A 72,089-nucleotide genomic window follows, 5' to 3' on the forward strand; every position below is an offset into this window, starting at 1 on the left:
GGTGCTTGTTTGAAAGTTCTGGTGACGAGGCATTCCGCCAAATGACTGTGGCGGTCAGCTTGGGGAACCATCCGACAGGATCAGCATCTCCTTTTCCCGTAGGCCCTTGAGAACATTACGTGCAGACCACTGCCTGATGGATCGGTGGTCAAAGGTGTTTTTCCGCAGGAATTGCTCCACGAAGGATAGGTGGTACAGCACAGTCCAACTGGATGGAGCGTTCTGCGGCAATGTGACCAGGCCCATCCTTCGCAACACCGGGGACAGATCGAACCTCAACGCGTAGTGACACTTGGAGTTTGCGTACTGGAGGTCTACATACAGTTTGATGCAGCCGCACACGAAGGTGGTCATCAGGATGAGGGCCAGTTGGGTGCATTTTTCCCGTCTTATCCAGAGGTTTGAACATCGTGTTCCTTTGGACCCGGTCCATTTTGGATCCCCAGAATAAGCGGAAAATGGCTCAAGTGACCACCACAGCGCAGGAGTGGGGTATGGGCCAGACCTGTGCCACGTACAGCAACAATGTGAGTGCCTCGCACCTGATGACCAGGTTCTTACCCACAATGGAGAGGGATCGCTGCCCCCACATGCTCAACTTGTGTTGTACCTTGGCTACTCGCTCCTCCCATGTTTTGGTGCACGCCCCGGCCCTTCCGAACCATATCCCCAGCAACTTCAGGTAGTCTGACCTGACGGTGAAGGAGACAAAGGATCGGTCAGCCTAGTTGCCAGAGAACATGGCCTTGCTCTTGCCGTGGTCAACTTTGGTTCCCGAGACCAGTTCGAACTGGTCGCAGATGCTCATCAGTCTGCGCACGGACAGCGGATCCAAGCAGAAGACGGCGACGTCATCCATGTACAGGGAGGTTTTAACCTGAGTGCCTCCAATGCCTGGGATTGTCACCCCTCTTATGCTCGCATCCTTCCTAATAAACTCAGCAAAGGGTTCAATACAGCAAACAAACAAGACCGGGGAGAGAGGACAGCCCTGTATGACTCCAGATTGGATCGGGAAACTTTCCGATTCCCACCCATTGATTGAGACTGCGCTACTGATGTTTGTGTAGAGCAGTTTGATCCAATTGCAGATTCCCTCCCCAAACCCCATTTTGGAAAGCACGTCCATCATGTAGGTGTGCAATATCCTGTCAAAAGCCTTCTCCTGGTCCAGGCTGATGAGGCAGGTGTCCACCCTCCTGTCCTGTACATAGGCGATCGTATCCCTGAGTAGCGCGAGACTATCAGAGATCTTCCTGCTGGGTACAGTACAGGTCTGATCAGGGTGGGTCACCAACTCTAGAGCAGACTTGACTCGATTGGCTATGACATTTGACAGAATCTTGTAGTCAACATTAAGCAGTGAGATGTGCCGCCAATTTCTGATTTCTGTCCTCTCCCCCTTTTTCTATTCTTTCATGCTTGTAAATTAACTGTATTGAACACTTTTGAGAAATTGAGGAGGACAAGGAGGGTTAATGTACCGCAGTCACAGTCTTCAATGTCATTCCTGTTTGTCATCATATTTTTGTTGACTCAGCTGAACATCTTCTTGGGTTCGGTTCACTCCTTTGCGCAGACGTCACATCCATCCCACAAAGTGCACCTTAACTTCAATGGAAAAGAAAATGAAGCATGATGAAAAACAGGCTGTCCATTTGCAGTCAGTCCATTTTGCACAATTGGTGAAGATCAATTTCACCCCCTCTGTCCTCAAATGGAGTTCACCAGAAATACCAAAGTGTTTCTATGTCTGTTATAGACACCGATGTAAGAACAATATTTCTAAGTAGATGAAGATAGGAAAACGTATTTACTTTCTCCACAGAAAGGTGTGAACTTGCAAATTACTGGTGATGTATTGACATTCCAGCTTCATCCAACAGATGTCTCCTCATATGTTGCTGGCATTCCTGCAGCTCCACCTTCATTCAACAGCGGGTATCGGTCCTTGTGATTGCATCCCAGTATAGGAATATGATGTGTGAGCTTTACAAGGAGACAATAATAGAATAAGAAAAACATAATTTAAATTCATTATATAGAACGACATAGAATATGCAACCCAGAAACCGGATAATAAGGATAATCCAGGAAATGCAAGGATAATCCAAGAAATTATAGGCCGGTGAGCCTTACGTCAGTGGTAGGGAAATTATTAGAGAGGTTTCTTCGGGACAGAATTTACTCCCATTTGGAAACAAACGAAAGTATTAGCGAGAGGCAGCATGGTTTTGTGAAGGGGAGGTCGTGCCTCACTAATTTGATCGCGTTTTTTGAGGAAGTGACAAAGATGATTGATGAAGGAAGGGCAGTGGATATTGTCTATATGGACTTCAGTAAAGCCTTTGACAAGGTCCCTCATGGCAGACTGGTACAAAAGGTGAAGTCACACAGGATCAGAGGTGAGCTGACAAGATGGATACAGATCTGGCTCAGTCATAGAAGACAGAGGGTAGCAGTGGAAGGGTGCTTTTCTGAATGGAGGGATGTGACTAGTGGTGTTCCGCAGGGATCAGTGCTGGGACCTTTGCTGTTTGTAGTATATATAAATGATTTGGAGGAAAATGTAGCTGGTCTGATTTGTAAGTTTGCGGACGACACAAAGGTTGGTGGAGTTGCGGATAGTGATGAGGATTGTCAGAGGAGACAGGAGGATATAGATCGGTTGGAGACTTGGGCGGAGAAATGGCAGATGGAGTTTAATCTGGACAAATGTGAGGTAATGCATTTTGGAAGGTCTAATGCAGGTGGGAAGTTTACAGTAAATGGCAGAACCCTTAGGAGTATTGACAGGCAGAGAGATCTGCACGTACAGGTCCACAGGTCGCTGAAAGTGGCAACGCAGGTGGACAAGGTAGTCAAGAAGGCATACGGCATGCTTGCCTTCATCGGTCGGGGCATAGAGTATAAAAATTAGCAAGTCATGCTGCAGCTGTACAGAACTTTAGTTAGGCCACACTGAGAATATTGCGTGCAATTCTGGTCGCCACACTACCAGAAGGACGTGGAGGCTTTGGAGAGGGTACAGAAGAGGTTTACCAGGATGTTGCCTGGTCTGGAGGGCATTAGCTATGAGGAGAGGTTGGATAGACTCAGATTGTTTTCACTGGAACAACAGAGGTGGAGGGGCGACAAGATGGAGGTTTACAAAGTTGTGAGCAGCATGGACAGAGTGGATAGTCAGAAGCTTTTTCCCAGGGTGGAAGAATCAGTTACTAGGGGACATAGGTTTAAGGTGCGAGGGGAAAAGTTTAGGGGGGATGTGTGAGGCAAGTTCTTTACACAGAGGGTGGTGAGTGCCTGGAACTTGCTGCCGGGGGAGGTGGTGGAAGCAGATACGATAGCGATGTTTAAGAGGCATCTTGACAAATACATGAATAGGATGGAAATAGAGGGATACGGTCCCCGGAAGTGCAGAAGGTTTTAGTTTAGGCAGGCATCAAGATCGGAGCAGGCTTGGAGGGCCGAATGGCCTGTTCCTGTGCTGTACTGTTCTTTGTTCTTTGTTCTATATTTTATTCATAAAATTTGTAAAAATATATTCAATCATTCAAATTTGACAGCACAAAATGCAATACAGATCATTTTCTTTCAATACAAGACATGAGGTGCCTCACAACACTTGCCATTACTGGTTATATTTACAATGTGTATTTACATTACATGTTACCATTGTTCACCTCCTTCTTGAATGTGTCTTTGCAAAGCAGGTCTGGAAAGAGCTGCAGTGTTTTTACAAACATACTAATTAGGAACAGAAGTGGGACATTCAGCCCCTCGAGCCTGCTCCACCATTCAATAAGATCATTGGTGATCTGATTGTGTCTCAAATTCCACACTCTCATCTACATCTGATAACCTGTGATTCCCTTGCCTAACAAGTATCTACCTCCGCCTTAAAAATATTCAATGACCTACCTCCACCACCTTCTGGGGCACAGAGATCCAAAGTCGCACAACCCTCAGAAAAAATTTCTCTTCATCTATGTCCTAAAAGGGCAACCGCTAATTTTAAAACAGTGTCCCCTAGTTCTGGACTCACCCACAAGGGGAAATATCCTTTCCACATCCACCTTGTCAAGACCGTTCAGGATCTTATATACGTCAATCAAATCTCCCCTCACTGTTCTAAACTCCAGTGAATACAAGCCCAGTCTGTCCAACTTTTCCCCATAAGACAACTCGCTCATACCAGGTATCAATCTATTAAACCTCCTCTGAACGGCCTCCAATGCATTTACATCCTTCCTTAAATAAGAAGACCAAAACTGCACACAGTTTCTGCCAAGGGGAGAAAGAGAGAAAAAGAGGGAGAACAGACAAAGCAAGAGGGAGGAAGAAAAAAAGAGAAAGAGAGAGGACATTTGTGAAGTCAACTTTCACAAACTTATGACATCCCAAAGCACTTGACAGACAATGAAATATTTCTGAAATGGAATTACTGTTGTGATGTCGGAAAACATCAGCCAATTTGCACACAGCAAAGCCCCACAAACAACAATGTGATAATAAAATCTGCTTCAGTGATGCTGGTTGAAGAATTAATATTGGCCAAGAAACTTGGAGAACTACCCTTCAAAATAGTAATATGGGATCTTTTACCCCCACCTGAGAGGGCAAATGGGGTCTTTAACATTTCATCCAAAAGAGGATACCTCTGATAGTGTAAGCTCGAGTTCACTGCTTGGTGTAATGTCTTAAAATGTATAAGCTTAATTAGAAGTGATTATGATAGGCAATAATGCTTTAAAATATTGTTAAAGTAACTATAATATGTGTAAGCTCAGTTAAACATGGTACGAGGCTGAGATGCAAAGCATGATGAAGAATTTAAGCCAACTTGATGTTAAAAGTTAAAAAAAATGAGGAATGTAAAGGTATGTTTGAAACTAACAGATAATGAAAGACAGAGCAAATAATTAATTTACAATGAAAACAGAAAGTTTAAGTTTGCGATCTGTTGTCATTGTTTTAACCCAAGTAACAATTGTTTGGATGAAGCTCCTAGCTAAGGAATAACTATGTTGCAAGAAGATGGAGAAAAAGGGTATAAAAGAACATTTAGTGAACATGAGAAGCAGCATGAAAAATCCAGAGGAAGAAAGAAGAGAATCTTCAGTCAACAGAACACAGCAAGAGAAAGAGAGACCCTACCGCAGTCACTCAGAGGGCTACCGCTGAGGTTCTGAGGGTCAGACTGTGACTATTGTTAAGTATTACTTCTTTATACTGGCTGTAAACTATTTAATAAATCTGCTATACTTATAACCAACATATACCTGTACCTAAAGGCCTGCTACCAATGACATGTGTCGGGTTCGGGTTGGGTCGGGCCAATCTTCCGGGTCCATCTTTCGGGCTCGGTTCGGGTCGAGTGGAGTCGGGCTCAGGTCGGGTCAGGTTCGTGTCCGCTGTGGATTGGTCGGGTTCGGGTTGGGTTCTTTTTCCTGACCTAAGCAGACCTTTACCTGTACCCATAGTGGCTTGTTGTCATGGACAAGTCATCCTTGTTGTATTAAACTGAATCCTTAAAGCAGCAGGAAAGCCACAGTTGAGTTCTGCACTCAACTATCAGCCTGGATTATGTGCTCAAGTCTCTGGAGTGGAACTTGAACCCACAGTGTTCTGATTCAGGGCAAGCGTGCTACCCACTGATCCTGAACTTCTGTGAGACTGAAAAATTCTCAGAAACCAGTTTGAGCAAACTGGAGAAAAGTCACCTGGCAGTCAAACTGTGGAATTATAGAGTGATGGGTTCAAATACACCAAACTCATTGGAGAAGATTTAGATGTAGCAGGGTCTGCCATTAGACTTGCCCCTCCACCTTTAGCTCAAATAAATTTGCCCATAAAGTTGCTGGAAATGTGAGCTGCTAACACTGCAGTAAGAGAAACAGGGCACCTAGAACCCAAGTGAACAGAGCAACCAATAGGATATCTCCTGAACCAAAGAGAAAAAAATATCACTACCCTGTGTCAACTAAAACAAAATAAACATTTGAATCACGTACAAGAAATGAAAAGTGGAGGACCAAATTGTATTATTTTCCTGACGCTGACAAACAGATCATCGGGGTTGTTCTATGGAGTTGACATCCACACTGAATGCCTTGCTGGTAACCACATCCACGCTGTATGCTCGGAAGATATCTGTCATGTTGGCAGTTGTCGAGGTTCATCCCGAGCAGCTCTGTAACACAGGAGTCTGTGCTCTGCTGGCTGTGCCCGGGGATGCACACAGAGATAAACATCAACTGCTGCTGGAGGACCATCAACTCGGTGAAAGACGCTCTTTGGTCTGCCTGAAACTTGCTGGTATTCCAGTACAAAGAGTTGTCCTCAACAGAGTGTTGCAGACTGGCACATTCCAAGGTCCAGGACTAAGTGCTGAGGGACGCCTAAAGCTTGGGGGCAGCTGTCGGAAAGGCCACTGTGTAAGGTCCTCCCGCCATAGTATACCGAGGGGCTGGAACCCGTGTAAAACTACTTGGGCTGTATGCACTAAAATGTTTTTGCTGTGTAATGCAAATGTTCATTGCATGTAAAATGGAATGGCAAGAGTTGTGAGGAAACGCACATTCTTTTTCTAAGGAATCTGATTTCTTTTGCACTTTCTGGAATGGCAGATTGTTTTGCAACATAATTTATTGCTGATTTTTATGAATAAAGTCTATTTTGGGAAAAAATGGCATTTCTTCTAAAATGTTTTTATTCCCTTCTCAAAGATTATTTTCTTCAAAACTTTAGGAATTTTTCAACCTTAACCAAACTAACAAAACCACATGCATGCACAGCACAGTATCTGTCAGCCTGCACTGATTACCTCTCTCTTCTTTTAGTCATCTTTTCAAACTTCAATCAGTCCTGGTGCTGCAGGCTAGGTAAGTGGGGAAAGTGGGATGGGAAAAGAAAGAAACTAACATACAGACGTATTAACCTCTAGGCAGGGAAATGACTTATGTTAGAAAAGTAAAAACTATCCATACTGTAAAACGTCTATCACAAAACTTTGACCTTGAAATACAAAATAGCATGCTTACCTGAGTGTGTGTCACAGACTTTTCTGTCTATCTCACCCAGCTGTTAGCTTCTTTTGTCTTTTCAGTCGAATGTCCCGGTTTCTTGTGCTTACTGCAGTTTTGATGTTCCTCCTGGCAATGCACTAGGTTGTCCTTTTCTTGTGAATGCTCCGTGATAGATCAGCGCTCTGTATTTCTGTACTCAGTAGAGGCTGCGAAAGGAGAAACATTTGACCCCTGGGCCCTTGCCTTAGTAAAATCCAAGTGGAACATTAAATGCTGCCGTTTCTCCCACTCACAACTTCATTTCTTGTCTTTTCTTCAGGTTGGGTTTGAATAAGCATTGCAGCCTCCAGCCACAAACAGATCCCAGGTAAAGGAGTGGGGAGAGTCACCCAAGACCTTCACTCTGCCTCTGACTCCTACCCAGCTTCTTATTTGCTAATCATCATTAATTAACTAATTTCTTTTTCGTTTCTGGCAACACAGTATGTGACACTCTGAGGTGCCTCTTTCAATTGCACTTACAATTGCAGGTTATATTTATATTTATAAAGTATATTTCGTTTGAAACATACAGCCTGAGGGGTTTTACATGGCTTCTCGCCCCTCGGTGGCTGGTGGTGAGAAGGGCCCTCCCTGTCAGATCCTTCCTGTAAGCCTTGAGTCTCACCGCCTCAGCACACTGTCCTCGAGTTGGCTGCAGTGGGGAAAAGACCATTGCCTACCTCCTTCTGGAATGTGCCTTTGCAAAACAGGTCTGGAAAGAGATGCAGTGGTTTTAGTTGAGGTCAGAGAGAGAAATAAAGTTAACATTTCAGGTCAATGACCTTTCCTCTGAGTCATGAGTCATTGACCTGAACTAATTCTCTTTCTCACTCCACAGATGCTGCCTGACCCGCTGAGTGTTTCCAGAACTTTGTCGAGGTTCATCCCAAGCAGCTCTGCAACACAGGAGTCTGTGCTCTACGGGCTGTTCCCAGGGACGCACACCGAGACAAACATCAACTGCTGCTGGAGGGCTATCAATTCGGTGAAAGACGCCCTTTGGTCTGCTCGAAACTTGCTGGTCTTCCAGCGCAAAGAGTTGTCCACCACCGAATGTTGCAGACTGGCACATTCCAAGGTCCAGGACTACGTGCTGAGGGACGCACTAAAGCTTGGGGCAGCCACAGCAAAGGCTCAATGGGGAAAGACCACAGTGTAAGGTCCCCCCACCAAGCTGAACTGAGGGGCTGGATCCATGGGAAACCCTTGAACTGTATCGTTAATATTTTCATTTGCTGTAAATGTAAAACTGTAATTGGCATGACAATTGTGAAATGGAAGGGTTGTGAAGAAACTCATGATAGTATTGAAGGAAACTGATCTCCCTTGCAATGTTTGTATTTTTTGGTGCTGTTTTGAAACTGTTTGGCAATGTAATTTTTACAGATTTTTATGAATAAAGTATATTTTGGAAATTAAAAAAAACTGGGAGAGCCGAAATCAGGAGGATCTTCAATTCCAAAAGATCAACCATATTTTGCTTTGCAGCCATTAGATAGTGAGCTGGATCAGAAAGTCCTGGCTGTGCTTTTTTTTAAAATTCTTTCATGGGAAATGATTGTAAATTAACTGTATTGAATGCTGCTGAGAAATTGGGTTTAATTCACTCCTGTGCACAGACGTCACATCCATCCCACAAAGTGCATCTTAACGTCAAAGGAAAAGAAAATTAAGCCTGATGAAAAACAGGCTGCTGATTTACCATGAGCCCATTTTGCACAACTGAGTCGGGGAGAATGATTCCCGTTCCTCCAGCCTGGGTTTTCTGCTGCGCGGAGGCAACTTCATCTCCAAAGTTAAGGAGGTGGTGGGCGGTCGCCTCCTTGCAGCAAAGGTAATGTACAAAAATGCTTCGCTCAGGTTAATCCACGCGTACGCCCTGGTTCAATGCAGCGAGCGACTGACCATCTTCCAGCAGCTCCCACTGCTGCTGGTGACATCTAGGCTGGTTATTCTCGGCAGTGACTTCAACTGCATCATCGATGCAGCTGGATGATCCAGCAGTGCCGACAGTCAAATGGACGCCACATCCAGACTCCTGATGGAAACAGTAAAAGATGCTAAACTGCACAATGTCTTCAGCAACCCTGCAAACGGAGCCCAGTGTAGATACACCTGGTCAAGACTGGACGGGTCTGCCCATTCCAGGATTCACTTCCTGTTTGTGCCCCGAGCGTTCACGATCAGATCAACCAACATCAGGCCAATGTTCTTCTCTGACCACTGCCTGTCCCCTACAGAATGACCAGAGGGTTGCCAGGCGACATGGAAGCTGAACGTGAAACTGAGAACATTGAGGAATTCAAAATGGATTACAAAGGTTGGAGAACCGTAAAATTCCTGAGTCCCTGACACACTGGTAAGAAGTGATCAAGGTGAACATTAACACGCCAACCTGCTACGTTGAATGATATTTTTCTTTTAATCCATTGACTGCAGACCTGAATTTAAAGAAATTAATAAAGTAACAGATAAAAGTTGACTTTGCTTGCAGCTTAAGATGGCAACAGCAAGGCCAGTGAGGTTGGAGAGGAAGAGACTGGTCCATCCCAGCAAAAACCAAGGTCCAGGAATTTCAAGAAAACTGCCTGTTCCCTCAGCGAAACATCAAGACGACCACGCTTGAGTCATTGGGTGACTGTCATATGACAACCCACCACAACCAACACCAACCCCCCTCCGCTCCCCCGCCACCACATCTGTTTTTTACGCTGGCATTTCTCTGCAGCAGGCCGACAAGCATCTGGACTCCGACACGTGCAGTCCCAAGTAGGCGCACCTCCTTTCTCTCTCTCTCCATTCCAGCTTGCCAGTTTCGAACCCTGCCTGCTGACTGACCACCTCTGCATACTCCGGTTATAACCAGAAACCCTTTGGTGGAAATAATCTGCACCGCTGTCTCCATGAGACCCACCGAAACTGCCATCTGTCTCTTCAAGCTGAAAGTCTCAGGACCACTGAATTCAGCTAGAAGCCAGCTGAATCAAAGTCCACAGAATGTCCACCTCTTCTTTTCTATGGACTCGACCAATCTACCCTTTCCACTTGAATCTATTTGTGTGTGAACCGAGAGTGTGAGAGGGGGAAGAGAGTGAGAGAGAAAAAAGTATGTTGGAGCATAGTTTATTATTTCACTTAGTTCGGTTTAAATACAATAAAGTGAACCTCTTTCTTCGTTAAACTCAAGAAAACCTGTCGGATTATTTACATGTTATAATAAGAACCAAACACCTACAGAATTGGCCAGTACATCCACTTTAAAAAAAGAATTAAACCTGTTCGTCAAACGAGAGGGAAAAGAGGGAAGCCCTTCAACCCCTCCTCATCTGACCGTAACACCTCAAAGGTGTTCAGAGGGCGAAAGACAGAGGGAAATGTCCAGAACAGAATTTGCTCCTGCTGCAGTCGATGGGAGTCAAGGTTAAGGAGGATCTCCAATAGGTGAAGAGCCAGCAGGCCTCATTGTTTACTGTAGAGGCTTCCAAGATCATCTTCCAGTCCAGAGTCCGCTCCGTTGAGCAGGATGAGACGTGCTTGCGCTTTTTCTTCCGAAAGGTACACAGAGAGAGCTCTGTGATCAGCAGTCTGAAGGAAGAGGACGGCTCGGTAACATCATGGCAGCCTAACATACTGAGGATCAGTAAATCTTTTAATGCTGGGCTGTACAACGTGAAGCCCAAGACAGCACAGCCTCCCAGTCCTTCCTGTTCTCGATCACAGAGGTCATAGATGACAAAAAACGGCAGAGTCTGCACAAACTGCTAACTCTTGACGAACTGACAAAGACCATCAGGTCGAGATGCAGAAAAACTCCTGGAAGTCACAGCTTACTGGCCTGCTTGTATTCGACTCTGTGGGACTGGATCGGCCCAGACCTGCTGGAAGTGTATGAGAGTATGCTTCTGGCCAGCAGCATGTCAGAATCCATGAGGAAAGGCATCACCACCCTCATCTCCAAGCGAAGAGGGAGAGGGAGGAAATCAGAAATTGGCGGCTCATCTCACTCCTGAATGTGAACGACAAAATTCTGCCCATGGTCATCGCCAATCGGGTCAAATCTGCTCTGGAGTTGGTGATTCACCCCGAACAGACCTGCACTGTACCCGGCAGGAAGATCTCCGATAGCCTCGCACTACTCAAGGATTCGTCACCTATGTACAGGACAGGGAGGTGGACACCTGCCTCATCAGCTTGGACCAGAAGACGACTTTAGACAGAATATTACACACATACATGATGGACGTGCTCTCCAAAATGGGGTTTGGGAGGAAATCCACAATTGGATCCATCTGCTCCACATAAACATCAGGAACGCATTCTCAATCAATGGATGGGAATCAAAGTTTCCCAATCAAATCTTGAGTCAGACAGGGTGGTCCTCTCTCCCGTCTTATTTGTTTGCTGTATGGAACCTGATTCCATCAGGAAGAATGTTGGCATTAGTAGGTGACAATCCCAGGCAGCGGAGGCACTCCGGTCACAGGCCGATGAGCATCTGCAACCAGTTTGAACTGGCGCTGGGAGCCAAAGTAAATCACGGCAAGAATGAGGCAATGTTCTTTGGGAACTGGGCCGAAGAATCCTTTGTTCTGTTCACCGTCAGGTCAGGCTATCTGAAGGTGCTGGAGATATGGGGCTGAATTTTACCGGCCCCTCAACACCGCGGGTCACTGTGCGGGAACCGGTAAAATTCTGCCTGGAGAAGCCCACCTCGAACCCCAACGTCGAGAAGGGCCCACCACGTTACCGTCGACCGGGGGGACCTCAGTGCGGGCAACTCCCACCCCTCGGCGGCAGCACCCCAATTACCATATTCAAAACACTACTTACCTCTCCCGATTGCGCAGCCTGCTCCCTCTCGATGTACACTTCAGCATTTTACGGTGAATGGGCGGCAGTCATGTGCCGTCCCATTCACGAATAGAAAAGCCGACGGGACATCGGAGTCAGATGTTTTCGCCAGCGAAGGCAAGTTCAGATCTTCAGGGGTCTCACTGAAGAGGTGTTGGGAGCCATTATGATTCCACCCTCCGTAAAGGTTGGCAGCTCTGTGCCATTGATTGCCTGTTAATGAAGGAACAATAGCTCTCAAGGCACCCTGTATATGGAGAGAGTGCCAGAGATGGTAAGCGTGTGAAGCTTATATGCCTTGTGGGCCAATCGATGCAACTTGTGCAATCTTTATGTGGTCATGTGGTGCCATTCTTAGTGGGAGCTAAGATGGGCAATGCCATGCCACATAACTGCTACACGAAAGCACCTGATGTACCACTCAACATCATTCTCTGCCCTGTCAGGAACCTTGGAAGAATTGAAGGAACTGAGTTGAATTGCAACTTGACGATGGGGATGGTTCACCCGATATTAATTGATATGCTTCTTGAGAGGATCCATATGTACCGCAGTTGTAGCCCACACAGAGGCCCGTCTCGGTCACGAACAGCAGCACCCAAGGAGAGCTCGCCACTACAAATCACCGGACATCTACAGATCCCGCATGACATACCTGTAGATGTCAGAGTGCCAGTGTCAGAGATGACAGCGGATGTCAAGAGAGGCAGTGACATATCTCTGCGCCCTGCTGAATGACGACCTGCAGCCCAGGGGCTTCAGGGGACATCCTGTGCCTGTGGCACTCTCGGTGACAGAGGCTCTCAATTTTTACACCTCTGCATCATTTCTGGGGCTCGTCGGAGACCTTTTTGGGGTCACACAGTCAGCAGTTCACCATTGCATCAGGGAGGTCACCGATGCCCGGTACCAGATGGCTGGTGACTATATCCGTTTCATGACAGACCCTGAAAGCCAAGCCCAGAGGGCCACCGGTGTCGTCTCCAATGCTGAATTCCCACAGGTACAAGGGGTTACAGATTGCACCTATGTGGCCATCAAGGCTCCCGACGGGCGACCAGCTGAATATCTAAATCATAAAGGCTTCCACTCAATGTGCAGCTTGCATGTGATCACCAGAAACGATTCATGCAAATCTGTGCCCGCTTTCCAGGCAGCTGCCATGATGCCTTCATCCTGCGCCAGTCCCAGCTGCCATTGCTGTTCAATGAAATGGCTCAGATGGAGGGGTGGCTTCTTGGAGACAAGGGCTCCGCCTTGCATACATGGCCCCTGACACCAATAAAAAACTCCACCACTGCAGAAGAGAGATACAACGCCAGCCACAGAGCGACAAGAGCCATCACTGAGCAGGCGATCGGCATGCTGAAAATGTGATTCCGCTGCCTGGATAGATCGGGTGGTGCCCTGCAGTACAAGCTGGAAAGGGTAGCTTGCATTGTTGCTGTCTGCTGTGCTCTGCACAACTACACACTCAATAGGGGGAAGGGCTTGCAGGATGAGCAGAGACATGAGCAGGACTCATCCTCAGATGATGAGGATGCTAAGGACTTACAGCAGGAAAGGCACAAGGGAGGACAGAGAGCATCCAGGCACCGCATGCAGGGCGAGCAGTGAGCTAGGAATGCACAGCAGGGTTCTTCATGCTATAGGAACCACTGTGGGCTCTGCATGCCACACAGCACCCTCGTTCACCTGTTGTGCAGCAGTCTGCATCTGCAACACTTTTGTGTCCAACATTACTGGCAGCAGACTACTGAGCTATTGTCCATATTACTACATCCGTGGAGATGCACATGAGTGATACTGGCATAGCAATGATGTTACTCCATACATTGGCAGTTCTGAAAGACCAATGATATAATGGAAGGAGCCAAGATCGGTACATGCTGGCACACTTCATTCACACAGTAAAAGCAACGCACGTTAGTGAAGACGATTTTGTTTTCAGCCCTTCAACATTCTTGTATCACCCAGTCGAGATGCAGTGGCAGACTTTTAAGGAGATATTTAATAACTCTCAAAGATTTATCCCAGTGAGAAAGACTGAGAAGGATGCCTCATTGTGGCTAAATAAGGAAGTTAAGGATAGTATCAAATTGGAAGAAACACTGCACAATTCTGCAAAGATTAGTGGCAAGTCAGAAGTTTGGACAGATAAGAACCAGCAAAGGATGATTAAAAAAATGGTGAGGGTGAAATTACAATAGAAGCGAAAGCTAGCGAGGAAAACAAAACCAGATACTAAGTTTCTACAAGTATTTATAAAGGAAAGAGTAACTAAAACAAGTGATGGTCCTCCAGAGAGTGAATCTGGGGAATTAATAATGGAAAACAAGGAACTGGCAGAAGCGTTAAACAGGTATTTTGCACCGTCATCACTGTAGAAGACTTCCCAAAGATACTTGATAATCAAGAGGTGAAAGGGAGGGAGAAACTTGAAACAAACAATCACCAAGGAAAGGGGACCGGGAAAACTATTAAACCTAATAAACCAGGACCTGATGGCTTTAGAACATTTTAGAACATTAGAACATTACAGCGCAGTACAGGCACTTCGGCCCTCGATGTTGCGCCGACCTGTGAAACCATCTGACCTACACTATTCCATTTTCATCCATATGTCTATCCAATGACCACTTAAATGCCCTTAAAGTTGGCGAGTCTACTACTGTTGCAGGCAGGGCGTTCCACGCCCCTACTACTCTCTGAGTAAAGAAACTACCTCTGACATCTGTCCTATATCTATCACCCCTCAACTTAAAGCTATGTCCCCTCGTGTTTGCCATCACCATCCGAGGAAAAAGACGCTCACTATCCACCCTATCTAACCCTCTGATTATCTTATATGTCTCTATTAAGTCACCTCTCCTCCTCCTTCTCTCCAACGAAAACAACCTCAAGTCCCTCAGCCTTTCCTCGTAAGGCCTTCCCTCCATACCAGGCAATATCATAGTAAATCTCCTCTGCATCCTTTCCATAGCTTCCACATCCTTCCTATAATGCGGTGACCAGAACTGCACGCAATACTCCAGGTGCGGTCTCACCAGAGTTTTGTACAGCTGCAGCATGACCTCGTGGCTCCGAAACTCGATCCCCCTACTAATAAAAGCTAACATACCATATGCCTTCTTAACAGCCCTATTAACCTGGGTAGCAACCTTCAGGGATTTATGCACCTGGACACCAAGATCTCTCTGTTCATCTACACTACCAAGAATCTTCCCATTCGCCCAGTACTCTGCATTCCTGTTACTCCTTCCAAAGTGAATCACCTCGCACTTTTCCGCATTAAACTCCATTTGCCATCTCTCAGCCCAGCTCTACAGCCTATCTATGTCCCTCTGTACCCTACAACATCCTTCGGCACTATCCACAACTCCACCGACCTTAGTGTCATCCGCAAATTTGCTAACCCACCCTTCTACACCCTCTTCCAGGTAATTTATAAAAATGTCAAACAGCAGTGGCCCCAAAACAGATCCTTGCGGTACACCACTAGTAACTAAACTCCAGGATGAACATTTGCCATCAACCACCACCCTCTGTCTTCTTTCAGCTCGCCAATTTCTGATCCAAAGCTCGAAATCACCTTCAACCCCATACTTCCGTATTTTCTGCAATAGCCTACCATGGGGAACCTTATCAAACGCCTTACTGAAATCCATATACACCACATCCACGGCTTTACCCTCATCCACCTGTTTGGTCACCTTCTCGAAAAACTCAATAAGGTTTGTGAGGCACGACCTACCCGTCACAAAACCGTGCTGACTATCGCTAATGAACTTATTCTTTTCAAAATGATTATAAATCCTGTCTCTTCTCACCTTTTCCAACATTTTACCCACAACCGAAGTAAGGCTCACAGGTCTATAATTACCAGGGCTGTCTCTACTCCCCTTCTTGAACAAGGGGACAACATTTGCTATCCTCCAGTCTTCCGGCACTATTCCTGTCGACAATGACGACATAAAGATCAAGGACAAAGGCTCTGCAATCTCCTCTCTGGCTTCCCAGAGAATCCTAGGATAAATCCCATCTGGCCCAGGGGACTTATCTATTTTCACACTTTGCAAAATTGCAACACCTCCTCCTTATGAACCTCAATCCCATCTAGCCTAGTAGTCTGAATCTCAGTATTCTCCTCGACAACATTTTCTTTCTCTACTGTAAATACTGACGAAAAATATTCATTTAACGCTTCCCCTATCTCCTCTGATTCCACACACAACTTGCCACTTCTATCCTTGATTGGCCCTAATCTAACTCTAGTCATTCTTTTATTCCTGATATACCTATAGAAAGCCTTAGGGTTTTCCTTGATCCTATCCGCCAATGACTTCTCGTGATCTCTCCTTGCTCTTCTTAGCTCTCCCTTTAGATCCTTCCTGGCTAGCTTGTAACTCTCAAGCGCCCTAACTGAGCCTTCATGTCTCATCCTAACATAAGCCTTCTTCTTCCTCTTGACAAGTGCTTCAACTTCTTTAGTAAACCACGGCTCCCTCGCTCGACAACTTCCTCCCTGCCTGACAGGTACATACTTATCAAGGACACGCAGTAGCTGCTCCTTGAATAAGCTCCACATTTCGATTGTGCCCATCCCCTGCAGTTTCCTTCCCCATCCTACGCATCCTAAATCTTGCCTAATCGCATCATAATTTCCTTTTCCCCGGCTATAATTCTTGCCCTGCGGTACATACCTGTCCCTGCCTATCGCTAAGGTAAACCTAACCGAATTGTGATCACTATCGCCAAAGTGCTCACCTACATCTAAATCTAACACCTGGCCGGGTTCATTACCTAGTACCAAATCCAATGTGGCATCGCCCCTGGTTGGCCTGTCTACATACTGTGTCAGAAAACCCTCCTGCACACACTGGACAAAAACTGACCCATCTAAAGTACTCGAACTATAGTATTTCCAGTCAATATTTGGAAAGTTAAAGTCCCCCATAACAACTACCCTGTTACTCTCGCCCCTGTCGAGAATCATCTTCGCTATCCTTTCCTCTACATCGCTGGAACTATTCGGAGGTCTATAGAAAACTCCCAACAGGGTGACCTCTCCTCTCCTGTTTCTAACCTCGGCCCATACCACCTCAGTAGACGAGTCCTCAACGTCCTTTCTGCCGCCGTAATACTCTCCTTGATTAACAATGCCACACCCCCCCCTCTTTTACCATCTTCTCTGTTCTTACTGAAACATCTAAATCCCGGAACCTGCAACATCCATTCCTGCCCCTGCCCTACCCATGTCTCCGAAATGGCCACAACATCGAGATCCCAGGTACCAACCCATGCTGCAAGCTCACCCACCTTATTCCGGATGCTCCTGGCGTTGAAGTAGACACACTTTAAACCAAGTTCTTGCTTGCCAGTGCCCTCTTGCGTCCTTGTAACCTTATCCCTGACCTCACTACTCTCAACATCCTGTACACTGGAACTACAATTTAGGTTCCCATTCCCCTGCTGAATTAGTTTAAACCCCCCCGAAGAGCACTAGCAAATCCCACCCCCCCAGGATATTGGTACCCCTCTGGTTCAGGTGAAGACCATCCTGTTTGTAGAGGTGTCACCTACCCCAGAAAGAGCCCCAATTATCCTGGAAACCAAAACCCTCCCTGCTACACCATCCCTGCAGCCACGTGTTCAACTCCTCTCTCTCCCTATTCCTCGCTTCGCTAGCACATGGCACGGGCAACAACCCAGAGATAACAACTCTGTTTGTTCTCGCTCTAAGCTTCCACCCTAGCTCCCTGAATTTCAGCCTTAAATCCCCATCTCTCTTCCTACCTATGTCGTTGGTGTCTATGTGGACCACGACTTGGGGCTGCTCCCCCTCCCCCTTAAGGATCCCAAAAACACGATCCGAGACATCACGAACCCTGGCACCTGGGAGGCAACACACCAACCGTGAGTCTCTCTCGTTCCCACAGAACCTCCTATCTGTTCCCCTAACTATGGAATCCCCAATGACTAATGCTCTGCTCCTCTTCCCCCTTCCCTTCTGAGTAACAGGGACAGACTCTGTGCCAGAGACCTGTACCCCATTGCTTACCCCTGGTAAGTCCCCCCCCAACAGTATCCAAAACGATATACCTGTTGTTGAGGGAAACGGCCACAGGGGATCCCTGCACTGCCTGCTGGTTCCCTCTCCTTCCCCTGACGGTAACCCATCTACCTACTTCTTTTACTTGAGGTGTGACTACCTCCCTTTCACTCCTCTCAATAACACCCTCCGCCTCCCGAATGATCCGAAGTTCATCCAGCTCCAGTTCCCTAACGCGGTTCTCGAGGAGCTGGAGTTGGGTGCACTTCCCGCAGATGCAGTCAGCAGGGACACTCTTGGCGACCCTTACCTCCCACATTCTGCAGGAGGAACATACAACTGCCTTAACTTCCATTCCCACTATTGTTGGAGGGGAGACATTAGCCAGGTGTACAGCAGATGTCTCATCCTCCAGCATCCGTTCTCTGGTTTGACATTGTGACTGAAAGACATCATAATGTTTCCAGGATAACTGGCATTCACCACCTATGATCAGCTGGGCATGGTTGTAGGCCAACTGTAGTGCAGTAGCTTCTACTGAGCAAATGGAGTCTCGGACTGGAATTTTACCTGCTCAAAACGGGCGTCCGAGGCGAAAAATGGCAGTCGATATCGGGTCCCCGACATTATTACTCCCAATCACCATTTGACATGGGTCGGACGGTGGGAGAGATTGAGGTGCTGATCGCTGTCCACTTTGCAGCAATTAAGGGCCAATTGAGATAGTCTAGAATTCAATTGACAGCCATTTTACGTCAGCTGTCACATTTTGTGCCTGGCAAACGAGTCAAACGGGGAGTTGGGAACTCGGCAGCTTTGAAAGAGCAGCAACCAGTGCATCTGTGAAGGAGTTGGAGGTACTGTTTTTTTATTTCACTCTGATAGATTTGTGTGCTGTTTTGAAGGTTGGGACTGTTTTTGCTGGTTCACCAGGGTTCACCTGAGTGATTGAAACTCCTGGTAGGGCCACAGCATCACTGATTTATTCTGTGTAGGAGAGGGGGGGTTCTGAGTGCCTGTCCTTGCAGCAGACTGCAAATACCTGTCCTTTTAACATCTTTGGGACACTGCAGCCATGGGAATTGTCCACTCTGGAGGCAGCTCACCTCTTGAGGAAGACTACGCCACAAAGAGGGACAGGAGGGCAAATGTCCAGTGTAATCAGCAACCTGCTGGCCAAGTGCAGCCTGGTAATGGGGGAGGGGCAGAAGGTCACAGAGTGCGCCAGGAGCAACCACCTGTGAGGAAATGAGCCTACCCAGCAGGCAGGGTCTATTGCCCGCGATTGAGCCTTCTTCAAATGTCAGAGCACCAGTTCCCAAAACTGCACCTGTCCCGAGAGACTGGCATATCCCTGAGATGCTGGCAGCAGAGGTCGCTTCCAACTGCGTGGGTGGCCATCCAACGTCAGCCCCACTGAAGCTAACAGTCGCTCTGAACTTCTATGCATCAGGTCCTTCCTGGCCTCATCAGGAGTGTGCAATCATCAGCGCATCACTACATTGCTACATTGCCACTACAGGTGGTAACTGATACCATATTCAGGCATGCCAACAGGTTCATCAGGTTCCAGACAGACTCCGCCAGTCAGGCTGAGAGCACCAGAGGATTCAGCACCGTCGCTGGGTTCCCCGTGGTCCAAGGAGTCATTGATTGCACACATGTGGCCATTCGAGCACCTACAGATCAATCAGGGCCTTCATTAATCGAAAGGGGTTTCATTCAATGAATGTGCAACTTGTCTGTGATCACTGTATATTGCAAGTGTGTGCTCGTTATCCTGGAAGCAGTCACGGTGCATTCATTCTCCAGAACTCCCAGGCGCCAGCACTATTCAGCACCCCTCCACCCAGCCCCCCCGAGTGCCTGCAAGGATGGATACTTGGTGACAGGGGATACCCACTGACGACATGGCTGATGACACCAGTGAGGAACCCACAGAATGAAGCAGAGGAACGGTACAATGCAAGCCATGCGACCACCAGAGTCACGATTGAGCAGACCATGGGTCTTCTGAAAATGAGATTTAAGTATCTCAATCGCACAGGTGGTGCCCTACAGTACTCGCCAGCAAGGGTATGTTGCATTGTTGTCGTCTGCTGTGCCTTACATAACCTGGTGCTGCAGTGGAGGGGGAGCGGGGGGAAGAGGGGAAGAGACGCTGGAAGATGACGACGACGTTGTTCAGCGCGAGGCATCCTCAGAAGAGGATGTTGAAACGGCTGAGGATGAGGAGGAGGGGGCACAGCCACCTGAATAGCAGGGGGAGGGAGCTGGAGGTTTGCAGGAGTTGAGTACAAGGGAGTCCCAGGAGGCTCTAATACTCAGGAGTTTTTCCTGAACGGAGGCTCATCACCCAGTGACTGACATGTCCGTGTGAAATGAGGCATTCTCATCAGCTGGAAGCACAGAAGCACTCACCTGCTGGTGGAAATCTCAGCTGCAATGGCCTGCCTTTCCCTCAAACACCACAAGGCCCGAATACACCACCTCCCCAAGTCTCCGTCTCATGCAGAACAAGATGGCCTAAAACATCAGCGTCGACTTATGACAGATGAAAATGCCAAGTGAAAAATGTAACAATTTTCCATGAAGTATAACAGCAAATAAATATTTACAAATTGTACCAGTGACACCGCCGTTCTGATAGTTTGAAACGTTTGCGAGTGCTCACACATGTGGACGACCCCTCGCAGCCAGTCACGGCAGAGGCAGGTGGCTGTTCAGGCTGCCCTGTGGCTTTGGATGACTTTGGCGGGTGTCCTCTGCCTGCCCGAGGTCGTGAGGGCCCCGGCCTGTTGAGGTGACCCTGAGCAGTCTCAGGACCACCCTCAGACACCCTGGGATTATAAGGTGATGTCGTCACTGGCAGAGGGGGCAAAGAGCTTCGGAATGTATCAGGAGCGCCCGGAGAGGAGTCCCCATATGCATTCTGCTGTTGCTCCTGTGCCCTCTTAAACCTCGATTTGGCCTCCCTGCTGACCTCAGAGGGATGTTGGGTTGGTCACCCCGCCATCGGTCCGGGCCCTCTTCTCCTGTGGAGACACTTGGCAATTAGTTCAGTCCCTTGACTTGAAAGAGCACCCACTCACCCCTCGTGCTGCATGCTACATCTGGAACCAATGCCATTGAGGTGCATGGATGGCACACCTCTGCATCATTGGGTATCTCAGATGTGCCCAGTATATGGCCCAAGGCAGTGATGCAGCCAATCACTGAAGATGGATGGCTTTGACTTTGAAGCATCAGCACCCAGTGATCCTCCCGTATCAGTTAAAAGCTGCGATGACTGCGGAATGCCCCTTACCCTGGCAGAGCACAGAAGTCATTGACCCGCTTGCGGCACTGGAGCCGTGTCCTCACTACTCCGCGGCTGCTGACCCCCTCCGCTACCTCCAGCCACGCCTTCTTGGTGACTTGGGGAGGCCTCCTCCTTCCGTCTGATGGGAAGAGGACCTCCTGCCTTGCCTCAGCCCCCTGGAGGAGGACATGCAGGGAGTCTTCAGAGAACCTAGGTGCCATGCGGTGGCATCTCTCTGCCATTGCCACAAGCGGGTTCTGGTCTGTCTCTGGTATATTCATGTTTACTGGAGGGGTGGCCCCTTTCATTCCTGTTGCACTCCTTTCACCCTCAGGCAGCTCTATTCCTTCTTCTAATATGCTGTTCCTCCAAACATCCTACTTGCTGCAGGTAAGCCTCTCAGAGCCAGTGAGGTTGCTGAAAGCCCTTTTAAATGGCTTTCAGCACCTTCTTCCGGCTCCAGCTCCGCCCCCGACACTCACCCTCCCACCCGTGCCCTTTTCTGTCATAAATACACTGCCGAGCCACTAATTGGTCACTTAGCGCTCGATCGCCGTGGCAGCTGAGCGCGGAGCGGGAGCAACCTTGGCACCTGCTTCTGCCTCCAGGAACGTGGACCCACCGGGACAAGTAAAATTCTGGCCTCAGTCACCTCCTGGATGCAGCAATGGACAGCAACACGTTGGCTCTGTCGCCTGTTCTGTTGGTGCGGGTTATTTCCCATGCGTGTCTACAACCTGAATATTGCTGAAAACAGAGAAATTTTGTCAAAGCTTTTCATCTTGCACTCATCAGGACAACTCGCAAGCATAAGGGAAGCAACAAGTTTATACTGTATGAGCAGAGAGTGCTGATTGGTTGGCAAGTGGACTGTGATCGGTAGAGGCGTTGCCATGGAGAATGCACCAGTTTATGGTGACTGACAGTTAACTGCCAAGCTTTGTTTGAAATTTAAAGCAGGCATCTTGACTCTGATTGGTCAAGGCATTGCCTGAGGAATGAAGCAGCAAATGGCTGTCACATATTTTGTTTACCTGAAATAGGCGCAGTGTGTATACATGTTCTTTCTGTCTGCAAAGAACAGGGCCCTGTGTATTAATATATGTAGCTTCCAGTACATGCAAATGCGCCACACAAATTTCAAACAAAGCTTGGCAGTTAACTGTCAGTCACCATAAAACTGTCAACGCCTCTACCAATCAGAGTCCACTTGCCAACCGATCAGCAGTCTCTTCTTATACTGTATTAATTTGTTGCTTCCCTTACATTGGTATTCTTTCAGGTTGTCCTGATGAGTGCAAGAAGAAAAGCTTCGACAAAATGTCTCTGTCTTCTTCAACCTTTTAATGTGGCTTCTCCTCACATTATTTACCAGCTGTGTGGACAATGATCATACTGCAGAGAGTAAGATAGATTGCAAAGCCAGAGTTAAACAAAGGGAGGTGGGTTTGCTCCCTTTGGGAAACCGGTGAAATATTTCAAGCAAAGGCAGCGAATGTGACAAGTGAGGAAGACTTGACGGCCAGAACTCGCTCCCTACGTCCCTATTGGTGTTGAGGTGCAAAACTTGAAAAGTGCTTTTTCAAAGGCATCAGATTGTGAACGGTGTTTGAAAGGAAGAGAAGCCAAGCATTTCCTTCCTTTGTTTGCAATGTCTACGTCTAGGGATTTCTTTCCGGAAAACGCCTCGCGGCCTGAAGGAGAATGGCATGGAAGTTGGTTCTGTGAAGAGTCAAGAGAGCCGGGAAATGTTGGCCGAGATCAGCCCAGAGGAAGAGGACGAAGCGCCGGAGGAGGTGACTTTCAGCAGCGCCCGGGAGGAAGCTGAAAAGAGCATGAAAGCGCCGCTGGAGAGCGTGAGGAGAGACAAAGCTTTGCTGAAGGAGAAAAGAAGAAGAAAGGAGCAATTATTCAAAGAGCAAAAGAAGTGCAAGTCGCTTCCAGATGGCATTCTTTAAGAGATTACTTCAGTCCGAGAAAAGAATGACCAGGCACCTGACTCAAGTAAAGAAGGTGATGATTGTAATTCTGTGCAGCAACCTGAGGAAGATAGTGGATTGAAGGAAGATGTTGAAGAATGTGTGGATACCAGATGGAAGGAGAGCTCCATGGCCATTCCATTAAAGGATCAAGGCCAAACAAAGCAGCAGGTTGAAAATGCCAGATTAATGATCGACTGTATGGCCCAGGCAGCAGGAGAGGCAGTGTCAATGAATACTTCTCACTTGCAAACAAGAAAGCTCAACAGAAAAAACCAGCAATGCAGTTTGTCAACAAATCCTGGGGAGCAGAACTTCAACAAAAATCTGGAAAGTTTCGAAAGTTGTAGATTCAGCATCTGGCTCTTTAAATCAGTTCATTTTAGCCCTATCTAAAAGTTAACAGTTAGTTTAGTGTATGTTACCTGGGCCCACTGCCCTCCCCCAGCCACACCTGCTCTTTGTTTTCTCAATGAAATTGATCCGGATGAAACTGACGAGAACAGCTGCCGATACTTTAATCTCCGATCCTGCTGTCTTCACAGTCCAGAGTGTCTGCAGCCACGGCATGCGGTAAGTCCATTGAGGTGAAGAAGGAGCTGCGGGACCCGAGAGAAGTCCTGTGAAAAGGTGCCCCGAACACCCAAAACATCCACGAACGGCCCCCCCGGCCGCAACTTCAAAGCGCCCGCGGGAGATGGCTCGGAGAGCATCTGCAGCGCACTGTCGGCAATGCTGCATGCCTTTATTTAAACCACTGCAAAAAAAAAACCCTTAGCAAATGTTCTTTCTTTTGGGCCTCCTTATCTCGAGAGACAATGGATACGCGCCTGGAGGTGGTCAGTGGTTTGTGAAGCAGCGCCTGGAGTGGCTATAAAGGCCAATTCTGGAGTGACAGGCTCTTCCACAGGTGCTGCAGAGAAATTTGTTTGTTGGGGCTGTTGCACAGTTGGCTCTCCCCTTGCGCCTCTGTCTTTTTTCCTGCCAACTACTAAGTCTCTTCGACTCGCAAATGTAATCACCTCTAAGTCTGCCAAATGATGCTTCACCTCCCGAAGGACGTGGATGAGCTTTCCGGACGTCGATGGTGGGCACTGAGGAAATGGCTTATTACCTGCACCAGATTCCACCCCCCCCTCCCCCCCCCTTTACCCCCCTTCCACCCCCCCCACCCCCGTCCCCTTCCCTGCTCCACCCTCTCAGCTCACCCCCTCACAACCCCGTCCCAGCCCGCCCCCCCCTCGCACCATCTTCACCCCGCACCCCCTTCCCCTGCACCCCCCCCACCCCCTCCCTCTACCCCTCCCCCTTGCATCCCCTCCTCCCACCGGCACCATCCTACACCTGTGTAGGGGCCCCAACAACCCCACTGCCTTGTGGGCGTCTCGGGAGAGTCCAAGGCTAAGGGAGTAAACCCTAACAGAAAATCCGGAGTGGAACCCCGTAGGCGGTCATGTGTCACCTTTGGCATGTTTCCGGCAGTTCCTGCAGCCATACTGGTGCCAAACGTCGTGTCCTGCACTCCTTTGGACCCCACCAGAAAGGCCGAGAGGGGGGTTTTGACGACTGGGCAACTCTCAACCTCCATAAATTTGCCCAGGCATGCGCCATGGAGAGGTCACTCCATAGTTGCCTCACAGTGACTGAAACAACACGGAAGGCAGCAGTTACGGGTTATAAGTCCAGATAAATTGGCATAGAAACTGGGCGCCACGGGTTGCCTTTGTCGGTGGGAGAGGTCATTGCACCTCACTGGACAGCTACCGCCCGCCTCAAACCGGGCAGCCCCCGGTCAATAAGGTTCTGTCCCGCCACAGTCTGCCTGCTTCAATGGGTGCTTGGAGCTCAGGGTCATTGCCCGAAAGGTGGACTGATACACCGCACCAAACAACATGAAAAAAGGAAAGAAGGTACCAGCCCTTCGCTTTGCAAGCTGGAACGTCAGAACTATGTGTCCTGGCCTGTCGGAAGACCTTACACAAATCAACGATTCTCGGAAGACCGCCATCATTAACAACGAGCTCAGTAGACTCAATGTGGACATTGCAGCACTTCAGGAGACTCGCCTCCCCGCGAGTGGCTCTCTAGCAGAGCAAGACTACACCTTCTTCTGGCAGGGCAGGGATCCTGAAGAACCAAGACAGCATGGAGTGGGCTTCGCCATCAGAAACTCCTTGCTCAGCATGATAGAGCCTCCCTCAAATGGCTCGGAACGCATACTGTCCATCCGACTGCTCACCACCTCTGGTCCAGTACACCTATTCAGCATCTATGCTCCAACACTCTGTTCCGCACCTGAAGCTAAAGACCAGTTCTATGAACAACTCCATAACATCATTAGCAGCATCCCCAACACCGAACACCTATTCCTGCTGGGGGACTTTAATGCCAGGGTTGGGGCCGACCATGACTCATGGCCCTCCTGCCTTGGGCGCTATGGCGTTGGAAAGATGAATGAGAACGGGCAGAGACTGCTTGAGTTGTGTACCTATCATAACCTCTGCATCACCAACTCGTTCTTTCACACTAAACCCTGTCACCAGGTTTCATGGAGGCACCCAAGATCACGTCGTTGGCACCAGCTAGACCTCATTGTCACAAGGCGAGCCGCCTTAAACAGTGTTCAAATCACACGCAGCTTCCACAGTGCGGACTGCGACACCGACCACTCCCTGGTGTGCAGCAAGGTTAGACTCAGACCAAAGAAGTTGCATCATTCCAAGCAGAAGGGCCACCCGCGCATCAACACGAGCAGAATTTCTCACCCACAGCTGTTACAAAAATTTCTAAATTCACTTGTAACAGCCCTTCAAAACACTCCCACAGGGGATGCTGAGACCAAGTGGGCCCACATCAGAGACGCCATCTATGAGTCAGCTTTGACCACCTACGGCAAAAGTGCGAAGAGAAATGCAGACTGGTTTCAATCTCATAATGAAGAGCTGGAACCTGTCATAGCCGCTAAGCGCATTGCACTTTTGAACTACAAGAAAGCCCCCAGCGATTTAACATCCGCAGCACTTAAAGCAGCCAGAAGTACTGCACAAAGAACAGCTAGGCGTTGCGCAAACGACTACTGGCAACACCTATGCAGTCATATTCAGCTGGCCTCAGACACCGGAAACATCAGAGGAATGTATGATGGCATGAAGAGAGCTCTTGGGCCAACCATCAAGAAGATCACCCCCCTCAAATCTAAATCGGGGGACATAATCACTGACAAACGCAAACAGATGGACCGCTGGGTTGAGCACTACCTAGAACTGTACTCCAGGGAGAATGCTGTCACTGAGACTGCCCTCAATGCAGCCCAGCCTCTACCAGTCATGGATGAGCTGGACATACAGCCAACCAAATCGGAACTCAGTGATGCCATTGATTCCCTAGCCAGCGGAAAAGCCCCTGGGAAGGACAGCATTACCCCTGAAATAATCAAGAGTGCCAAGCCTGCTATACTCTCAGCACTACATGAACTGCTATGCCTGTGCTGGGACGAGGGAGCAGTACCCCAGGACATGCGCGATGCCAACATCATCACCCTCTATAAAAACAAAGGTGACCGCGGTGACTGCAACAACTACCGTGGAATCTCCCTGCTCAGCATAGTGGGGAAAGTCTTTGCTCGAGTCGCTCTGAACAGGCTCCAGAAGCTGGCCGAGCGCGTCTACCCTGAGGCACAGTGTGGCTTTCGTGCAGAGAGATCGACTATTGACATGCTGTTCTCCCTTCGTCAGATACAGGAGAAATGCCGTGAACAACAGATGCCCCTCTACATTGCTTTCATTGATCTCACCAAAGCCTTTGACCTCGTCAGCAGACGTGGTCTCTTCAGACTACTAGAAAAGATCGGATGTCCACCAAAGCTACTAAGTATCATCACCTCATTCCATGACAATATGAAAGGCACAATTCAACATGGTGGCTCCTCATCAGAGCCCTTTCCTATCCTGAGTGGTGTGAAACAGGGCTGTGTTCTCGCACCCACACTTTTTGGGATTTTCTTCTCCCTGCTGCTTTCACATGCGTTCAAATCCTCTGAAGAAGGAATTTTCCTCCACACAAGATCAGGGGGCAGGTTGTTCAACCTTGCCCGTCTAAGAGCGAAGTCCAAAGTACGGAAAGTCCTCATCAGAGAACTCCTCTTTGCTGACGATGCTGCTTTAACATCTCACACTGAAGAATGCCTGCAGAGTCTCATCGACAGGTTTGCGTCTGCCTGCAATGAATTTGGCCTAACCATCAGCCTCAAGAAAACGAACATCATGGGGCAGGATGTCAGAAATGCTCCATCCATCAATATTGGCGACCACGCTCTGGAAGTGGTTCAAGAGTTCACCTACCTAGGCTCAACTATCACCAGTAACCTGTCTCTAGATGCAGAAATCAACAAGCGCATGGGTAAGGCTTCCACTGCTATGTTCAGACTGGCCAAGAGAGTGTGGGAAAATGGCGCACTGACACGGAACACAAAAGTCCGAGTGTATCAGGCCTGTGTCCTCAGTACCTTGCTCTACGGCAGCGAGGCCTGGACAACGTATGCCAGCCAAGAGCGACGTCTCAATTCATTCCATCTTCCCTGCCTTCGGAGAATACTTGGCATCAGGTGGCAGGACTATATCTCCAACACAGAAGTCCTTGAAGCGGCCAACATCCCCAGCTTATACACACTACTGAGTCAGCGGCGCTTGAGATGGCTTGGCCATGTGAGCCGCATGGAAGATGGCAGGATCCCCAAAGACACATTGTACAGCGAGCTCGCCACTGGTATCAGACCCACCGGCCGTCCATGTCTCCGTTATAAAGACGTCTGCAAACGCGACATGAAATCGTGTGACATTGATCACAAGTCGTGGGAGTCAGTTGCCAGCATTCGCCAGAGCTGGCGGGCAGCCATAAAGACAGGGCTAAATTGTGGCGAGTCGAAGAGACTTAGTAGTTGGCAGGAAAAAAGACAGAGGCGCAAGGGGAGAGCCAACTGTGCAACAGCCCCAACAAACAAATTTCTCTGCAGCACCTGTGGAAGAGCCTGTCACTCCAGAATTGGCCTTTATAGCCACTCCAGGCGCTGCTTCACAAACCACTGACCACCTCCAGGCGCATATCCATTGTCTCTCGAGATAAGGAGGCCCAAAAGAAGATTCAGCATCATGGTGTGACTGCAAGATGAGAGAATGGAGCTCGTGAGAAAACTAAAATCTACACGGGCTCTTAAACAGATGAAATGGGAGGTTTCTTTGGCTGGAAGCAAACTCTGAATTTAGTCCATTAATGCTAACCTTCAAGAGGAAGCTCTTTGTCATTTGTGCAGTTAATAGTCCATTGGTTTGAACCGTGTCTTTTGTTATTATACTCAAGGACAGCTGTTAAGATTTGTTTCTGTATAAAGAAGGAAGATTGCTTGAGACTGTTCTAATGTATATAATCTCGAATCTTTCTAAAATATTTAATGGACATGAAAAAAAAGCCTCGCGGCCTGAAGGAAGGCAGCTGAGGGAGGGGGAGGGTGCTGTTTTCCTATTAAGGGCATTATGCAAATAGAATTGCAGGCTCTGGATCCGTGCGGCATTTTGTCGGAAGGTGTAATGAATGATAGAGTGCAATATTTGCCAAGAACTGACATGTGCGAAGAGCAGCAGATTGTGAATGGAGTGTCAAGGTGATGTGTAAAAATGGAGTATTTGAGACCGTAAGAGGTGGTGTGTGATGTCAGGTGGCAGTGTGTGAGAACATTTAGCATACTTACCTGGCAGGGGAGAGACCATGATCAAGAAGGTGGTTCTCCCAGGACGCTTCTCGGCCTTTTGGCTAAGATCAAGTGTAGTATCTGTTCTTATCAGTGCTTATTTGATTGAGAAGAGACCATGATCATTGCCTTTTGATCCTGGGGAAGCTTTGAGTAAAATGGCTATAACCAATTTTCGAGCTTCGGGCCAGGGAGTGCGCAACACCGTTCGGGTGGTCGTGAAGGACAAGGAAGGAGATGCACCGGTCGATCGCACCTTCTTCATCAAGAAAATTCTCTTCGATTGCTGCGGATTTCAAGCGACGGACGTCTTCTGCCTGCAGGATTTCCCCAGCAGTGGATACTTCGACGTGACGTTCCGGAACATGGCGGGATGCATCAAGTTCCTGAAGGCGTTCAAGGAGAAAGGGGACCGGGCGCCACTGTCGATCCTCACAGCGGAGCCGCTCTTCACGCTTCCGTCACAACGGGACCGGGTGGTGACGATTCACCTCTACAACCCCCATGTTCCGGTGGTGGATGTACTCACCTTTCTCGCCAGGTACGTCGAGGTGGCCGGCAGCAGCACTGATGTCAAGGACCCCTTTGGGATCTGGACCAGCAAGCGGCAGATCAAGGTGACCTTGAAGGTAGATCCCAGTGGAGCCATCATCCACCCTCCCTCCAGCTTCGCTATCGGGGGAAGTCGAGGCTTCTTGGTCTACGCTGGGCAGCCCAGAGTTTGTCGCACCTGTGGCAAATCTGGTCACATGGCAGCCAACTGCAGCACGGTTGTTTGCAAGAACTGCAAGGAGGAAGGCCATCAGACCAAGGACTGTAAGCAGACTAAGTGTTGCAACTTGTGCGGTGCGGCAGGCCATCTCTACAAGACCTGCCCCAAACGTGGTCTCAGCTATGCTCAGGCGGCAAGGTCCAAGGAATGGCAGGGCGAAGGTTCGACGAAGGCGTCCGCTGTTCGAAAGGAGACCAGCAACCTTCTCCACAGTGAGGAACTTCAACCTGAGAAGGAAGGGGAGGCGGCTGAAACCAACGACCCAGCACCTACCCAGCGCCCGGAAACCCCTCCTCCACAGACAGAATCAATGGAGGAGGAGGCAGCAGATGGACAAACAGGTCAGTGGCAAGTGGTCCAGAGGAAAACCACAAAGAAAAAACATCCCAAAGCCACCACCCAAACCAGTGGCAAGAGGAGGCTCTCTTCTGAATCAGACTGCAACAACTCCTCTTCACTGGACGGGGAAATGCTGGAACGACAGCCCCTTCAAAAGAGGCGGCAGAACTCCGAGATGGATGATCAAGCATCCCAGCCCCCGGGCACTGGAAGCTGTGATGGGCCCGGCGTGCCCCAACCCCAATTCCCCACACGTAACGACGTGGCCAACGCATCTCAGCTCCGGGACACCGGGAGCAAAGACACGTCTGGCGCACCTGAGCTCCGGGAGACCGGGAGCTGTGATGTTTTCGAGGAGGAACAGATGGAAGCAGCTGAGGACAACCCAATGCTCTCTGCCTACAAGACCCCCCCGATGTCACCCGAGCGGCACAAACCCTGCAGGAAAAATCAGGAGGGGTTTCTGAGCCCAACCAACGTGAAACTGCTTGCGCATACGATGGGTATGCAGGAACATCCCGAAGGGGAAGGACTGGGACTAGCGAGGACAAATGGTATGGGAAGCAACAACTAAATTTTAGTAAAAAATGGGTGTAAGAATTGCTTCCATTAATGTGCGTAGCATTAAATCTACTACGCGATGTGTTTCAACCTTGGATTACCTTGCCAAGGTCAAAGCTGACCTACTGTTTCTGCAGGAGTGTGGAATACCACACCTCAGCACCTACAGGCAGTGGTCGCGATGGTGGTCCCACGGGCCATCGATCTGGTCGGGGGGTAATGACTGCCGTTCCTCCGGCCTGGGTATTCTGCTGCGGGGAGGTAACTTCACCATCTCCGAAGTTAAGGAGGTGGTGGGCGGCCGCCTCCTCGTAGCAGACGTGATGTACAACAACGCTCCGCTCCGGTTGATCAACGTGTACGCCCCGGTACAACGCAGCGAGCGGCTGACCGTCTTCCAGCAGCTCCCACTGCTGCTGGCGACGTCCAGGCCGGTCATCCTAGGCGGTGACTTCAACTGCATCATCGATGCGGCTGGACGATCCGGCAGTGACGACAGAAAACTGGACGCTACGTCCAGATTCCTCATAGAAACAGTTAAGGATGCCAAACTGCACGACGTCTTCAGCAAACCTGCAGACGGAGCGCAGCGCAGATACACATGGTCAAGATCGGACGGGTCTGCCCGTTCCAGGATTGACTTCCTGTTTGTTTCCCGTGCTGTCACGGTCGGATCCACCGACGTCAAGCCGGTGTTCTTCTCCGACCACTGCCTCTTACTGGCCGACTGTCACTTACAGGACGACCAGCGGGTTGGCAGAGGGACGTGGAAGCTCAATGCGACACTGCTGACCCCAGAGAACGTTGAGGAACTCAAAAGGGATTACAATGGTTGGAGGACCGTGAAACCCCTCTTTGAGTCTCCAGTTCACTGGTGGGAAGCGATTAAGGAGAACATCAAGAGGTTCTTCATCCACAAAGGTGTTCAGAAGGCGAGAGAGAGACAGAGGGAACTGTCCCGACTCCAGAAAATTATGCAAAATCTACTCCGGTTGCAGTCAATGGGGGTCGAGGTCAAGGAGGACCTCCAAGAGGTGAAGAGCCAGCAGGCCTCGCTCTTTGCCAAGGAGGCCTCCAAGATCATCTTCCGGTCCAGAGTCCGCTCCATCGAGCAGGATGAGACGTGCTCGCGTTACTTCTTCCAAAAGGTACACAGAGAGAGCTCTGTTATCAGCAGCCTGAAGGAAGAAGATGGCTCGGTAACGTCTTCGCAGTCCGACATACTAAGGATCAGCAAATCCTTTTATGCTGGGCTGTATGACGCGAAGCCCACAGACAGCAGAGCCTCCCAGTCCTTCCTGTCATCTATCACAGAGGTCTTAGATGACAGCAGGAGGGAGGGACTGGACAAGCCGCTAACTCTGGACGAGCTGACAAAGGCCGTCGAGTCTTTCGAGGCGAGTAAAACTCCCGGGAGCGACGGCTTACCGGTCGAGTTGTACTCAGCCCTGTGGGACTGGGTCGGCCCGGACCTGCTGGAAGTATACGAGAGTATGCTCCTGGCCGGTAGCATGTCAGAATCCATGAGAAAAGGCATCATCACCCTCATTTACAAGCAGAAGGGGGAGAGGGTAGAAATCAGAAATTGGCGGCCCATCTCACTGCTTAATGTTGATTACAAGATTCTGTCCAAAGTCATAGCCAGTCGAGTCAAGTCTGCTCTGGAGCTGGTGATTCACCCCGATCAGACCTGTACTGTACCCGGCAGGAAGATCTCTGATAGCCTCGCGCTACTCAGGGATACGATCGCCTACGTACGGGACAGGAGGGTGGACACCTGCCTCATCAGCCTGGACCAGGAGAAGGCTTTTGACAGGATATCGCACACCTACATGATGGACGTGCTTTCCAAAATGGGGTTTGGGGAGGGAATCTGCAATTGGATCCAACTGCTCTACACAAACATCAGTAGCGCAGTGTCAATCAACGGGTGGGAATCTGAAAGTTTCCCGATCAAATCTGGAGTCAGACAGGGCTGTCCTCTTTCCCCGGTCTTGTTTGTTTGCTGTATTGAACCCTTTGCTGAGTCTATTAGGAAGGATGCGAGCATAAGAGGGGTGACAATCCCAGGCAGCGGAGGCACTCAGGTCAAAACCTCCCTGTACATGGATGACGTCGCCGTCTTCTGCTCGGATCCGCTGTCCGTGCGCAGACTGATGAGCATCTGCGACCAGTTCGAACTGGCCTCGGGAGCCAAAGTTAACCACGGCAAGAGCGAGGCCATGTTCTTTGGGAACTGGGCTGACCGATCCTTTGTCCCCTTCACCGTCAGGTCAGATTACCTGAAGGTGCTGGGGATATGGTTCGGAAGGGCCGGGGCGTGCACCAAAACATGGGAGGAGCGAGTAGCCAAGGTACGACAAAAGTTGGGCATGTGGGGGCAGCGGTCTCTCTCCATTGTGGGTAAGAACCTGGTCATCAGGTGCGAGGCGCTCACGTTGTTGCTCTACGTGGCGCAGGTCTGGCCCATACCCCACTCCTGCGCCGTGGCAGTCACCCGAGCCATTTTCCGCTTCGTCTGGGGATCTAAAATGGACCGGGTCCGGAGGGACACGATGTTCAAATCTCTGGACAAGGGCGGGAAAAATGTACCCAACGTGGCCCTCATCCTGATGACCACCTTCGTGTGCGGCTGCATCAAGCTATGTGTCGATCCCCAGTACGCAAACTCCAAGTGTCACTACGTGCTGAGGTTCTATCTGTCCCCGGTGTTGCGAAGGATGGGCCTGGTCACATTGCCGCGGAACGCTCCGTGCAGTTGGGCGGCGCCGTACCACCTATCCTTCGTGGAGCAGTTTCTGCGGGAAAACACATTTGACCACCGGTCCATCAGGCAGTGGTCTGCACGGAATGTCCTCAAGGCCCTACGGGAAAAGGAAACGGTGGATCCTGTCGGATGGTTCCCCGAGCAGACCGTCAAAGTCATTTGGCGGAATGCCTCATCACCAGAACTTTCAAACAAGCACCAAGACGTAGCTTGGCTGGTGGTGAGAAGGGCCCTCCCCGTCAGATCCTTCATGCACACCCGAAGTCTCGCCCCCTCCGCACAGTGCCCCCGCGTTGGCTGTGGTGGGGAAGAGACGGTCGCCCACCTCCTCCTGGAATGTGCCTTTGCAAAGCAGGTGTGGAAAGAGATGCAGTGGTTTTTGTCAAGGTTCATCCCAAGCAGCTCTGTAACACAGGAGTCTGTGCTCTACGGGCTGTTCCCAGGGACGCACACCGAGACAAACATCAACTGCTGCTGGAGGGCTATCAATTCGGTGAAAGACGCCCTTTGGTCTGCCCGAAACTTGCTGGTCTTCCAGCGCAAAGAGTTGTCCACCACCGAATGTTGCAGACTGGCACATTCCAAGGTCCAGGACTACGTGCTGAGGGACGCACTAAAGCTTGGGGCAGCCGCAGCAAAGGCTCAATGGGGAAAGACCACAGTGTAAGGTTCCCCCACCAAGCTGGACTGAGGGGCTGGAACCATGGGAAGCCCCTCGAACTGTATCGTTAATATTCTCAATTGCTGTAAATGTAAAACTGTAATTGACATGACAATTGTGAAACGGAAGGGTTGGGAAGAAACTCATGACATTATTGAAAGAAACTGATCTCTTTTGCAATGTTTGTATTTTTTCGTGCTGTTTGGAAACTGTTTGGCAATGTAATTTTTACAGATTTTTATGAATAAAGTATATTTTGGAAATAAAAAAAAAAAAAAAAAAAAAAGTGGTTCTCCCAGGACGCTTCTCGGCCTTTTGGCTAAGATCAAGTGTAGTATCTGTTCTTATCAGTGCTTATTTGATTGAGAAGAGACCATGATCATTGCCTTTTGATCCTGGGGAAGCTTTGAGTAAAATGGCTATAACCAATTTTCGAGCTTCGGGCCAGGGAGTGCGCAACACCGTTCGGGTGGTCGTGAAGGACAAGGAAGGAGATGCACCGGTCGATCGCACCTTCTTCATCAAGAAAATTCTTTTCGATTGCTGCGGATTTCAAGCGACGGACGTCTTCTGCCTGCAGGATTTCCCCAGCAGTGGATACTTCGACGTGACGTTCCGGAACGTGGCGGGATGCATCAAGTTCCTGAAGGTGTTCAAGGAGAAAGGGGACCGGGCGCCACTGTCGATCCTCACAGCGGAGCCGCTCTTCACGCTTCCGTCACAACGGGACCGGGTGGTGACGATTCACCTCTACAACCCCCATGTTCCGGTGGTGGATGTACTCACCTTTCTCGCCAGGTACGTCGAGGTGGCCGGCAGCAGCACTGATGTCAAGGACCCCTTTGGGATCTGGACCAGCAAGCGGCAGGTCAAGGTGACCTTGAAGGTAGATCCCAGTGGAGCCATCATCCACCCTCCCTCCAGCTTCGCTATCGGGGGAAGTCGAGGCTTCTTGGTCTACGCTGGGCAGCCCAGAGTTTGTCGCACCTGTGGCAAATCTGGTCACATGGCAGCCAACTGCAGCACGGTTGTTTGCAAGAACTGCAAGGAGGAAGGCCATCAGACCAAGGACTGTAAGCAGACTAAGTGTTGCAACTTGTGCGGTGCGGCAGGCCATCTCTACAAGACCTGTCCCAAACGTTGTCAAAGCTATGCTCAGGCGGCAAGGTCCAAGGAATGGCCGGGCGAAGGTTCGACGAAGGCGTCCGCTGTTCGAAAGGAGACCAGCAACCTTCTCCGCAGTGAGGAACTTCAACCTGAGAAGGAAGGGGAGGCGGCTGAAACCAACGACCCAGCACCTACCCAGCGCCCGGAAACCCCTCCCCCACAGACAGAATCAATGGAGGAGGAGGCAGCAGATGGACAAACAGGTCAGTGGCAAGTGGTCCAGAGGAGAACCACAAAGAAAAAACATCCCAAAGCCACCACCCAAACCAGTGGCAAGAGGAGGCTCTCTTCTGAATCAGACTGCAACAACTCCTCTTCACTGGACGGGGAAATGCTGGAACGACAGCCCCTTCAAAAGAGGCGGCAGAACTCCGAGATGGATGATAAAGCATCCCAGCCCCCGGGCACTGGAAGCTGTGATGCGCCCAGCGTGCCCCAACCCCAATTCCCCACACGTAACGACGTGGCCAACGCATCTCAGCTCCGGGACACCGGGAGCAAAGACACGTCTGGCGCACCTGAGCTCCGGGAGACCGGGAGCTGTGATGTTTTCGAGGAGGAACAGATGGAAGCAGCTGAGGACAACCCAATCCTCTCTGCCTACAAGACCCCCCCGATGTCACCCGAGCGGCACAAACCCTGCAGGAAAAATCAGGAGGGGTTTCTGAGCCCAACCAACGTGAAACTGCTTGCGCATACGATGGGTATGCAGGAACATCCCGAAGGGGAAGGACTGGGACTAGCGAGGACAAATGGTATGGGAAGCAACAACTAATTTTTAGTAAAAAATGGGTGTAAGAATTGCTTCCATTAATGTGCGTAGCATTAAATCGACTACGCGATGTGTTTCAACCTTGGATTACCTTGCCAAGGTCAAAGCTGACCTACTGTTTCTGCAGGAGTGTGGAATACCACACCTCAGCACCTACAGGCAGTGGTCGCGATGGTGGTCCCACGGGCCATCGATCTGGTCGGGGGGTAATGACTGCCGTTCCTCCGGCCTGGGTATTCTGCTGCGGGGAGGTAACTTCACCATCTCCGAAGTTAAGGAGGTGGTGGGCGGCCGCCTCCTCGTAGCAGACGTGATGTACAACAACGCTCCGCTCCGGTTGATCAACGTGTACGCCCCGGTACAACGCAGCGAGCGGCTGACCGTCTTCCAGCAGCTCCCACTGCTGCTGGCGACGTCCAGGCCGGTCATCCTAGGCGGTGACTTCAACTGCATCATCGATGCGGCTGGACGATCCGGCAGTGACGACAGCAAACTGGACGCTACGTCCAGATTCCTAGTAGAAACAGTTAAGGATGCCAAACTGCACGACGTCTTCAGCAAACCTGCAGACGGAGCGCAGCGCAGATACACATGGTCAAGATCGGACGGGTCTGCCCGTTCCAGGATTGACTTCCTGTTTGTGTCCCGTGCTGTCACGGTCGGATCCACCGACGTCAAGCCGGTGTTCTTCTCCGACCACTGCCTCTTACTGGCCGACTGTCACTTACAGGACGACCAGCGGGTTGGCAGAGGGACGTGGAAGCTCAATGCGACACTGCTGACCCCAGAGAACGTTGAGGAACTCAAAAGGGATTACAAAGGTTGGAGGACCGTGAAACCCCTCTTTGAGTCTCCAGTTCACTGGTGGGAAGCGATCAAGGAGAACATCAAGAGGTTCTTCATCCACAAAGGTGTTCAGAAGGCGAGAGAGAGACAGAGGGAACTGTCCCGACTCCAGAAAATTATGCAAAATCTACTCCGGTTGCAGTCAATGGGGGTCGAGGTCAAGGAGGACCTCCAAGAGGTGAAGAGCCAGCAGGCCTCGCTCTTTGCCAAGGAGGCCTCCAAGATCATCTTCCGGTCCAGAGTCCGCTCCATCGAGCAGGATGAGACGTGCTCGCGTTACTTCTTCCAAAAGGTACACAGAGAGAGCTCTGTTATCAGCAGCCTGAAGGAAGAAGATGGCTCGGTAACGTCTTCGCAGTCCGACATACTAAGGATCAGCAAATCCTTCTATGCTGGGCTGTATGACGCGAAGCCCACAGACAGCAGAGCCTCCCAGTCCTTCCTGTCATCTATCACAGAGGTCTTAGATGACAGCAGGAGGGAGGGACTGGACAAGCCGCTAACTCTGGACGAGCTGACAAAGGCCGTCGAGTCTTTCGAGGCGAGTAAAACTCCCGGGAGCGACGGCTTACCGGTCGAGTTGTACTCGGCCCTGTGGGACTGGGTCGGCCCGGACCTGCTGGAAGTATACGAGAGTATGCTCCTGGCCGGTAGCATGTCAGAATCCATGAGAAAAGGCATCATCACCCTCATTTACAAGCAGAAGGGGGAGAGGGTAGAAATCAGAAATTGGCGGCCCATCTCACTGCTTAATGTTGATTACAAGATTCTGTCCAAAGTCATAGCCAGTCGAGTCAAGTCTGCTCTGGAGCTGGTGATTCACCCCGATCAGACCTGTACTGTACCCGGCAGGAAGATCTCTGATAGCCTCGCGCTACTCAGGGATACGATCGCCTACGTACGGGACAGGAGGGTGGACACCTGCCTCATCAGCCTGGACCAGGAGAAGGCTTTTGACAGGATATCGCACACCTACATGATGGACGTGCTTTCCAAAATGGGGTTTGGGGAGGGAATCTGCAATTGGATCCAACTGCTCTACACAAACATCAGTAGCGCAGTGTCAATCAACGGGTGGGAATCTGAAAGTTTCCCGATCAAATCTGGAGTCAGACAGGGCTGTCCTCTGTCCCCGGTCTTGTTTGTTTGCTGTATTGAACCCTTTGCTGAGTCTATTAGGAAGGATGCGAGCATAAGAGGGGTGACAATCCCAGGCAGCGGAGGCACTCAGGTCAAAACCTCCCTGTACATGGATGACGTCGCCGTCTTCTGCTCGGATCCGCTGTCCGTGCGCAGACTGATGAGCATCTGCGACCAGTTCGAACTGGCCTCGGGAGCCAAAGTTAACCACGGCAAGAGCGAGGCCATGTTCTTTGGCAACTGGGCTGACCGATCCTTTGTCCCCTTCACCGTCAGGTCAGATTACCTGAAGGTGCTGGGGATATGGTTCGGAAGGGCCGGGGCGTGCACCAAAACATGGGAGGAGCGAGTAGCCAAGGTACGACAAAAGTTGGGCATGTGGGGGCAGCGATCTCTCTCCATTGTGGGTAAGAACCTGGTCATCAGGTGCGAGGCGCTCACGTTGTTGCTCTACGTGGCGCAGGTCTGGCCCATACCCCACTCCTGCGCCGTGGCAGTCACCCGAGCCATTTTCCGCTTCGTCTGGGGATCTAAAATGGACCGGGTCCGGAGGGACACGATGTTCAAATCTCTGGACATGGGCGGGAAAAATGTACCCAACGTGGCCCTCATCCTGATGACCACCTTCGTGTGCGGCTGCATCAAGCTATGTGTAGATCCCCAGTACGCAAACTCCAAGTGTCACTACGTGCTGAGGTTCTATCTGTCCCCGGTGTTGCGAAGGATGGGCCTGGTCACATTGCCGCGGAACGCTCCGTGCAGTTGGGACGTGCCGTACCACCTATCCTTCGTGGAGCAGTTTCTGCGGAAAAACACCTTTGACCACCGGTCCATCAGGCAGTGGTCTGCACGGAATGTCCTCAAGGCCCTACGGGAAAAGGAAACGGTGGATCCTGTCGGATGGTTCCCCGAGCAGACCGTCAAAGTCATTTGGCGGAATGCCTCATCACCAGAACTTTCAAACAAGCACCAAGACGTAGCTTGGCTGGTGGTGAGAAGGGCCCTCCCCGTCAGATCCTTCATGCACACCCGAAGTCTCGCCCCCTCCGCACAGTGCCCCCGCGTTGGCTGTGGTGGGGAAGAGACGGTCGCCCACCTCCTCCTGGAATGTGCCTTTGCAAAGCAGGTGTGGAAAGAGATGCAGTGGTTTTTGTCAAGGTTCATCCCAAGCAGCTCTGTAACACAGGAGTCTGTGCTCTACGGGCTGTTCCCAGGGACGCACACCGAGACAAACATCAACTGCTGCTGGAGGACTATCAATTCGGTGAAAGACGCCCTTTGGTCTGCCCGAAACTTGCTGGTCTTCCAGCGCAAAGAGTTGTCCACCACCGAATGTTGCAGACTGGCACATTCCAAGGTCCAGGACTACGTGCTGAGGGACGCACTAAAGCTTGGGGCAGCCGCAGCAAAGGCTCAATGGGGAAAGACCACAGTGTAAGGTTCCCCCACCAAGCTGGACTGAGGGGCTGGAACCATGGGAAACCCCTCGAACTGTATCGTTAATATTCTGAATTGCTGTAAATGTAAAACTGTAATTGACATGACAATTGTGAAACGGAAGGGTTGGGAAGAAACTCATGACAGTATTGAAGGAAACTGATCTCCCTTGCAGTGTTTGTATTTTTTGGTGCTGTTTGGAAACTGTTTGGCAATGTAATTTTTACAGATTTTTATGAATAAAGTATATTTTGGAAATAAAAAAAAAAAAGGTTCTCCCAGGACGAGGCTAGCCCATTGCACTTCGGGTGTGCTGACGCCTGCGATGTCCCCAAATGCGGGATACTCGACTGCAAAATTTGTGGTAGTGGGGGACTGCGTTCGCGCTCTCCCCTGGTTTTACAATGCAAAGTTAGATCTTACAGTGCATCTTTCTTAATTGCTTTCATCGCTATCTTTTGTTGCTAATGTTATTTTCTAACTTCTCTTTTATTTCTTCGCCACACGCTCAGCATATGGTGTCAGCATTTTTTCTCTCCATTGCTCCTCACAACCTGCTCATTCATCAGCTGCCACAGGCTCACGTTCTTACTCTACGTGCTGCCCCATTCCCCACTCCAACCCAGCGCCACGCCGCTCACCCGACCCATCTTACACTTTATCGCCACGTACAAAATGGACCCTGTCTGCACACACACCATCTTCAAACCTCTACATCAAGCTTGGCACAAAAAAACTTACACAACCTCCCCCTGCCCACTTTTCTGTGCCGCGGTATCAAGCTCTGCCTGCAACCCAACTACGCAAACACCAAGTCTCACTACCTGCTCACCTTCTATCTGGTCCCCATCTTGCCAGGGATGGGTCTGGTCTGCCCACATTGCCCCAGAATGCTCCATCCACTTCCACTCTGCCCTACCACCTATCCCTCCTGGAAAGGTTTCTGCACAAAAACACCTTTCACCACCAATCCAGGCCTCGCTGACGTACAGCAAGGTACTGAGGACACAGGCGTGATACACTCGGACTTTTGTCTTCCGTGTCAGTGCGCCATTTTCTCTTGGCCAGTCTCGACATAGCAGTGGAACCCTTTCCCATGCGCTTGTTGATTTCTGCATCGAGAGCTTACTGGTGATATTTGAGCCTTGGTAGGTGAACTCTTGAACCACTTCCAGAACGTGGTCGCCGATATTCATGGACGGAGCATTTCTGATGTCCTGTCCCATGATGTTCATTTTCTTGAGGCTGATGGTTAGGCCAAATTCGTTGCAGGCAGCCACAAACCTGTCGATGAGACTCTGCAGACAATCTTCAGTGTGAGATGTTCATGCAGCATCGTCAGACTGAGGACTTTCCGTACTTCACTTTTAGACGGGCAAGGTTGAACAACCTGCCACCTGAGCTTGTGTGGAGGAAAATTCTTGAACTCGTGTGAGAGCAGCAGGGAGAAGAAAATCCCAAACAGTGTAGGTGCGAGAACACAGCCCTGTTTCACGCCACTCAGAATAGGAAAGGGGTCTGATGAGGCGCCGCTATGCTGAATCGTGCCTTTCATATTGTCATGGAATGAGGTGATGATACTTAGCAGCTTTGGTGGACATCCGATCTTTTCGAGTAGTCTGAAGAGACCACGTTTGCTGACGAGGTCAAAGGCTATGGTGAGATCAATAAAAGCAACGTAGAGGGGCATCTGTTGTTCGCGGCATTTCTCCTGTAGCTGACGAAGGGAGAACAGCATGTCAATGGTCGATCTCTATGCTCGAAAGCCACACTGTGCCTCAGGATTTTTGGAGCAAGGAGATGGAATCGGAGCTTGCCCCGTCCACTCCACGCATCGACCTGGTACTGCAGTATCTCTGGGAACGGTGCACCTCCCTTTCCACCGCTGCTGCTACACTTCAAAATACAAAACCACGGACAACCATCCCGTCAAAGCTGGCACAGTTTAAACAGCTACTCACAAACGGCTAAATCCATAAGATCATGCATACCCTTCAAATGCTTGAAAGCTAAAACATACACTCAACAATCAAACAACCCATTACTCCGCCACATTCATCTATTTACGCACACAAAACTTACACACACAGCGTGCAAACAATAAAACTCTGCGCAAACCTACGAACCAATTTAAGCTGCAGCCAGCACAAAGGGAGCCGCAGTACAAGGAAATAAACCACAACCAGCCCAATGTGACCAGGCCCATCCTTCGCAACACCGGGGACAGATAGAACCTCAGCACGTAGTGACACTTGGAGTTTGCGTACTGGGGATCGACACATAGCTTGATGCAGCCGCACACGAAGGTGGTCATCAGGATGAGGGCCACGTTGGGTACATTTTTCCCGCCCTTGTCCAGAGATTTGAACATCGTGTCCCTCCGGACCCGGTCCATTTTAGATCACCAGACGAAGCGGAAAATGGCTCGGGTGACTGCCACGGCGCAGGAGTGGGGTATGGGCCAGACCTGCGCCACGTAGAGCAACAACGTGAACGCCTCGCACCTGATGACCAGGTTCTTACCCACAATGGAGAGAGATCGCTGCCCCCACATGCCCAACTTTTGTCGTACCTTGGCTACTCGCTCCTCCCATGTTTTGGTGCACGCCCCGGCCCTTCCGAACCATATCCCCAGCACCTTCAGGTAATCTGACCTGACGGTGAAAGGGACAAAGGATCGGTCAGCCCAGTTGCCAAAGAACATGGCCTCGCTCATGCCGTGGTTGACTTTGGCTCCCGAGGCCAGTTCGAACTGGTCGCAGATGCTCATCAGTCTGCGCACGGACAGCGGATCCGAGCAGAAGACGGCGACGTCATCCATGTACAGGGAGGTTTTGACCTGAGTGCCTCTGCTGCCTGGGATTGTCACCCCTCTTATGCTCGCATCCTTCCTAATAGACTCAGCAAAGGGTTCAATACAGCAAACAAACAAGACCGGGGACAGAGGACAGCCCTGTCTGACTCCAGATTTGATCGGGAAACTTTCTGATTCCCACCCGTTGATTGAGACTGCGCTACTGATGTTTGTGTAGAGCAGTTGGATCCAATTGCAGATTCCCTCCCCAAACCCCATTTTGGAAAGCACGTCCATCATGTAGGTGTGCGATATCCTGTCAAAAGCCTTCTCCTGGTCCAGGCTGATGAGGCAGGTGTCCGCCCTCCTGTCCCGTACGTAGGCGATCGTATCCCTGAGTAGCGCGAGACTATCCGAGATCTTCCTGCCGGGTACAGTACAGGTCTGATCGGGGTGAATCACCAGCTCCAGAGCAGACTTGACTCGACTGGCTATGACTTTGGACAGAATCTTGTAATCAACATTAAGCAGTGAGATGGGCCGCCAATTTCTGATTTCTGCCCTCTCCCCCTTCTGCTTGTAAATGAGGGTGATGATGCCTTTTCTCATGGATTCTGACATGCTGCCGGCCAGGAGCATACTCTCGTATACTTCCAGCAGGTCCAGCAGCGGTGGAAAGGGAGGTGCACCGTTCCCAGAGATACTGCAGTACCAGGTCGATGCGTGGAGTGGACGGGGCAAGCTCCGATTCCATCTCCTTGCTCCAAAGGTCCTGAGGCACAGTGTGGCTTTCGAGCATAGAGATCGACCATTGACATGCTGTTCTCCCTTCGTCAGCTACAGGAGAAATGCCGCGAACAACAGATGCCCCTCTACGTTGCTTTTATTGATCTCACCATAGCCTTTGACCTCGTCAGCAAACGTGGTCTCTTCAGACTACTCGAAAAGATCGGATGTCCACCAAAGCTGCTAAGTATCATCACCTCATTCCATGACAATATGAAAGGCACGATTCAGCATAGCGGCGCCTCATCAGACCCCTTTCCTATTCTGAGTGGCGTGAAACAGGGCTGTGTTCTCGCACCTACACTGTTTGGGATTTTCTTCTCCCTGCTGCTCTCACACGAGTTCAAGAATTTTCCTCCACACAAGCTCAGGTGGCAGGTTGTTCAACCTTGCCCGTCTAAAAGTGAAGTACGGAAAGTCCTCAGTCTGACGATGCTGCATGAACATCTCACACTGAAGATTGTCTGCAGAGTCTCATTGACAGGTTTGTGGCTGCCTGCAACGAATTTGGCCTAACCATCAGCCTCAAGAAAACGAACAACATGGGACAGGACATCAGAAATGCTCCGTCCATGAATATCGGCGACCACGTTCTGGAAGTGGTTCAAGAGTTCACCTACCTAGGCTCAACTATCACCAGTAAGCTCTCGATGCAGAAATCAACAAGCGCATGGGAAAGGGTTCCACTGCTATGTCGAGACTGGCCAAGAGAAAATGGCGCACTGACACGGAAGACAAAAGTCCGAGTGTATCACGCCTGTGTCCTCAGTACCTTGCTGTACGTCAGCGAGGCCTGGATTGGTGGTGAAAGGTGTTTGTGCAGAAACCTTTCCAGGAGGGATAGGTGGTAGGGCAGAGTGGAAGTGGATGGAGCATTCTGGGGCAATGTGGGCAGACCAGACCCACCCCTGGCAAGATGGGGACCAGATAGAAGGTGAGCAGGTAGTGAGACTTGGTGTTTGCGTAGTTGGGTTGCAGGCAGAGCTTGATACCGCGGCACAGAAAAGTGGGCAGGGGGAGGTTGTGTAAGTTTTTTTGTGCCAAGCTTGATGTAGAGGTTTGAAGATGGTGTGTGTGCAGACAGGGTCCATTTTGTACGTGGCGATAAAGTGTAAGATGGGTCGGGTGAGCGGCGTGGCGCTGGGTTGGAGTGGGGAATGGGGCAGCACGTAGAGTAAGAACGTGAGCCTGTGGCAGCTGATGAATGAGCAGGTTGTGAGGAGCAATGGAGAGAAAAAATGCTGACACCACATGCTGAGCGTGTGGCGAAGAAATAAAAGAGAAGTTAGAAAATAACATTAGCAACAAAAGATAGCGATGAAAGCAATTAAGAAAGATGCACTGTAAGATCTAACTTTGCGTTGTAAAACCAGGGGAGAGCGCGAACGCAGTCCCCCACTACCACAAATTTTGCAGTCGAGTATCCCGCATTTGGGGACATCGCAGGCGTCAGCACACCCGAAGTGCAATGGGCTAGCCTCGTCCTGGGAGAACCACCATCTTGATCATGGTCTCTCCCCTGCCAGGTAAGTATGCTAAATGTTCTCACACACTGCCACCTGACATCACACACCACCTCTTACGGTCTCAAATACTCCATTTTTACACATCACCTTGACACTCCATTCACAATCTGCTGCTCTTCGCACATGTCAGTTCTTGGCAAATATTGCACTCTATCATTCATTACACCTTCCGACAAAATGCCGCACGGATCCAGAGCCTGCAATTCTATTTGCATAATGCCCTTAATAGGAAAACAGCCCCACCCCCTCTCCCTCAGCTGCCTTCCTTCAGGCCGCGAGGCTTTTTTTTCATGTCCATTAAATATTTTAGAAAGATTCGAGATTATATACATTAGAACAGTCTCAAGCAATCTTCCTTCTTTATACAGAAACAAATCTTAACAGCTGTCCTTGAGTATAATAACAAAAGACACGGTTCAAACCAATGGACTATTAACTGCACAAATGACAAAGAGCTTCCTCTTGAAGGTTAGCATTAATGTACTAAATTCAGAGTTTGCTTCCAGCCAAAGAAACCTCCCATTTCATCTGTTTAAGAGCCCGTGTAGATTTTAGTTTTCTCACGAGCTCCATTCTCTCATCTTGCAGTCACACCATGATGCTGAATCTACAACTTTCGAAACTTTCCAGATTTTTGTTGAAGTTCTGCTCCCCAGGATTTGTTGACAAACTGCATTGCTGGTTTTTTCTGTTGAGCTTTCTTGTTTGCAAGTGAGAAGTATTCATTGACACTGCCTCTCCTGCTGCCTGGGCCATACAGTCGATCATTAATCTGGCATTTTCAACCTGCTGCTTTGTTTGGCCTTGATCCTTTAATGGAATGGCCATGGAGCTCTCCTTCCATCTGGTATCCACACATTCTTCAACATCTTCCTTCAATCCACTATCTTCCTCAGGTTGCTGCACAGAATTACAATCATCACCTTCTTTACTTGAGTCAGGTGCCTGGTCATTCTTTTCTCGGACTGAAGTAATCTCTTAAAGAATGCCATCTGGAAGCAACTTGCACTTCTTTTGCTCTTTGAATAATTGCTCCTTTCTTCTTCTTTTCTCCTTCAGCAAAGCTTTGTCTCTCCTCACGCTCTCCAGCGGCGCTTTCATGCTCTTTTCAGCTTCCTCCCGGGCGCTGCTGAAAGTCACCTCCTCCGGCGCTTCGTCCTCTTCCTCTGGGCTGATCTCGGCCAACATTTCCCGGCTCTCTTGACTCTTCACAGAACCAACTTCCATGCCATTCTCCTTCAGGCCGCGAGGCGTTTTCCGGAAAGAAATCCCTAGATGTAGAAACAAAGGAAGGACATGCTTGGCTTCTCTTCCTTTCAAACACCGTTCACAATCTGATGCCTTTGAAAAAGCACTTTTCAAGTTTTGCACCTCAACACCAATAGGGACGTAGGGAGCGAGTTCTGGCCGTCAAGTCTTCCTCACTTGTCACATTCACTGCCTTTGCTTGAAATATTTCACCGGTTTCCCAAAGGGAGCAAACCCACCTCCCTTTGTTTAACTCTGGCTTTGCAATCTATCTTACTCTCTGCAGTATGATCATTGCCCACATAGCCGGTAAATGATGTGAGGAGAAGCCACATTAAAAGGTTGAAGAAGACAGAGACATTTTGTCGAAGCTTTTCTTCTTGCACTCATCAGGACAACCTGAAAGAATACCAATGTAAGGGAAGCAACAAATTAATACTGTATAAGAAGAGACTGCTGATCGGTTGGCAAGTGGACTCTGATTGGTAGAGGCGTTGACAGTTTTATGGTGACTGACAGTTAACTGCCAAGCTTTGTTTGAAATTTGTGTGGCGCATTTGCATGTACTGGAAGCTACATATATTAATACACAGGGCCCTGTTCTTTGCAGACATAAAGAACATGTATACACACTGCGCCTATTTCAGGTAAACAAAATATGTGACAGCCATTTGCTGCTTCATTCCTCAGGGCAATGCCTTGACCAATCAGAGTCAACCTGCCCGCTTTAAATTTCAAACAAAGCTTGGCAGTTAACTGTCAGTCACCATAAACTGGTGCATTCTGCACGGCAACGCCTCTACCAATCACAGTCCACTTGCCAACCAATCAGCACTCTCTGCTCATACAGTATAAATTTGTTGCTTCCCTTATGCTTGCGCGTTGTCCTGATGAGTGCAAGACGAAAAGATTGACAAAATTTCTCTGTTTTCAGCAATATTCAGGTTGTAGACACGCATGGGAAATAACCCGCACCAACAGAACAGGCGACAGAGCCAACGTGTTGCTGTCCATTGCTGCATCCAGGAGGTGACTGAGGCCGGAATTTTACTTGTCCCGGTGGAGCCACGTTCCCGGAGGCAGAAGCAGGTGCCAAGGTTGCTCCCGCTCCGCGCTCAGCTGCCACGGCGATCGAGCGCTCAGTGACCAATTAGTGGCTCGGCAGTGTATTTATGACAGAAAAGGGCACGGGTGGGAGGGTGAGTGTCGGGGGCGGAGCTGGAGCCGGAAGAAGGTGCTGAAAGCCATTTAAAAGGGCTTTCAGCAACCTCACTGGCTCTGAGAGGCTTACCTGCAGCAAGTAGGATGTTTGGAGGAACAGCATATTAGAAGAAGGAATAGAGCTGCCTGAGGGTGAAAGGAGTGCAACAGGAATGAAAGGGGCCACCCCTCCAGTAAACATGAATATACCAGAGACAGACCAGAACCCGCTTGTGGCAATGGCAGAGAGATGCCACCGCATGGCACCTAGGTTCTCTGAAGACTCCCTGCATGTCCTCCTCCAGGGGGCTGAGGCAAGGCAGGAGGTCCTCTTCCCATCAGACGGAAGGAGGAGGCCTCCCCAAGTCACCAAGAAGGCGTGGCTGGAGGTAGCGGAGGGGGTCAGCAGCCGCGGAGTAGTGAGGACACGGCTCCAGTGCCGCAAGCGGGTCAATGACTTCTGTGCTCTGCCAGGGTAAGGGGCATTCCGCAGTCATCGCAGCTTTTAACTGATACGGGAGGGTCACTGGGTGCTGATGCTTCAAAGTCAAAGCCATCCATCTTCAGTGATTGGCTGCATCACTGCCTTGGGCCATATACTGGGCACATCTGAGATACCCAATGATGCAGAGGTGTGCCATCCATGCACCTCAATGGCATTGGTTCCAGATGTAGCATGCAGCACGAGGGGTGAGTGGGTGCTCTTTCAAGTCAAGGGACTGAACTAATTGCCAAGTGTCTCCACAGGAGAAGAGGGCCCGGACCGATGGCGGGGTGGCCAACCCAACATCCCTCTGAGGTCAGCAGGGAGGCCAAATCGAGGTTTAAGAGGGCACAGGAGCAACAGCAGAATGCATATGGGGACTCCTCTCCGGGCGCTCCTGATACATTCCGAAGCTCTTTGCCCCCTCTGCCAGTGACGACATCACCTTATAATCCCATGGTGTCTGAGGGTGGTCCTGAGACTGCTCAGGGTCACCTCAACAGGCCGGGGCCCTCACGACCTCGGGCAGGCAGAGGACACCCGCCAAAGTCATCCAAAGCCACAGGGCAGCCTGAACAGCCACCTGCCTCTGCCGTGACTGGCTGCGAGGGGTCGTCCACATGTGTGAGCACTCGCAAACGTTTCAAACTATCAGAACGGCGGTGTCACTGGTACAATTTGTAAATATTTATTTGCTGTTATACTTCATGGAAAATTGTTACATTTTTCACTTGGCATTTTCATCTGTCATAAGTCAACGCTGATGTTTTAGGCCATCTTGTTCTGCATGAGATGGAGACTTGGGGAGGTGGTGTATTCGGGCCTTGTGGTGTTTGAGGGAAAGGCAGGCCATTGTAGCTGAGATTTCCACCAGCAGGTGAGTGCTTCTGTGCTTCCAGCTGATGAGAATGCCTCATTTCACACGGCAATGTCAGTCACTGGGTGACGAGCCTCCGTTCAGGAAAAACTCCTGAGTATTAGAGCCTCCTGGGACTCCCTTGTACTCAACTCCTGCAAACCTCCAGCTCCCTCCCCCTGCTATTCAGGTGGCTGTGCCCCCTCCTCCTCATCCTCAGCCATTTCAACATCCTCGTCTGAGGTTGCCTCGCGCTGAACAACGTCGTCGTCATCTTCCAGTGTCTCTTCCCCTCTTCCCCCCCCTCCCCCTCCACTGCAGCACCAGGTTATGTAAGGCACAGCAGACGACAACAATGCAACATACCCTTGCTGGCGAGTACTGTAGGGCACCACCTGTGCGATTGAGATACTTAAATCTCATTTTCAGAAGACCCATGGTCTGCTCAATCGTGACTCTGGTGGTCGCATGGCTTGCATTGTACCGTTCCTCTGCTTCATTCTGTGGGTTCCTCACTGGTGTCATCAGCCATGTCTTCAGCGGGTATCCCCTGTCACCAAGTATCCATCCTTGCAGGCACTCGGGGGGGCTGGGTGGAGGGGTGCTGAATAGTGCTGGCGCCTGGGAGTTCTGGAGAATGAATGCACCGTGACTGCTTCCAGGATAACGAGCACACACTTGCAATATACAGTGATCACAGACAAGTTGCACATTCATTGAATGAAACCCCTTTCGATTAATGAAGTCCCTGATTGATCTGTAGGTGCTCGAATGGCCACATGTGTGCAATCAATGACTCCTTGGACCACGGGGAACCCAGCGACGGTGCTGAATCCTCTGGTGCTCTCAGCCTGACTGGCGGAGTCTGTCTGGAACCTGATGAACCTGTTGGCATGCCTGAATATGGTATCAGTTACCACCTGCAGTGGTAATGTAGCAATGTAGTGATGCGCTGATGATTGCACACTCCTGATGAGGCCAGGAAGGACCTGATGCATAGAAGTTCAGAGCGACTGTTAGCTTCAGTGGGGCTGCCGTTGGATGGCCACCCACGCAGTTGGAAGCGACCTCTGCTGCCAGCATCTCAGGGATGTGACAGTCTCTCGGGACAGGTGATGTCTTCGGCACTGGCGCTGTGACATTTGAAGAAGGCTCAATCGCGGGCAATAGACCCTGCCTGCTGGGTAGGCTCATTTCCTCACAGGTGGTTGCTCCTGGCGCACTCTGTGACCTTCTGCCCCTCCCCCATTACCAGGCTGCACTTGGCCAGCAGATTGCTGATTTCACTGGACATTTGCCCTCCTGTCCCTCTTTGTGGCGAAGTCTTCCTCAAGAGGTGAGCTGCCTCCAGAGTGGACAATTCCCATGGCTGCAGTGTCCCAAAGATGTTCTGAGGACAGGTATTTGCAGTCTGCTGCAAGGACAGGCACTCAGAACCCCCCCTCTCCTACACAGAATAAATCAGTGATGCTGTGGCCCAACCAGGAGTTTCAATCACTCAGGTGAACCCTGGTGAACCAGCAAAAACAGTCCCAACCTTCAAAACAGCACACAAATCTATCAAAGTGTAATAAAAAAACAGTACCTCCAACTCCTTCACAGATACACTGGTTGCCGCTCTTTCAAAGCTGCCGAGTTCCCAACTCCCCGTTTGACTCGTTTGCCAGGCACAAAATGTGACAGCTGACGTAAAATGGCTGTCAATTGAATTCTCGACTATCTCAATTGGCCCTTAATTGCTGCAAAGTGGACAGCGATCAGCACCTCAATCTCTCCCCCCGTCCGACCCATGTCAAATGGTGATTGGGAGTAATAATGTCGGGGACCTGATATCGACTGCCATTTTTCACCTCGGACGCCCGTTTTGAGCAGGTAAAATTCCAGTCCGAGACTCCATTTGCTCAGTAGAGGCTACTGCACTACAGTTGGCCTACAACCCTGCCCAGCTCATCATCGGTGGTGAATGCCAGTTATCCTGGAAACAGTATGATGTCTTTCAGTCACAATGTCAAACCAGAGAACGGATGCTGGAGGATGAGACATCTGCTGTACACCTGGCTAATGTCTCCCCTCCAACAAACTTGTGGCCAGCACTCATAATGAAACCAATGCTGTCATGAGAATCACGGTTTTGAGCAGACCATTAGGGTGCTGAGGTAAAGGTTCTGGTGCCTTAACTACTCTGGAGGTACCTTCCAGAACTCTCCGGAGTGGGTGTCCTGATTTGTGGTGCTGTGTTGCAACTGCCTGTAGGGGTACGCAAAAGCAGGCACTAGACAGTTGGAATATTGCAAGTGCAATTGAAAAGTAGGAAGCAATATCAACAGAGGAACCTCAACATTTTCAGCATTTCTGAGTTTAATGGAGTATTAAGTAAAGACAAACACAAGAGCATGAATTTAAACATCCCCATTGCTGTGTCAAACCATTTGAAACACTGCTCTGTTTGAGTAGATGAATTTTGCTTTGCCAAAATTCTTGCAAAAGGAACAGGCCGAGATTCTTGTTTGCAGAACCGAAGAGATTGTTCCTGTGGAGCGCCATGCGGCGAATGAAATCCACTAGTTTATTGTCCATGTGAAGAACGCAAAGTCTGAGAATTCACCAGAAAGAATCTTTTGGCATTTGTATAGTTGCTGGGCTAGAGAAGAAGCATCCCAATGTCCACTTCATTCATAAAATGCAAGTTTCATTTTCAGATCGTGACAAATCTCAGAGAATGAAACGGTTGCTCTGTGCATTGATCCTATTTCATGCACTGTTCTACACTGGACCTCTCTCCCACACTTCCCCTGGAAGAAAAACCAAAGACAATTAAGAATTGTTCTCATATCCAGTCCTGCTTCTCAGCAGATATCAATGGAAAGTGGAAAATCTCACTTATCCCCTGCTGGTGTTTATTCCAACCAAAAATCTAGGTTGAATCTGGGCTCCTCTTCAGTAACACTGCAAATTTAATACCAAATTATGTCACACTTGGCAAATTAGATTAAAACCATTTAAAGCAACAATAAAGCATGGTTCAAAATTTAGACCAAGCAGCTTGTCACTGTCAATCTGCAGCACTCATGTCTCCAGTATTTACCATGATACTGCAGGCTAAGATTATCCTTCTGTGTCTTCTCCTGCACTGCCTTCGTTGCTTGAATGCTGTCCTTGAGTTTCAGACACCAGGAAGGATTGTCGTCTCAAAGGCATCTTTTATATGAAAAGAAAGAGGAGGAAGCAGCTGTGGGAGGAGGCGGCTGGTGGGGTGGGTGGTGGAGGAGGCGGGTGGTGGGGGGGCGAGGAAGTGGCCATGGGAGGAAGTAGCTGGGGAGGCAGGAGGAAGTGGCCATTGGGGAGGAGGTCTCAGCCAGTGAGGCTTCATTTGCGCATGTGCCAATAGTATGTCAAGTAGGGGTTGTGAAGTGACCAAACACGTTCCTGAACATTGAATTTATCTTTGCGGCTTGGGGTGAATAGTCACGATGAAGCAGGTTGTAAAGAGGCACACAGCCTCGCTCGACCCCGACGTCCTCGTCACTCCCCCAATTTCCTTGTCCTCGCCATGGAGAGTGTGTGGATGGATATATTGGAGAACAAGGAGGAGAATCATAGAAAGGAACCGTTCCTGACACGGGAGCCAACTTTTTTCTCCAACAATACAGCATATTCATAAAAATATGCGAAAATTCTTTACCAAACAGTTCAATGTTCCCAGTTCGGAAGATGAGATTTTTTTGATGCAGGAAAAGATGAAATACTTCACAATTCTTGCCATTTCATTTTAAATGCAATGTACATTGGTATTACATAGTAAAAAACATTTTGGTGCAAACAGCACATGGGGTTTTAAACAGGTTCCAGCAGCTCAGTTCGCTATGGCGGGAGGACCTTACACTGTTGTCTTTCTGCATTGAGCCTTTGTGGCGGCTGCCCCAAGCTTTAGTGCACCCCTCAGCACGTAGTTCTGGACCTTGGAATATGCCAGTCTGCAAAACTCGGTCTGCAACATTCCTGGTCAATCACAGGGGGTTTGTTTGCCCGGGTGACAACTTGGCAGGGGCGGGGAGATGGGGCGGCATCTTGTAAACAGCCAGGTTTTGACTGTTCTCTGCTGGTGGTGTTTTTCCCTTTGTTCCTCATCGAGGACGTTGCTGCTTCCGGTTTCCCGGAGCTGGGCTGCGCTGTGTGTCTCACTGCGCTGGCTGATTTGGGGTTAGGGAGCACTGTGCCCTTGGCTGCATCTAGTGTTTTGAAGCTGGGGGGCTTTCTCTTCTAGCTTCTTTGCATTTTATTGCTTTTGCAAGGTGCCATCTTTCTGGCCCTTCCTCATGTGATGAGGAGCAGTTGCTGTAGTCCGTAAACCACCTCTTGCCACTGGTTTGGGTGGTGGCCTGTTCCTTTTTTTTCTGGGTGGTCTTTGTGGTTTTCCTCTTAACCACTTGCCACTCACCCAGTTGTCCCTCTCCTGGCTGCTCCTCCATTGATGCTGTCTGTTGATAGGGAGGTTCAGGTAACAAGGTCGGCATTTGTTAGCTTTCTGCAGCTCCCTCTCCTTGTCTTCCTGAGACAGATTTTCCTCACTGGGGGGAGGGTTGCTGGTCTCCTTCTCGGCACCAGCCACGTTCACTGTCCTTTCCCCCATACCTTTCCTTGGTTCTTGCTCCCTGTCCATAACTGAGGGAGTATTTTGGGCAGGTCTTGTCGAGGTGGCCTGCCCCACCGAACAGGTTGCAGCACTTACTCTGCTTGCAGTTCCTATAATTGACTGTGCTGCAGCTGGCCACCACATGACTGGATTTGCCACAGGTACGACAAACCCTGGGCTGCCCCGTGTGGACCAAGAAGCCTCAACTTCCCCTGATAGCGAAGCTGGAGGCAGAGTGAAGGATGGTTCGATTGGCATCTACCTTCAAGGTGACCTGGATCTGCAGCTTGCTGGTCCAAATCCCAAACAGGTCCTGGACCAGAGTGCAGTACCTGGCGAGGAAAGTGAGCACATTCACGACATGAACATAGGGGTTGTAGAGGTGATGGTCACTACCCGGTTCATTGCAATGGCAGCGTAAACAGTAGCTCCGCCGTGAGGATTGACAGCGGCGCCTGGTTTCCTCTCTCCTTGAAGACCTTCAGGAACTTGATGCATCCTGCTATGTTCTTGAACGTCACATCAAAGTAACAACTGCTACAGATGTCCTGCAGGCAGAAGATGTCAGCAGCTTTAAATCTCGAAACCACAGCATTAGAAAAGGACTCGCTTAACGACGGAGGTATGGTCCATGTGTGCACCTCCTTTGCTGTTTTTCACTACCACCCTAACTGTGTTACACACTGCCTGGCCTGGAGCTCTATTGTTGGTTGCAGCCATTATGCTCGGTCTTCACAGGACAGGGACCAAGATCCAAACCAGCATGAAAACAACCACAGGAGAACTCGAACACCAAAAGAATGAAAATGCTGAAATCCACACCGAGAAACCAAAACCCACAGAAACACAACATCCTCCTGCGGAATCAAGGCCTCTCCCCTGCCAGGTCATCTAGAGACCTTCATCAACCTGACCACATCTGTCCATTCCAGGAACACAGGAGCAGGATAGGCCATTTGGCCCTTCAAACCATTCGATAAGTTCATCGCTGATCTGATTGTGGTCTCAACTCCACTGTCCTGTCGGCACCCCCCATAACCCTTGACCCCTCAAAAATCTTTCTAACTCTGCCTTGAATAAATTCAATGACTGAGCCTCTGCTGTTTCTGGGGAAGAGAATTCCACAGACTAACAACCCTCAGAGGCAAAAAAAATTCTCATCTCAGTCTTAAAAGGGAAACCTCTTCTTCTTAAACTCTGTCCCCTTGTTCTAGTCTCCCCCACAAGAGGAAACATCTTCCTGGTATCCACCCTATCAATCCCCTCAGGATCTTATATGTTTCAATAAGGTCGCCTCTCATTTTTCTAAACTCCAATGGGTAAAGGCCCAACCTGTTCAACCTTTCTTCCTGGGATGAAGGACTTAGTTATGAATGAGTCGAGTGAACCTTATCTGAACTGCCTCTGATGCAATTATATCCTTTTTAAAATAAGGACACCAAAACTGTACACAGTACTCCAGCTGTGGTCTGACCTAGGCCCTGCAGCTGCAGTAAAACTCTTTACTTTTATATTCCATTCCCCTTGCAATAAACTCCAACATTCCATTTGTCTTCCCAAACACTCGCTGTACCTGCATACTCGTCTTTGGCCTCCTTGTCTCGAGAGACAATGGGTAAGCGCCTGGAGGTTGTCAGTGGTTTGTGAAGCAGCGCCTGGAGTGGCTATAAAGGCCTATTCCAGAGTGACAGATTCTTCCACAGGTGCTGTAGATAAAATTGGTTGTTGGCTCCACACTTGGCTCTCTCCTTGCGCTTCTGTCTTTTTTCCTGCCAAACTGCCAAGTCTCTTCGACTCGCCACGCTTTAGCCCCTCCTTTATGGCTGCCCGCCAACTCTGGCGATCACTGGCAACTGACTCCCATGACTTGTGATCAATGTCACAGGACTTCATGTCGTGTTTGCAGACGTCTTTAAAGCAGAGACATGGATGGCCAGTTGGTCTGGTACCAGTGACAAGCTCGCTGTACAATGTGTACTTGGGGATCCTGCCAACTTCCATGCGGCTCACATGGCTAAGCCATCTCAGGCGCCGCTGGCTTAGTAGGGTGCATAAGCTGGGGATGTTGGCCGCCTCGAGGACTTCTGTGTTGGAGATACGGTCCTGCCACCTGATGCCAAGGATTCTCCGGAGGCAGCAAAGATGGAATGAATTGAGACGTCGCTCTTGGCTGAGGTACTTTGTCCAGGCCTCGCTGCCGTAGAGCAAGGTACTGAGGACACAGGCTTGATACACTTGGACATTTGTGTTCTGTGTCAGTGCGCCATTTTCCCACACTCTCTTGGCCAGTCTGGACATAGCAGAGGAATCCTTTCCCATGCGCTTGTTTAATTGTGCATCGAGAATACTGCATACTAACTTTTTGTGGTTCATGTACCAGGACACCCAGATCCCTCTGTGCCGCAGAGTTCTGCAATCTCTCCCCATTTTAATAGTATTCTGCTTTTCTATTCTTTCTGCTGAAGTAAATAAGTTCACATTCTCCCACATTATACCCCATCTGCCAAAAGTAACCTATCTCTCTCCCTTTGTAGACTCTGGACCTCCTCTTGACAACTTACTTTCCTACCTATCTTGGGATGTTGGCAAATATAACTATCATACATTTGGTCCTTTCATCTAAGTCATTGATATAGATTGTAAATAGTTAAGGCCCCGCACTGACCCTTGTGGCACTCCACAAATTTACAGCTTGTCAATCTGAAATTGCCCCATTTATCCCCACTCGCTGCGTCTTGTTAGCGAGCCAGTCCTTTTATCAGTGTTACCCCACCCCCCCCCCCACCCCCCATTACACCATGAGCTCTTTGCTTGTGTAATAACCTTTGGATGTGGCACCTTAACAAATGCTTTTTGGAAATCCAAGTGCACCACATCTACAGATTTCCCTTTATCTACCATGCTTGTTAATTCCTCAAAGAACTCGAATAACTTAGTTCAGACACAATTTCCCTTTCACAAAACCATGCTGACTCTGCCTGATCCTGTTGCTTTTCTAAGTACCCTATTGAAATGATTTGTGACTTTAATCATATATACGGACTAAACCAAATCAGGCATCCATCCTGATGAGTCTCCTTTTAATTAAGTTCAAACTAGGTCCACAGGTCACTGAAAGTGGCAACGCAGGTGGATAAGGTAGTCCAGAAGGCATACGGCATGTTTGCCTTCATCGGTCGGGGCATAGAGTATAAAAATTGGCAAGTCATGCTGCAGCTGCACAGAACTTTAGTTAGGCCACACTTGGAATATTGCGTGCAATTCTGGTCGTCACACTACCAGAAGGACGTGGTGGCTTTGGAGAGGGTACAGAGGAGGTTTACCAGGATGTTGCCTGGTCTGGAGGGCATTAGCTATGAGGAGAGGTTGGAAAAACTCGGATTGTTTTCACTGGAATGACGGAGGTGGAGGGGCGACATGATGGAGGTTTACAAAGTTATGAGTGGCATGGACAGAGTGGATAGTCAGAAGCTTTTTCCCAGGGTGGAAGAGTCAGTTACTAGGGGACATAGGTTTAAGGTGCGAGGGGCAAAGTTTAGAGGGGATGTGCGAGGCAAGTTTTTTACACAGAGGGTGGTGAGTGCCTGGAACATGCTGCCAGGGGAGGTGATGGAAGCAGATACGATAGCGACGTTTAAGAGACATCTTGACAAGTATATGAATAGGAAGGGAATAGAGGGATATGGGCCCCGGAAGTGCAGAAGGTATTAGTTTAGGCAGGCATCAAGATCGATGCAGGCTTGGAGGGCCGAATGGTCTGTTCCTGTGCTGTATTGTTTTTTGTTGTTTGTTCTAGACAGATTCCGTTAGACACTTGTTTGGGTCTGAAGAACTGAACTAGTCTTCCCTCAAAGAAAGAAAACTAACAGAATATGACTATCTTTCGGATAGCCAAATTTTAATAATTATCACTGTCATAAATATTCCAGATATTATAAGGGTCTGGGAAACTCTAAATAAGTATCTCCCCACTGAAGGAGATACAGAGAGGGGATTCTTGTAGCATTCTGTATACAACATGAGATGATTTATTAACTTTTATGTATTTATTCGAGTTGAACATGTAATACATTTTAAGCGACTAAGTATACCACGATATCAAAGATTACTAAAACATGATCTTATTTCTAAAATAGATTCCAAAAGTTCAACCTTGACAATGTTACAGCAAAATATCTTAGAATAGCCATCAAAATTCAAAGTAAACTGTTACCTTAAATTCCCCGAGTAAGCCTCCTGCTTAACAAGACAAAACACTCGGTTAAGAGCAGAATTCTCTTGTCATGCAGTCAGCTGTTCTTACCATAGGTTGAAAAGCATTGATGAGGAATTCAATACTTCTGGTATTTCGATTCAAAACTCGCGTTTATACTGTTTCTAATCTATCATCTCATCTTTTGGAATGTAAGTGTTATCTTTCTGTGTGTTTTTCCTTTTGTTATCCATATATGGTAATATCATGAGCGACCATTCCCACTTAATTATTTGCTGAGAATTCCCTTCTCTTGAAGTTGAGCTTTTACCTGGTCAAAATGTTTGTAATTGGGTTTACATGGCATCTGTTTTTGTAATTACCTTTCCATTTTGTGACTGATCATCTGTGATGGTCCATTGATGGTACTTTGTACCATCCTCTGAAGTCAGTCTGTCTATCTCACTAACACTACCAACTGATTAAAATTATAGTTACCAGTATGGACTTCATATAGCATGTTTCGGTATATTTCATCTTCTAATTCCATTGTAACAGAAGACCTTGGAATGGATTTTTTAAACTTAAAAGGTGTTTCTGGTTCACATTCTATTGTAACAGGGATGTTTATGAATTTTTAACTCTGCCCTTAAAAGGGAATTTCAGTGCGTCTTGAAAACTGACCATTTTATTCAATCTTAAATTCTAAAAGGTAGAATGTATTAGTTATATCCAAATTCTACCTCATGAAGACTATTATGCCTTTGTTTCATCACATTATAACCACCTCAATAATAGATTCTATCAATTTCCCTATGATGGGCTAACTGGCCTAGAGTTTCCTGCTTTCTGTCTCCTTCCTTTCTTGAATGAAGGTATTATATTTGTGATTTCCAATTTGCTGGGACCCTTCTAGACTCTAAGGAATTTTGAAAGATTATAACCAATGCCACTACTGTCTCTGCAGTCACTTCTTTTCAGACCCGAGGATGCAAGCCTTTTAGTTTTGGTGACTGCAGCTTTGACAGTAGCGAAGGTGCGAGAGCGAGCTTACAGCTGGGAAGTCAATTTCAGTGGAAGTTTAAAAGTTAATCCCTTTTGTTTTCGGAGGACCAGGGACCGCTGGGACCAGGGACTGCTGGGTAAGGAAAAACTATATATTTGGGTGGTGGCTGTACCCGAGACACTACACGTGTAGTGTCTCCCACCCACCCTCCTCCTCTAACCAAAATAAAGGACTCTGTTGTGTTGATAAGGTAAGCTTTTTATTTAAGAAGTTCTGTCCGTTGGATTGCTAACCTTACAAGTTTTGACATTTTTTTTTGGTTTTTCAGTAGATTTGTTGGGAATTTAGAATAGAGGGAATGGAAGTTAAGGCAGATTAATGTTCCTCCTGCAGAATGTGGGAGGTAAGGGTCGCCAAGAGTGTCCCTGCTGACTGAATCTGCGGGAAGTGAACCCAACTCCAGCTCCTCGAGAACCGCGTTAGGGAACTGGAGCTGGAGCTGGATGAACTTCGGATCATTAGGGAGGCGGAGGGGGTTATTGAGAGGAGTTATGGGGAGGTAGTCACACCTCAGGTAAAAGAAATAGGTAGATGGGTTACCGTCAGGGGAAGGAGAGGGAACCAGCAGGCAGTGCAGGGATGCCCTGTGGCCGTTTCCCTCAACAACAGGCATACCGTTTTGGATACTGTTGCGGGGGACGACTTACCAGGGGTAAGCAATGGGGTACAGGTATCTGGCACAGAGTCTGTCCCTGTTGCTCAGAAGGGAAGGGGGAAGAGGAGCAGAGCATTAGTCATTGGGTACTCCATAGTTAGGGGAACAGATCGGATGTTCTGTGGGAACGAGAGAGACTCACGATTGGTATGTTGCCTCCCAGGTGCCAGGGTTCGTGATGTCTCGGATCGTGTTTTTGGGATCCTTAAGGGGGAGGGGGAGCAGCCCCAAGTCGTGGTCCACATAGGCACCAACGACATAGGTAGGAAGAGAGATGGGGATTTAAGATAGAAATTCAGGGAGCTAGGGTGGAAGCTTAGAGCGAGAACAAACAGAGTTGTTATCTCTGGGTTGTTGCCCGTGCCACGTGCTAGCGAAGCGAGGAATAGGGAGAGAGAGGAGTTGAACACGTGGCTGCAGGGATGGTGTAGCAGGGAGGGTTTTGGTTTCCTGGATAATTGGGGCTCTTTCTGGGGTAGGTGGGACCTCTGCAAACAGGATGGTCTTCACCTGAACCAGAGGGGACCCAATATCCTGGGGGGGAGATTTGCTAGTGCTCTTCGGGGGGTTTAAACTAATTCAGCAGGGGAATGGGAACCTAAAATGTAGTGCCAGTGTACAGGATGTTGAGAGTAGTGAGGTCAGGGATAAGGTTACAAGGACGCAAGAGGGCACTGGCAAGCAAGAACCTGGTTTAAAGTGTGTCTACTTCAACGCCAGGAGCATCCGGAATAAGGTGGGTGAGCTTGCAGCATGGGTTGGTACCTGGGATCTCGATGTAGTGGCCATTTCGGAGACATGGGTAGAGCAGGGGCAGGAATGGATGTTGCAGGTTCCGGGATTTAGATGTTTCAGTAAGAACAGAGAAGATGGTAAAAGAGGGGGGTGTGGCATTGTTAATCAAGGACAGTATTACAGCGACAGAAAGGACGTTTGAGTACACGTCTACGGAGGTAGTATGGGCCGAGGTTAGAAACAGGAGAGGTGAGGTCACCCTGTTAGGAGTCTTTTATAGACCTCCAAATAGTTCCAGAGATGTAGAGGAAAGGATAGCGAAGATGATTCTCGACAGGGGCGAGAGTAACAGGGTAGTTGTTATGGGGGACTTTAACTTTCCAAATATCGACTGGAAATACTATAGTTCGAGTACTTTAGATGGGTCAGTTTTTGTCCAGTGTGTGCAGGAGGGTTTTCTGACACAGTATGTAGACAGGCCAACCAGGGGCGATGCCACATTGGATTTGGTACTGGGTAATGAACCCGGCCAGGTGTTAGATTTAGATGTAGGTGAGCACTTTGGTGATAGTGATCACAATTCGGTTAGGTTTACCTTAGCGATGGGCAGGGACAGGTATATACCGCAGGGCAAGAATTATAGCTGGGGGGAAAGGAAATTATGATGCGATTAGGCAGGATTTAGGATGCGGAGGATGGGGAAGGAAACTGCAGGGGATGGGAACAATCAAAATGTGGAGCTTATTCAAGGAGCAGCTACTGCGTGTCCTTGATAAGTATGTACCTGTCAGGCAGGGAGGAAGTTGTCGAGCGAGGGAGCCGTGGTTTACTAAAGAAGTTGAAGCGCTTGTCAAGAGGAAGAAGAAGGCTTATGTTAGGATGAGACGTGAAGGCTCAGTTAGGGCGCTTGAGAGTTACAAGCTAGCCAGGAAGGATCTAAAGGGAGAGCTAAGACGAGCAAGGAGAGGACACGAGAAGTCATTGGCGGATAGGATCAGGGAAAACCCTAAGGCTTTCTATAGGAAAATCAGGAATAAAAGAATGACTAGAGTTAGATTAGGGCCAATCAAGGATAGTAGTGGGAAGTTGTGTGTGGAATCAGAGGAGGTAGGGGAAGTGTTAAATGAATATTTTGCGTCAGTATTTACAGTAGAGAAAGAAAATGTTGTCGAGGAGAATACTGAGATTCAGGCCACTAGGCTAGATGAGATTGAGGTTCACAAGGAGGAGGTGTTATCAATTTTGGAAAGTGTGAAAATAGATAAGTCCCCTGGGCCAGATGGGATTTATCCTAGGATTCTCTGGGAAGCTAGGGAGGAGATCGCAGAGCCTTTGTCCTTGATCTTTATGTCGTCATTGTCGACAGGAATAGTGCCGGAAGACTGGAGGATAGCAAATGTTGTCCCCTTGTTCAAGAAGGGGAGTAGAGACAGCCCTGGTAATTATAGACCTGTGAGCCTTACTTCGGTTGTGGGTAAAATGTTGGAAAAGGTTATAAGAGACAGGATTTATAATCATCTTGAAAAGAATAAGTTCATTAGCGATAGTCAGCACGGTTTTGTGACGGGTAGGTCGTGCCTCACAAACCTTATTGAGTTTTTCGAGAAGGTGACCAAACAGGTGGATGAGGGTAAAGCAGTGGATGTGGTGTATATGGATTTCAGTAAGGCGTTTGATAAGGTTCCCCATGGTAGGCTATTGCAGAAAATACGGAAGTATGGGGTTGAAGGTGATTTAGAGCATTGGATCAGAAATTGGCTAGCTGAAAGAAGACAGAGGGTGGTGGTTGATGGCAAATGTTCATCCTGGAGTTTAGTTACTAGTGGTGTACCGCAAGGATCTGTTTTGGGGCCACTGCTGTTTGTCATTTTTATAAATGACCTGGAAGAGGGTGTAGAAGGGTGGGTTAGCAAATTTGCGGATGACACTAAGGTCGGTGGAGTTGTGGATAGTGCCGAAGGATGTTGTAGGGTACAGAGGGACATAGATAGGCTGCAGAGCTGGGCTGAGAGATGGCAAATGGAGTTTAATGCGGAAAAGTGCGAGGTGATTCACTTTGGAAGGAGTAACAGGAATGCAGAGTACTGGGCGAATGGGAAGATTCTTGGTAGTGTAGATGAACAGAGAGATCTTGGTGTCCAGGTGCATAAATCCCTGAAGGTTGCTACCCAGGTTAATAGGGCTGTTAAGAAGGCATATGGTGTGTTAGCTTTTATTAGTCGGGGGGTCGAGTTTCGGAGCCACGAGGTCATGCTGCAGCTGTACAAAACTCTGGTGAGACCGCACCTGGAGTATTGCGTGCAGTTCTGGTCACCGCATTATAGGAAGGATGTGGAAGCTATGGAAAGGGTGCAGAGGAGATTTACTAGGATGTTGCCTGGTATGGAGGGAAGGTCTTACGAGGAAAGGCTGAGGGACTTGAGGTTGTTTTCGTTGGATAGAAGGAGGAGGAGAGGTGACTTAATAGAGACATATAAGATAATCAGAGGGTTAGATAGGGTGGATAGTGAGAGTCTTTTTCCTCGGATGGTGATGGCAAACACGAGGGGACATAGCTTTAAGTTGAGGGGTGATAGATATAGGACAGATGTCAGAGGTAGTTTCTTTACTCAGAGAGTAGTAGGGGCGTGGAACGCCCTGCCTGCAACAGTAGTAGACTCGCCAACTTTAAGGGCATTTAAGTGGTCATTGGATAGACATATGGATGAAAATGGAATAGTGTAGGTCAGATGGTTTCACAGGTCGGCGCAACATCGAGGGCCGAAGTGCCTGTACTGCGCTGTAATGTTCTAATGTTCTAAAATGTTCTAAAGCCATCAGGTCCTGGTTTATTAGGTTTAATAGTTTTCCCGGTACCCTTTCCTTGGTGATTGTTTGTTTAAAGTTTCTCCCTCCCTTTCGCCTCTTGATTATCAAGTATCTTTGCGAAGTCTTCTACAGTGATGACGGTGCAAAATACCTGTTTAATGCTTCTGCCAGTTCCTTGTTTTCCATTATTAATTCCCCAGATTGACTCTCTAGAGGACTATCACTTGTTTTAGTTACTCTTTCCTTTATAAATACTTGTAGAAACTTAGTATCTGGTTTTGTTTTCCAAGCAAGCTTTCGCTTCTATTGTAATTTCACCCTCGCCATTTTTTTAATCATCCTTTGCTGGTTCTTATCTGTCCAAACTTCTGACTTGCCACTAATCTTTGCAGAATTGTGCAGTTTTTCTTCCAATCTGATACTATCCTTAACTTCCTTATTTAGCCACAATGAGGCATCCTTCTCAGTCTTTCTCACTGAGATAAATCTTTGAGAGTTATTAAATATCTCCTTAAAAGTCTGCCACATGAGTCCTGCTCATGTCTCTGCTCATCCTGCAAGCCCTTCCCCCCTATTGAGTGTGTAGTTGTGCAGAGCACAGCAGACAGCAACAATGCGAGCTACCCTTTCCAGCTTGTACTGCAGGGCACCACCCGATCTATCCAGGCAGCGGAATCACATTTTCAGCATGCCGATCGCCTGCTCAGTGATGGCTCTTGTAGCTCTGTGGCTGACGTTGTATCTCTCTTCTGCAGCAGTGGTGGGGTTTTTTATTGGTGTCAGGGGCCATGTATGCAAGGCGGAGCCCTTGTCTCCAAGAAGCCACCCCTCCATCTGAGCCATTTCATTGAACAGCAATGGCAGCTGGGACTGGCGCAGGATGAAGGCATCATGGCAGCTGCCTGGAAAGCGGGCACAGATTTGCATGAATCGTTTCTGGTGATCACATGCAAGCTGCACATTGAGTGGAAGCCTTTATGATTTAGATATTCAGCTGGTCGCCCGTCGGGAGCCTTGATGGCCACATAGGTGCAATCTGTAACCCCTTGTACCTGTGGGAATTCAGCATTGGAGACGACACCGGTGGCCCTCTGGGCTTGGCTTTCAGGGTCTGTCATGAAACGGATATAGTCACCAACCATCTGGTACCGGGCATCGGTGACCTCCCTGATGCAATGGTGAACTGCTGACTGTGTGACCCCAAAAAGGTCTCCGACGAGCCCCTGAAATGATGCAGAGGTGTAAAAATTGAGAGCCTCTGTCACCGAGAGTGCCACAGGCACAGGATGTCCCCTGAAGCCCCTGGGCTGCAGGTCGTCATTCAGCAGGGCACAGAGATATGTCACTGCCTCTCTTGACATCCGCTGTCATCTCTGACACTGGCACTCTGACATCTACAGGTATGTCATGCGGGATCTGTAGATGGTCGGTGATTTGTAGTGGCGAGCTCTCCTTGGGTGCTGCTGCTCGTGACCAGGACGGGCCTCTGTGTGGGCTACAACTGCGGTACATATGGATCCTCTCAAGAAGCATATCAATTAATATCGGGTGAACCATCCCCATCGTCAAGTTGCAATTCAACTCAGTTCCTTCAATTCTTCCAAGGTTCCTGACAGGGCAGAGAATGATGTTGAGTGGTACATCAGGTGCTTTCGTGTAGCAGTTATGTGGCATGGCATGGCATTGCCCATCTTAGCTCCCACTAAGAATGGCACCACATGACCACATAAAGATTGCACAAGTTGCATCGATTGGCCCACAAGGCATATAAGCTTCACACGCTTACCATCTCTGGCACTCTCTCCATCTACAGGGTGCCTTGAGAGCTATTGTTCCTTCATTAACAGGCAATCAATGGCACAGAGCTGCCAACCTTTACGGAGGGTGGAATCATAATGGCTCCCAACACCTCTTCAGTGAGACCCCTGAAGATCTGAACTTGCCTTCGCTGGCGAAAACATCTGACTCCGGTGTCCCGTCAGCTTTTCTGTTCGTGAATGGGACGGCACATGACTGCCGCCCGTTCACTGTAAAATGCTGAAGTGTACATTGAGAGGGAGCAGGCTGCGCAATCGGGAGAGGTAAGTAGTGTTTTGAATATGGTAATTGGGGTGCTGCCGCCGAGGGGTGGGAGTTGCCCGCACTGAGGTCCCCCCGGTCGACGGTAACGTGGTGGGCCCTTCTCGACGTTGGGGTTCGAGGTGGGCTTCTCCAGGCAGAATTTTACCGGTTCCTGCACAGTGACCCGGTGTTGAGGGGCCGGTAAAATTCAGCCCCATATCTCCAGCACCTTCAGATAGCCTGACCTGATGGTGAACAGAACGAAGGATTGATCGGCCCAGTTCCCAAAGAACATAGCCTCATTCTTGCCGTGATTTACTTTGGCTCCCAGCGCCAGTTCAAACTGGTTGCTGATGCTCATCGGCCTGTGACCGGAGTGCCTCCGCTGCCTGGGATTGTCACCTACTAATGCCAACATTCTTCCTGAAGGAATCAGGTTCCATACAGCAAACAAATAAGACGGGAGAGAGGACCACCCTGTCTGACTCAAGATTTGATTGGGAAACTTTGATTCCCATCCATTGATTGAGAATGCGTTCCTGATGTTTGTGTGGAGCAGATGGATCCAATTGTGGATTTCCTCCCAAACCCCATTTTGGAGAGCACGTCCATCATGTATGTGTGTAATATTCTGTCTAAAGTCGTCTTCTGGTCCAAGCTGATGAGGCAGGTGTCCACCTCCCTGTCCTGAACATAGGTGACGAATCCTTGAGTAGTGCGAGGCTATCGGAGATCTTCCTGCCGGGTACAGTACAGGTCTGTTCGGGGTGAATCACCAACTCCAGAGCAGATTTGACCCGATTGGCGATGACCATGGGCAGAATTTTGTCGTTCACATTCAGGAGTGAGATGAGCCTCCAATTTCTGATTTCCTCCCTCTCCCTCTTTGCTTGTAGATGAGGGTGGTGATGCCTTTCCTCATGGATTCTGACATGCTGCTGGCCAGAAGCATACTCTCATACACTTCCAGCAGGTCTGGGCCGATCCAGTCCCACAGAGTCGAATACAAGTAGGCCAGTAAGCTGTGACTTCCAGGAGTTTTTCTGCATCTCGACCTGATGGCCTTTGTCAGTTCGTCAAGAGTTAGCAGTTTGTGCAGACTCTGCCGTTTTTTGTCATCTATGACCTCTGTGATAGAGAACAGGAAGGACTGGGAGGCTGTGCTGTCTTGGGCTTCACGTTGTACAGCCCAGCATTAAAAGATTTACTGATCCTCAGTATGTTAGGCTGCCATGATGTTACCGAGCCGTCCTCTTCCTTCAGGCTGCTGATCCCAGAGCTCTCTCTGTGTATCTTATGGAAGAAAAAGCGCAAGCACGTCTCATCCTGCTCAACGGAGCGGACTCTGGACTGGAAGATGATCTTGGAAGCCTCTACAGTAAACAATGAGGCCTGCTGGCTCTTCACCTATTGGAGATCCTCCTTAACCTTGACTCCCATCGACTGCAGCAGGAGCAAATTCTGTTCTGGACATTTCCCTCTGTCTTTCGCCCTCTGAACACCTTTGAGGTGTTACGGTCAGATGAGGAGGGGTTGAAGGGCTTCCCTCTTTTCCCTCTCGTTTGACGAACAGGTTTAATTCTTTTTTTAAAGTGGATGTACTGGCCAATTCTGTAGATGTTTGGTTCTTATTATAACATGTAAATAATCCGACAGGTTTTCTTGAGTTTAACGAAGAAAGAGGTTCACTTTATTGTATTTAAACCGAACTAAGTGAAATAATAAACTACGCTCCAACATACTTTTTTCTCTCTCACTCTCTTCCCCCTCTCACACTCTCGGTTCACACACAAATAGATTCAAGTGGAAAGGGTAGATTGGTCGAGTCCATAGAAAAGAAGAGGTGGACATTCTGTGGACTTTGATTCAGCTGGCTTCTAGCTGAATTCAGTGGTCTTGAGACTTTCAGCTTGAAGAGACAGATGGCAGTTTCGGTGAGTCTCATGGAGACAGCGGTGCAGATTATTTCCACCAAAGGGTTTCTGGTTATAACCGGAGTATGCAGAGGTGGTCAGTCAGCAGGCAGGGTTCGAAACTTGCAAGCTGGAATGGAGAGAGAGAGAAAGGAGGTGCGCCTACTTGGGACTGCACGTGTCGGAGTCCAGATGCTTGTCGGCCTGCTGCAGAGAAATGCCAGCGTAAAAAACAGATGTGGTGGCGGGGGAGCGGAGGGGGGTTGGTGTTGGTTGTGGTGGGTTGTCATATGACAGTCACCCAATGACTCAAGCGTGGTCGTCTTGATGTTTCGCTGAGGGAACAGGCAGTTTTCTTGAAATTCCTGGACCTTGGTTTTTGCTGGGATGGACCAGTCTCTTCCTCTCCAACCTCACTGGCCTTGCTGTTGCCATCTTAAGCTGCAAGCAAAGTCACCTTTTATCTGTTACTTTATTAATTTCTTTAAATTCAGGTCTGCAGTCAATGGATTAAAAGAAAAATATCATTCAACGTAGCAGGTTGGTGTGTTAATGTTCACCTTGATCACTTCTTACCAGTGTGTCAGGGACTCAGGAATTTTATGGTTCTCCAACCTTTGTAATCCATTTTGAATTCCTCAATGTTCTCAGTTTCACGTTCAGCTTCCATGTTGCCTGGCAACCCTCTGGTCATTCTGTAGGTGACAGGCAGTGGTCAGAGAAGAACATTGGCCTGATGTTGGTTGATCTGATCGTGAACGCTCGGGGCACAAACAGGAAGTGAATCCTGGAATAGGCAGACCCGTCCAGTCTTGACCAGGTGTATCTACACTGGGCTCCGTTTGCTAGGTTGCTGAAGACGTTGTGCAGTTTAGCATCTTTTACTGTTTCCATCAGGAGTCTGGATGTGGCGTCCATTTGACTGTCGGCACTGCTGGATCATCCAGCTGCATCGATGATGCAGTTGAAGTCACTGCCGAGAATAACCAGCCTAGATGTCACCAGCAGCAATGGGAGCTGCTGGAAGACGGTCAGTCGCTCGCTGCTTCGAACCAGGGCGTACGCGTGGATTAACCGGAGCGAAGCATTTTTGTACATTACCTTTGCTGCAAGGAGGCGACCGCCCACCACCTCCTTAACTTCGGAGATGAAGTTGCCTCCGCGCAGCAGAAAACCCAAGCTGGAGGAACGGGAATGATTCTCCCCGACTCAGTTGTGCAAAATGGGCTCATGGTAAATCAGCAGCCTGTTTTTCATCAGGCTTAATTTTCTTTTCCTTTGACATTAAGATGGACTTTGTGGGATGGATGTGACATCTGTGCACAGGAGTGAATTGAACCCAATTTCTCAGCAGCATTCAATACAGTTAATTTACAATTATTTCCCATGAAAGAATTTTAAAAAAAGCACAGCCAGGACTTCTGATCCAGTTCACTATCTAATGGCTGCAAAGCAAAATATGGTTGATCTTTTGGAATTGAAGATCCTCCTGATTTCAGCTCTCCCAGTTTTTTTTTATTTCCAAAATATACTTTATTCATAAAAATCTGTAAAAATTACATTGCCAAACAGTTTCAAAACAGCACCAAAAAATCCAAACATTGCAAGGGAGATCAGTTTCCTTCAATACTATCATGAGTTTCTTCACAACCCTTCCATTTCACAATTGTCATGCCAGTTACAGTTTTACATTTACAGCAAATGAAAATGTTAACGATACAGTTCGAGGGGTTTCCCATGGATCCAGCCCCTCAGTCCAGCTTGGTGGGGGAACCTTACACTGTGGTCTTTCCCCATTGAGCCTTTGCTGCGGCTGCCCCAAGCTTTAGTGCGTCCCTCAGCACGTAGTCCTGGACCTTGGAATGTGCCAGTCTGCAACATTCGGTGGTGGACAACTCTTTGCGCTGGAAGACCAGCAAGTTTCGGGCAGACCAAAGGGCGTCTTTCACCGAATTGATAGTCCTCCAGCAGCAGTTGATGTTTGTCTCGGTGTGCGTCCCTGGGAACAGCCCGTAGAGCACAGACTCCTGTGTTACAGAGCTGCTTGGGATGAACCTCGACAAAATTCTGGAAACACTCAGCGGGTCAGACAGCATCTGTGGAGTGAGAAACAGAATTAGTTCAGGTCAATGACTCATGACTCAGAGGAAAGGTCATTGACCTGAAACGTTAACTTTATTTCTCTCTCTGACCTCAACGAAAACCACTGCATCTCTTTCCAGACCTGCTTTGCAAAGACACATTCCAGAAGGAGGTAGGCAATAGTCTTTTCCCCACCGCAGCCAACTCGAGGACAGTGTGCTGAGGCGGTGAGACTCCAGGCTTACAGGAAGGATCTGACAGGGAGGGCCCTTCTCACCACCAGCCACCGAGGGGCGAGAAGCCATGTAAAACCCCTCAGGCTGTATGTTTCAAATGAAATATACTTTATAAATATAAATATAACCTGCAATTGTAAGTGCAATTGTAAGAGGCACCTCAGAGTGCCACATACTGTGTTTCCAGAAACTGATCTGTATTGTACTTTGTTCTGTCAAATTTGAACTGTTACGCAAAGTATTTTTACAAATTAATTATAAAGTATATTTTGGAAAAAGAAATTAGTTAATTAATGATGATTAGCAAATAAGAAGCTGGGTGGGAGTCAGAGGCAGAGTGAAGGTCTTGGGTGACTCTCCCCACTCCTGTACCTGGGATCTGTTTGTGGCTGGAGGCTGCAATGCTTATTCAAACCCAACCTGAAGAAAAGACAAGAAATGAAGTTGTGAGTGGGAGAAACGGCAGCATTTTATGTTCCACTTGGATTTTACTAAGGTAAAGGTCCAGGGGTCAAATGTTTCTCCTTTAGCAGCCTCTACTGAGTACAGAAATACAGAGCGCTGATCTATAACGGAGCATTCACAAGAAAAGGACAACCTAGTGCATTGCCAGGAGGAACATCAAAACTGTAGTAAGCACAAGAAACCAGGACATTTGACTGAAAAGACAAAAGAAGCTAACAGCTGGGTGAGATAGACAGAAAAGACTGTGACACACACTCAGGTAAGCATGCTATTTTGTATTTCAAGGTCAAAGTTTTGTGATAGACGTTTTACAGTATGGATAGTTTTTACTTTTCTAACATAAGTCATTTCCCTGCCTCGAGGTTAATACGTCTGTATGTTAGTTTCTTTCTTTTCCCATCCCACTTTCCCCACTTACCTAGCCTGCAGCACCAGGACTGATTGAAGTTTGAAAAGATGATTAAAAGAAGAGAGAGGTAATCAGTGCAGGCTGACAGATACTGTGCTGTGCATGCATGTGGTTTTGTTAGTTTGGTTAAGGTTGAAAAATTCCTAAAGTTTTGAAGAAAATAATCTTTGAGAAGGGAATAAAAACATTTTAGAAGAAATGGACTTTATTCATAAAAATCAGCAATAAATTATGTTGCAAAACAATCTGACATTCCAGAAAGTGCAAAAGAAATCAGATTCCTTTGAAAAAGAATGTGAGTTTCCTCACAATTCTTGCCATTCCATTTTACATGCAATGAACATTTGCATTACACAGCAAAAACATTTTAGTGCATACAGCCCAAGTAGTTTTACACGGGTTCCAGCCCCTCGGTATACTATGGCGGGAGGACCTTACACAGTGGCCTTTCCGACAGCTGCCCCCAAGCTTTAGGCGTCCCTCAGCACTTAGTCCTGGACCTTGGAATGTGCCAGTCTGCAACACTCTGTTGAGGACAACTCTTTGTACTGGAATACCAGCAAGTTTCAGGCAGACCAAAGAGCATCTTTCACCGAGTTGATGGTCCTCCAGCAGCAGTTGATGTTTATCTCTGTGTGCATCCCCGGGCACAGCCAGCAGAGCACAGACTCCTGTGTTACAGAGCTGCTCGGGATGAACCTCGACAACTGCCAACATGACAGATATCTTCCGAGCATACAGCGTGGATGTGGTTACCAGCACGGCATTCAGTGTGGATGTCAACTCCATCAACAACCCCGATGATCTGTTTGTCAGCGTCAGGAAAATAATACAATTTGGTCCTCTACTTTTCATTTCTTGTAAATGATTCAAATGTTTATTTTGTTTTAGTTGACACAGGGTAGTGATATTTTTTTCTCTTTGGTTCAGGAGATATCCTATTGGTTGCTCTGTTCACTTGGGTTCTCGGTGCCCTGTATCCCTCACTGCAGTGTTAGCAGCTCACATTTCCAGCAACTTTATGGGCAAATTTATTTGAGTTAAAGGTGAAGGGGCAAGTCTAATGGCAGACCCTGCTACATCTAAATCTTCTCCAATGAGTTTGGTGTATTTGAACCCATCACTCTATAATTCCACAGTTTGACTGCCAGGTGACTTTTCTCCAGTTTGCTCAAACTGGTTTCTGAGAATTTTTCAGTCTCACAGAAGTTCAGGATCAGTGGGGAGCACGCTTGCCCTGAATCAGAACACTGTGGGTTCAAGTTCCACTCCAGAGACTTGAGCACATAATCCAGGCTGATAGTTGAGTGCAGAACTCAAGGAGCAGTGCACTACTGTAGCTTTCCTGCTGCTTTAAGGATTTAGTTTAATACAACAAGGATGACTTGTCCATGACAACAAGCCACTATGGGTACAGGTAAAGGTCTGCTTAGGTCAGGAAAAAGAACCCAACCCGAACCCGACCAATCCACAGCGGACACGAACCTGACCCGACCTGAGCCCGACTCCACTCGACCCGAACCGAGCCCAACTCAACCATCCCTTCCGACTGAGAAGCTCCATGAAGCCGCAGCGCATGCGTGATGATGTCATAGTGACGACACTTGCTCACTGCGCAGACTAAGTTTCGTCCCAGACTCCCTGCTCAGGTACTTAAAAAAATTATTATTAATACTTACCGGCAGAGTACTTACCGTGTGTGTCCGGCCCAATCCAACCCGAGCACGACCTGGACTCTGCCCGTCCCGATTCGAGCCCGAAAGACGGACCCGGAAGATTGGCCCGACCCAACCCAAACCCGACACATGTCATCGGTAGCAGGCCTTTAGGTACAGGTATATGTTGGTTATAAGTATAGCAGATTTATTAAATAGTTTACAGCCAGTATAAAGAAGTAATACTTAACAATAGTCACAGTCTGACCCTCAGAACCTCAGCGGTAGCCCTCTGAGTGACTGTGGTAGGGTCTCTCTTTCTCTTGCTGTGTTCTGTTGACAGAAGATTCTCTTCTTTCTTCCTCTGGGTTTTTCATGCTGCTTCTCATGTTCACTAAATGTTCTTTTATACCCTTTTTCTCCATCTTCTTGCAACATAGTTATTCCTTAGCTAGGAGCTTCATATAAACAATTGTTACTTGGGTTAAAACAATGACAACAGATCGCAAACTTAAACTTTCTGTTTTCATTGTAAATTAATTATTTGCTCTGTCTTTCATTATCTGTTAGTTTCAAACATACCTTTACATTCCTCATTTTTTTTAACTTTTAACATCAAGTTGGCTTAAATTCTTCATCATGCTTTGCATCTCAGCCTCGTACCATGTTTAACTGAGCTGACACATATTATAGTTACTTTAACAATATTTTAAAGCATTATTGCCTATCATAATCACTTCTAATTAAGCTTATACATTTTAAGACATTACAGCAAGCAGTGAACTCGAGCTTACACTATCAGAGGTATCCTCTTTTGGATGAAATGT

General features: G+C 48.8%; 1 non-coding gene and 6 pseudogenes across 1 annotated transcript; 5 read left to right on the plus strand and 2 right to left on the minus strand.

The window, feature by feature from the left end:
- The first annotated feature begins 21,631 nt into the window (after positions 1–21,631).
- LOC137353324 (U3 small nucleolar RNA-associated protein NOL7-like) lies at positions 21,632–23,603 on the plus strand (annotated as a pseudogene).
- Positions 23,604–29,038: 5,435 nt separating this feature from the next.
- LOC137354781 (U2 spliceosomal RNA) lies at positions 29,039–29,147 on the plus strand (annotated as a pseudogene).
- A 5,248-nt stretch (positions 29,148–34,395) lies between these two features.
- LOC137354782 (U2 spliceosomal RNA) lies at positions 34,396–34,504 on the plus strand (annotated as a pseudogene).
- A 5,200-nt stretch (positions 34,505–39,704) lies between these two features.
- On the plus strand, positions 39,705–39,854 carry LOC137355096 (U1 spliceosomal RNA; annotated as a pseudogene).
- Positions 39,855–41,207: 1,353 nt separating this feature from the next.
- LOC137354837 (U2 spliceosomal RNA) lies at positions 41,208–41,334 on the plus strand (annotated as a pseudogene).
- A 3,074-nt stretch (positions 41,335–44,408) lies between these two features.
- Positions 44,409–44,572, minus strand: LOC137355039 (U1 spliceosomal RNA). The gene has a single exon (XR_010970684.1). It is a non-coding gene; the product is annotated as a U1 spliceosomal RNA (small nuclear RNA).
- Positions 44,573–44,995: 423 nt separating this feature from the next.
- Positions 44,996–46,116, minus strand: LOC137353326 (U3 small nucleolar RNA-associated protein NOL7-like; annotated as a pseudogene).
- Between the last annotated feature and the right edge of the window lie 25,973 nt (positions 46,117–72,089).

This window comes from Heterodontus francisci, chromosome 41 (genome assembly GCF_036365525.1).
Source record: "Heterodontus francisci isolate sHetFra1 chromosome 41, sHetFra1.hap1, whole genome shotgun sequence".
Lineage (NCBI taxonomy): Eukaryota > Metazoa > Chordata > Chondrichthyes > Heterodontiformes > Heterodontidae > Heterodontus > Heterodontus francisci.